This window comes from Anguilla rostrata, chromosome 1 (assembly GCF_018555375.3).
Source record: "Anguilla rostrata isolate EN2019 chromosome 1, ASM1855537v3, whole genome shotgun sequence".
Taxonomy (NCBI): Eukaryota; Metazoa; Chordata; class Actinopteri; order Anguilliformes; family Anguillidae; genus Anguilla; species Anguilla rostrata.
The window spans coordinates 77,327,955-77,400,043 of record NC_057933.1 but is presented as its reverse complement, the minus strand read 5'-3'; the positions used below and the strand labels follow the sequence as shown (position 1 = coordinate 77,400,043).

The 72,089-nt window shown below is 47.7% G+C and overlaps 1 protein-coding gene across 1 annotated transcript; it reads left to right on the top strand.

The window, feature by feature from the left end:
* Positions 1-14,642: 14,642 nt before the first annotated feature.
* fndc5a (fibronectin type III domain containing 5a) lies at positions 14,643-63,547 on the top strand. Its single transcript, XM_064302458.1, has 6 exons — positions 14,643-16,072; positions 45,927-46,042; positions 48,045-48,243; positions 57,645-57,734; positions 60,598-60,731; positions 62,866-63,547. The coding sequence occupies exons 1-6, from the start codon at positions 16,000-16,002 to the stop codon at positions 62,911-62,913; spliced, it is 660 nt and encodes a 219-aa protein (XP_064158528.1). The 5' UTR covers positions 14,643-15,999; the 3' UTR covers positions 62,914-63,547.
* The last annotated feature ends 8,542 nt before the right edge of the window (positions 63,548-72,089 follow it).

Below are 72,089 nucleotides of genomic sequence, written 5' to 3'. Positions count from 1 at the left end.
TCCCCATTGTGGGTGACAAAGGAGACCGTTGGGAATGGGATTTTTCCTCAATTTTGGACAATAGAAATCATTGGCTAATTTGTTAATAAGTGAGCCAGTCGGTGAAATCGATCAGTCACACTTTAACAGCTTCGCTAGTTTCTCTGCTGACAGACCCGAAAGGAGGCAATCCTTGATCAGTCAATAAGCCCCGCCCACCAACCATGTCGATAGGCCATTTTATCCGTCCGAAAGGAGAATCCATCTTTCTTCACTGCAAACAAATCAGCAATGGAGAGTTCGGTAACAGCAAAGATCCAGGAACACACTTCACCAGTAATATCCGTCAATAAATCAATAATGAGATTTTGCACAGTGCATTTTGTCTTGTGTTTACTCCCCTGTACATACCCCCCCCGTCCCCCCCAAACGGCCCCCGCCCCCGCCCCCAGCCTGCCTTCATTCCCAGAACATTAATATTTTAAGCTATGGCTGCATCTTTATCAATCTTTCAGACGGCCTGCAATATACAGTTTATCTACAGAGCAAACCCTGTGACAAACCGGCCTATGGTGTCTCTCTCTCTCTCTCTCTCCCTCGCTCGCTCACTCTCACACTCGTGGTCTCTTTCTTTTCTCTCTCTCTCTCTCCCTCAAACTCAGTCTCTCTCTCTTTTCTCTCTCTCTCTTCTCTCTTTCTCTTGCTCCCTCAAACTCAGTCTCTCTCTCTCTTTCTCTCTCTCTCTTCTCTCTCTCTTGCTCCCTCAAACTCAGTCTCTCTCTCTCTCTCTCTCTCTCATTCTCATACTTGCATCCAACCTTCCCAGCATAACGACGAATGCGCTCCCACACCGTGTCCCCTGACCTGCCCCGCCCCCTTCAACCCAGCTCATTTGCATTGCCGCATCGGGATTGGCTGCCCCAGGCAGATTGGCAGACGGGCAGGGGTGCCTTGCAGAGGTCTTGCTGGGTTGCATCAGGTGCGCCAGGTACAGTACAGCATTTCCTCGGGGTAAAATTTCCCAAAATTAAACCAGCTTCTCTTGATTTCATTTATTTATTTATTTATTTATTTTGGTGCTGAATGCGCTTATGGATGTTTACCACACTGCGTTTTTATTGCTCATCGTAAGAAAAAATACTCACGTGTAAGATGTTCAGCAAATGAAGGACAGACGGACACAGCTTGGGGACCCGAAACACAGCAGGCGTTGGAAATACAGAAATAGAGTCAGGATATCCCAAAGAGGAACCTTCACACAGGCAAAAAGACCTCAGGTGACATGAGGACAGCCGCAGGTACATGCAAATAAGCATCCACCCCCCTCCCCCCCCCCCAAAACCCCTTAATGATAATTAGCCTTGATTAACCACACGCCCCCACGCGAGCCCCACTGTTCATGAATACTGATGGGCGGGCCATCGACCCTTTTCCGTGTCGCGGAAAATAACGCCGATCGATCCTCGCACCCGCGATGAGACCTCACCACGCTGTTCACCGCCAGACGGAGTGAGCGGCCGCCGCCCCCGCACAATGCTCACGTGCCCCCCCCCCCCCAACCCCCCCGCAATTCCCGCGTCGGCTCCCTCCAGTGGAAACAGAGATAGGGGCTGGCGTGGTGTTTATTTTTTCCCCCCATTTATTGCCACACGCCATTATTGCAGAGATCGTTAGCCCGAGCGCTAGCGGGTGGCGGTGCAGGCAGGGAGGCAGATGGAGGATGCTGGGTAATAAAGGAGACGAAACGCCGTTAGGCCAGGGGAGAGGAGAGAGAGTTCCATCGGACCGACAAGCAGGCAGACTCGACAAGCCGAGCGCAGATCAGAACAGCGAGGAGATGATGCTGGAATTGAGCAACATGCAGGCAGACCGAACAAGCCGAGTGCCGATTAGAAGTGCAAGTGTGTGTGTTTGCTTGCATACGCGTGTTTGCGTGTGTTAGTAAATGCATGCGCTATACTGTAAATGTTTTTCAGAAGAGCTCAGAACTCATCTGGGATCAGCTGGGCGATCACAGTGACTCACATCTGACAGTGAGGTCACTCTTCTGAAACCTCATTTGTCCATTCAGACCCCAGTCCACCCCACAAAATAACGAGAGAGAGAGAGAGGGAGGCATGACATGCACTACCACACTCCTCCAGAAGGAGGAGCCATCACGCAGAAAGGTGAGATACATAAACCCTGTGGTTTCTGAAATTAAAACCTTCAACAGCAATAATAACCCAAAAGGTAAGAATAAACACAACAGCCATTGAGTGTAAGGCCTCAGTGAACAGCAAAGGCTTTGGAAACACCCCGATCGTTGGTTGTTTGTTTCGGTTTCTGTCCCCTTGGAGGACAGCATTGGTTCACCAACACTCAAAATCGGTCGACTTACACCCGTGAGACTCAAGCCTCACCCGCCCCAGCTTTACAGAGTGCTTGGGTCACCTCTGCAGGGACCAGCTGGAAGAGAAGGAAACAATGAAAGCAGAAACGTGTGAATGTGTAGTGCTTCTTTTTTCCATTCCCTCCCATGTGTATAAAACCCACCACTTTCTTTCACTTGGCTGACCATCTTCCCTTCGCGCAAGCCAAGCGCTGCTAACCACCCTCTTGCGCTACACCCACACTCACTTATAGGGGCGTTGCGTAACCGCCGCCATCTTGGCTCAGATCGGTCACAGTTTCATCCGTGCTCGCCTGCTGAGTCAAGAGCGGAATGTATCTGCTCATCGACGCCATCGCGGTTCAGCTGCCGCCAGTTTCCCCCAATCTCGTGTTCCAGACTTTACAGACACATCGAAGTCAGCTCATTTGAATTCAGGCTTCAGTCAACCTGGGAGCCGGTGGAGCCAAAATGGCGGCGTGCACATCCACAGCCCCCCATTTCGGCTCAACTGGCTCCCCTGTTAACTTCAGAGTGAATTCAGATGTGCTGACTTCCACGAGTTAGCACAAACTAGGGGAAGTGAATGAATAAATCTCGACACGAGCAGCCAAGCGCGCCATTTTCTTACGAGCTGCATTCACCCACGGTAGTTGTTTTATGACCCAGTGAAAGAGTTTTAATAGCCTTTTGGGAAAATGCTATTTATGCATCGATCTGGGGATGGTTTAATTTACGGTGCCGTCACTTTAAATCCACGGGTGCATAAACAAAAGAGACTGCTGAGTGTGTTTCGGCTCGCGTTTCTGCTTCCGCTTCTGCTTCAGAAGGAAACCCTAAATCGCGGCAATAATGGTGTCGGTGTGCATACTCCACTGGAGCATGGTCATGAAATATCATTATCCCCGTACCCCTTAATTACCGTTAAGGAAACTTGAATTTTTTTTCAGGCTGCATGCAATGTGTTCCTGTCAGTGTTCTGCCATCTGTGTTGTTCAGTGACAACTGTCTGCGGCACAAAGGAATAATTAAACTAAACTCAGCTAAATCAATATGAGGCTTATAATTGGTTTTTGTGAAGTTTACTAGCAAAATAAGAACAAAAACAGAAAGAAAAAACAAGGACATACTTCGGGGAGGGGGGGGGGGGGGATACACGATACACAATACTCAATACAGGGCTGTTCATTTCAAGCTCATAAATAATTTGTCAACACATTTCTCACAGATTCAATCACGTGCGACCGTCCAGAGATTGTTTAAAACTTGCTGAGCACCACGCAGTTTGACAGCGGATCTTTCTCATGGTAAAAACTGCCTGTAGGTGTGAGAACCACATTGCTGCCCGGGGCAGAGCTGGTCGGAACCTCTGTTCCAGCATCGTTTTTATTTTTCACAGCAAGAAGTGATGCCAGTAAAATAAAAATTGGTTTGAAGAGTTTTTGGGGACGGGGGGGGCGACCGGTGGATCATTCCGTTAGGTCATCGTCCTCCAGACCGCGCCGGCACCGACTGTGGCCCTGCAGCCCCGCAGGGTGACATCCACAGCTGGCTCTAGCACAGGGCTGGGCAGTCCCAGTGCTGGAGGGCCACTGTGGTGGAGGGCAGCTGTAATGGAGGGTAATTTCACTGGAGGGCAACTATACTGGAGGGTAACTTCACTGGAGGGCAACAGTACTGGAGGGTAACTTCACTGGAGGGCCACTGTACTGGAGGGTAACTTCACTGGAGGGCCACTGTACTGGAGGGAAACTGCACTGGAGGGTAACTTCACTGAAGGGCCACTGTACTGGAGGGTAACTTCACTGGAGGGCCACTGTACTGGAGGGTAACTTCACTGGAGGGCCAATGTACTGGATGGTAACTTCACTGGGTGTTTCCACCAGTTATCCTGGCTGTATCTGGCTGCACACACCAGCACTGGTTTACTGGCAGGTTAGGTCACAGGAAACCCTTTCATACAGCAACACAAGAACAGTCTTTGCCTGTGATTCATTCACATATCAAGAAATGTAGCTAAAATGTCAGACGGCATTAAATTTAGTCTTTGGCTAAATGAGCTAATTGGCTGTATACACCAACGCTGGTTCACTCGTAGATTATGTCGCAGTAAAAACGTTTCACATTGGGACACAAGAACAAGTTTTTGGCTGTCATTTGAGCACTTATCAAGTAATGTAACTAAATTAAGTAATTAGCTAATTAAGTAATAAAGGCCAGAAGTTGGAATTTAAAGATATGGCCCTTGTTGGCCAGCTCTGCTCCAGCCGGGACACCAGCCTCTAATCGTTCACCAGCGACCCCTGCTGGTTGATCTGCACACAAAGTGTTTTCCTCCAACCCATACCTGATCCTGTCTGGGGTCATTCTTATGTTCCCAGGGTCCTGTGTTCCCCAGCTCTTCAAAATCAAATAAAATGATAACCATTGGTTTTGTTGTGTTTATATAGCTGTTTTGAAGCCTTCTTCCAATAAAAAACACTGGATAATATTTATGAAATATTTTAACTTGAAACGGGTCAAATTTGACCTGAACACAATAGGAGGGTTAATGTGTGTTAACAGAATATTGAACTGGGGAGCATAGGACCCTGTGAATATAGGACCCTGGGAACATAGGACCCTGGAAACATAGATATGCTCCCTCTTGTCTCTGCTCAATTTTTATCTCACTGCCAATTAGACGCTTTTCCAATCGGTAATCCCCTTTTACCTCTCCTCCAATCAGCACCCGCTCCCCTATGGCCTCTCTTCCAATCAACGCTCCCTTTTACATCTCCTCCAAACAACAGTCCCTTTTCACCTCTCTTCCAATCAGCAGTTCCTTTTACCTCGCTTTCAATCAACACTCACTTTTACATCTCCCCAATCAATAATCCCTTTTTACCTGTTCCAATCAGCACCAGCTACCCTATCGCCTTTCTTCCAATCAACACTCCCTTTTTACCTCTCCTCCAATCAGCACTGCCATTTTACCTTCCCTCCAATCAACACTGCCCTTTTACCTCTCCTTCAATCATCAGTCCACTTCTGTACCCTCGTTTGACACGGCACTGCATTACTAGCCCAGAGTGATGTGCAACACGTGTCTTTATAGCTTTACAGATATTAATGCACAGACTACAGTACCCTACAGTAGGATTAAAGTGCCCCCCCCCCCTCATCCCCTTCTTGGCCTGTTACTGCTGAAGCCAGAGGTGGGTCAGGCTCTTAAATTTTGGAGCCTAAGTCTACATTTCTAGTTCCAAATTCAGGCTTAATGCTTCTTCCAAAATGAATATTTTTTCTTCGCCCCCCCCCCCCACCCCCACATTCCAACACACCAGCTGAACATCATATCACGCAGCGTTTCCTGACCAAGGCTCCTCAGGCTCCACTGCAGAACCATGCTCACGTTTCATGTTCTCTCAGGAGAAAATTGGGTGCTGGAACACCGAGGACCCCCATTCACAGGGAGGGGGGTGGGGGTCGGGGGTGGAGGGGGGGTGGGTCACTGAAAATACAGGATTTAAATTGTAGGCACTTTCTGGAACCAGGGTGTCTCTGTAGCTGTTACACGAGAGGACAAAAAAATCCCCACAGCAAGAGAAAGAGAGAGAGAGGGAGAGAGAGAAAGTGTGTGTGTGTGAGAGAGAGAAAGAGAGAGGGAGGGGGAGAGAGACAGAGAGAGGTAGAGACAGAGAGTTTGCGTGTGTGAGAGATGGAAAGAGAACAAAAAGGGAGACACAGTGAGAGAGAGAGACTGAAAACTTTTAAACCTGAATAATGAGAAAAATATAAGCAAAAGTTAAAGCAACAAAAAGAGAAACACGAAGAGAAGAAAAAATGGCGGAGAGGTTAGGGTTAGGGTGAGAGCAGGGAGAGGGGGAGAGGCAGAGAGAGAAGAAAGTAACAGGTGGAGCAATGATTTCGTGGCCGGGCGCTTATGTCAGTTGTTGAAAACTCCGGGGCAGAGGGCAATATTTTAAGGGGCGTGCGATTCGATAACCCCCCCTGGGGACAAATGACTCCTGTCCTATTCCTGACCAAGACCCCCTTCAGCTGTCAGAGAAAGATCTTCCTCTCATCCATGAAAGGTTATGGCAGCCTGCCACGCACTGCCAGAACCCCAGCGGAAGGTACCAAGATTACACCACGGAAGATACCAAGACTGCGCATTTCAGAGGGGGAGATGACTGAGAGCATCGACCCAGGAGAGCATCAATTCCTGTCAAAGTCAGCCACCAGCTATGCTTGGCCAACCGTGTACACAGTTGCCTTATGGTCCATTCTTAACACCGCTGTAAGAAACTGGAGCCTCAGCCATGGTAAATTAATCAACTTCAGATCATGTTTTATCTATTTTATGGGCTTTGAGTGCTTCATATTCTGAATGACAACAACAGAAACCAACAACAATAACAACAGTCTTAACTACTATTATTATTATTATTATTATTATTATTATTATTCATAATAATTCTTGTTATTGTTATTTTTATTAAGTAAAGATGCATTTGTACTTGTATGTGCACAGAACGCACATAACTATAAATCATCAGCTGTGTTTAACACAGGGGTAGGCTTTAATGGGCCACCCATGCCTGAGAAATATAAAGAGCCCTTTTTTAGAGATCGAATTTCTCCACTTCTGTCTCAAGGCTCAGGGAAATCACTGTGGAATCTATCCTGCTTCTCTACATGTTTATGAATAAACATGACTATGGGTATTAAAATAGTGGAACCCTTTGATGTGAGTACAGTCTGCTCCCAGACATATGCGCCAACGTTCGCAGAGCCACCCACCCACCCCCGCTCACTTGCCGCTTTTTAAAAAATTAATTTTTTTCAAAATCTTTGTTTTCCGAGAGACAAACAAAGTCTTATTGTGTGCCCGCTCTAGTGATTTCCTTTGTGTTTAACTAATGAGATTTTCCCTGTTTTAATTACAAATGATGCTTTCTTCTTTTTTCTTTTTTTTTTTTTCTTTTTTTTGGTTTAAATGAATGAGTATTAAATTTAAAGAGTATTCATTAAATTTGAGCGCCTGATTGAAGTGCAGTTTTATGTGTTCTTCAAAAGTACATTTGCGCAACTTTACATATTTCTATATTAAAAATTAAATATTTTATTTTTTAACATTGATTTTCTGTTTTACTTACATCAGAGGACACGGCAAAAGTAAACTTTTTATACAGACTCTAACAGCATGAGGGTTTTCACCACAGATGTAATTTTATGTAACTGTTAACAGCCACATGCAATATTAATTGGCTGATCCCACACTAAGATATATGGGTCAATGTGTGGATGCACCCTTCGGGGGGGTTGCGATGATTGCGATTACAGACTCGGGGGGGGGGCCCCGTTTGGACAGATGGGGGTCCAACAGATCAGTGGGGGCCTAGGTCATTGCCTATGTCACCTATGCTTGGAACTGGAGGACACTGCAGTGGGTAGACAGTTTGCACAAAACGTTACAAACAGGGAGAAAAACATTGATCAGAGTTTTAAAAAATGAAATACAATTTAAAAAAACACCAGGAGTGTAACAGAATGGTTAGGGAACTGGTCTCGTACCCTAAATGCTGCAGGTTCGATTTCCCAGACGGGCACGGCTGTTGTGTTTTTGAGTGAGGTACCTACCCTGAATAGCATCAGTATCAGTATACGCAGTAGAGGCAGAAACTCTGGGGATTTTCAAGACTAGACTTGATGCAGTGTTAGATACTATCTAGTCTGTAGGTAATCAGAGCAATAATTTAGCTAGGAAAATGGTGAGCATTGTTCGGCTGAACGGCCTGTTCTCGTCATTATGTTATGTTATGTTATGTCATGGTATGTTATGTTATGTTATGTTATGTTACGTTGTTATGTTATGTTATGTTATGTTATGTTATGTTATGTTATGTTACGTTGTTATGTTATGATATGTTATGATATGTTATGTTATGTTATGTTATGTTATGTTATGTCATGGTATGTTGTTATGTTATGTTATGTTATGTTATGTTATGTTATGTTATGTTATGTTATGTTATGTTATGTTATGTTATGTTATGTTATGTTATGTTATGTTATGTTATGTTATGTTATGTTATGTTATGTTATGTTAAAAGTATGTATCCAGCTGTACAAGTGGATTCTATGCAAAAGCTGTGTGTAAGTTGCTCTGGATAAGAGGGTCTGCTGAATGCCTGCAGTGCAATGCGGTGTAATGTAATGTAATCCAAGTGTCTTTGAGGAAAGTGAGAGCACATCATCAGAAGGACTGTGCAGAATCAATGCCAGAATTCCGCAAGTTGTGCATTTTCACACCAAAAGGGAAACGCTCAGAGAACGCCTTCACTTGAGAAAGATACATATCTCTCCCTCTCTCTCTCTCATTTGTGGATATATGAAATATCAGTTTTTGTAGCGCGCACATTCCGAAAATGCCTGACATTTACTTAATAGGTGCCTTTGATAGCGCTTCCGGTTTTATTCATTTTAAAAGGACACACAGATCTGATCGGGTTTGATAACCGAGCCTGATTTGTGCGGAAGATTACGGATGTTGCAGTGCTTTATGGGAAAATTCTACAGTCCCTTTTTTCTTCCTCTTTTTCTTGACATTCACAAATAATGCCAGAAATGGTTTCCTTGATATATTTATTATTTATGTATTTGTGTTTTATTTGCATCACGGGGTTGCTTAGGAAACGCAGATTGGTTCTTCTGCAATTGATTCTCTGGCTTTTCTGACGGAGGCGTGTGCTGGCATGAAAAAGGAAATTAATTTCAGATTTTGGAGCTTGTGGTAAGACTGGGGGTGTGTGTGTGGGGGGGGGGGGGGAGGGGGGGATTAGTTCTGCATACCTTTGTTTACTGATGTGAGAGGGGAAGATGTGTTGGTTAGTTCAGTGCCTTAAATTGGGCCATATTTGGTAAATTAAATTTAATTATGTGTAGCAGCGTGAGATGTACCTATTATATGTATATTATTCAGAAAGGGCCATGCGCTACCTGTGGAGACAGGGCCCTTTCCCTTAGAGCTGTGGCCCCTTAGAGCTGTGGCCCCTTACTTTGAGCTGTGGCCCTTTACTTAGAGCTGTGTCCCCTTAGAGCTGTGGCCCCTTACTTTGAGCTGTGGCCCTTTACTTTGAGCTGTGACCCCTTACTTTGAGCTGTGGCCCCTTACTTTGAGCTGTGGCCCTTTACTTAGAGCTGTGTCCCCTTAGAGCTGTGGCCCCTTACTTTGAGCTGTGGCCCTTTACTTAGAGCTGTGGCCCCTTACTTAGTGCGGTTACCCCTTTGAGCTGTGGCCCCTTACTTTGAGCTGTGGCCCCTTAATTAGAGCTGTGGCCCCTTACTTTGAGCTGTGGCCCCTTACTTTGAGCTGTGGCCCTTTACATAGAGCTATGGCCCCTTACTTTGAGCTGTGGCCCCTTACTTCGAGCTGTGGCCCCTTTCTTTGAGCCGTTGGCCTGTGGCCAATGCGTTCCTGTAGTCTGTTTGATTTACTGCCAGTAAACATTATAATTTGAAACGCAGTTCTACCTCTCTACTCCCTCCTTTGTTAAGGGCTTCATCTGTTCTTAACAAGCAGCACGTCTCGTTTCGCCACTTCATCGCACTTGCTGTGATTTTGCAGTCACGGGCAAGTTTTTGGTATCAGAAGAAAAAAAAACTGATTTTAGCTTGATCAGGGTGCTGAAAAGACTGGTGCTAATGAGCTCAGTCATTCGAAACTCACGCAGCGTACAACGTGTTAAACTATTTCGCTAAAATGAAGCGGGAGAATTAAACGTATTAATTTCAGGCACGATAATAGGGCCTTGCTTACATCTGGGAGTTCAAAAGGTGGCCCCCGTTTTTTTAATGCCAGTTTTTGGCTTTAGAGGAATCGCTCTCAGACTCGAATGCTTCCGATGGCGTTAATGATCGCTGGTTCTTAATGAGCCGTCCGCGATTTTCAAATTATTCGCCGAGCTGAGGCGTCTCCCTAGGCCATCGATCCCTTTTCGGTGTTAACATCAATTTTGTCTGCCGGTGTTACAAAGAACGGCGCCCCCCCCACCCCCAGGCAAGCAATATCGACGCTGTTTTGCCCCCCAACCCAGTAACACTGATTAAATCTCACGGTAGACTGCAAGTATGTAAGTCAATAAATGTGATGGAAATATAAGAGGTGAACCGTGGGCGGAAACTGCAGAGCTCAGCAAGATACATTTTTGTTAAAAAATGCATCGGAACAGACCTGGGACAGATTTGATTTGATGAAAGAAACAGAATGATAATAATAATAATAATAATAATAATAATAATAATAATAAATGAAATGTGTTTCTTCTGTATACCGCATATTACATCATTCGCCTTGGTGATATCAAACAAAACAAAAAAAAAAAAGTAACAGCAGGGAATATTTTTTAATACCCAACAGTCAAAAACAAATTCAAGTGAGCTCATAAATAGGACTGTGGCAATTTGTTTTAATCGTGTTTTTGCAACAGCCATTTAAAAAAAATGTTAAAAATTAAGGACGTATTGAGATGTATTGCTGATGTTCACCTGCTATGTGCTGCATAATAAGGATCCCTGCCCTACCCATCCTGTACCATTGGGCTTGCATAGTCTCAGATGTGCATTCATTAACCCTGATCTAAGCAGTTAGATTACAAACATGTGCCTGGAATGTTCTTAATCAAACATTCTAACGCTGATGTAACAATCGCCACTGGTAATTGAATGCAATGGAGTTCTAATTCTGAAAATAAAAAAAATATTCCAGAAACCCTACTCTTGAAATGGTTAATGAAAAGGCTGATGGCTGATATTAAGCATAAAAACAGGTTTTCTCACAATCAAAAAGCTGCAAAATGTGTTCTCTGAAACAAAACGCCAAAATCAAATGAGGAAATTGACAGTCATTTGTATAACTGTATGCCGTGCAAAGACTTCTGGGATACAGTGATGAACCATAATACACAAGCAGCAATGCTGTCGAAAGAGGCTAAAAGTAAGACCCGTCTTCCAGTCCTCACTGAAAGGTCTTGTTCACATTATCCAAATCACCCAGATCGAAATGACAGCTTTAGCACTGAGACTAAAAAACATGCGTGTCTTTAGATTGCATTCCTAAACTGCTTTGCTCCTTCTATGTGCCTTTACTTACATGCACATCTACTTTATGACAACAAGCACGTTCAGCAGGTGCTCGCAAGCTACGACCATGCTATGACTTTTTTTCCTAGTTGATCCTCACACACAAATTAAGATATAACGAAGCGCTCTTCAAGTTTGCAAACGGACTGTGTCACAAACTGTTGTGCGTAACTAGCTGTCGATGCCATTTAACTTCTCGTCCGGTGCCAACCACGGTCGCCAGTCAGGAGGGGTGTGTTTGATTACCCCTCAAGCACTCTGGGACGGGGACGCTGTCCCGGAACACATTTTTTTTTTCCAGTTTGCTGGCGTAACCCTGAGAAAAGTGCAGGGCCCAAACTGAGCCTGCTGTGCAAAAAAAATAAAATAAAATTGTTTTAATAAAAAAAGATCTAATACCCCTGGAAAAGCAATCTGATGATGCAAAGTCATGGTTGTTAGCCAGGTACGAGCAGCTGGTCACAGATTTTCATTCCGATTTTGAAAACGACAAAGAATTTTCGGCAGGGCAAGCATATTTTTTTACGGAACTCCGAGGGGAAACCACGGTTACCCAACTGGATGATTTATAAAACAGGGGTGTAGCTTTATAACTCAAGCTGTAACACCTGCCCCCAAACTGACCCTGTCTCTTACCCACAATCCACCATCACTGCCAGTGCAGTGCCCTTGAACAGAGTCAGAACCCTGAGCGGTTGTCTTGGAAACGGGCCTGCTTCTTCTCATCAGCACCATGGCAGGACGCCTGGCACATCTGTCGGGGGGGGGGGGGCAGTGACTTCACCCCCGTGCCTGCAAGGAAGGAAGGCTTTTTTTCTTTTTTTTTCTCTTAGTTGGTTTGTTTTCACCCATAACAGACCCATCAAACTTTGCTGAAATATGCGGTAAACTGCATACCGTGGAAAAAAAGGTTACGTTTCAAAAATGCGTCAGCGACAGGGGCACCGTTTCCAGAACCTTCCCTGAACGAACCGCGCGGAAAACTCATCATGCGGCTCAGCGTCATTAATCGCTCACCCTAAGTCTGCTCCTATTGGCCGTCCCTGAGGTGGGCTCCTGCTTCTAGGAATCTCTCCTGAGTGTCAGACCCTGTTTTAAACTTCCACACTGGGGAGGCTAGCACCATCAAGGCAACACCACCAAATTTTTTTAAAACTTTGATTTATTAGTGATGTTTCGCTTGATCTGCATTTAATGCGCAGGCCTCTAAGGCTTCAGTGAGCCATTTTCTAAAAGCGAATTACCTGCTCCATCTGATTCCTTTATGTGTTTGCAGAGCATTTCATTTAACACCCATTAATATTCTACTGGGCCAAGTCACCAAGCCTTGCCTGGTACCAAAACATTTTGGTAAGGAAACTACAGTAGGAAACTACTGTACTTCAGCATCCTGCCATTCGTAGCAAGCAAACTCTCCTGTTTTTACTTTACATGAATCTCTGTTCACATTTAATCCAATTTAAAAAATGAATAAAAAGTGGTTTTAAGTTCCAGATTTCCTAAAAAAAAAAAAAAAACTAAAAAAAACTCTGGTTATGTAATCATGGTCCAAGTTACATACTTGTGCTAAAATGACACAGAAGCACTCAATTGTTGTACATCACACGACAGACCTTTAACTGTTATGATGCTGCATGTTGTCTTACTGTTTAAAATGCTATAATTCATACATTAGTTTATATATAATGTACTTCTATGTCTGTGTGCGTCTGCATGTGTGTGTGTGTGTGTGCACAAGTGTGTGCATGAGCGTGTGTGTGTGTGTGTGCACATAAACATGTGTGCGTGTGTGTATATGGGCTTGTGCAAAGTGTGTGTCTGTGTGCGTGTGTGCATGCATGCGTGCACGTGCATGGGTGTGTGTGTGTGTACATGCATGTGTGTGTGTGTATGCCCATGTAAATTCATGAGTGCTTGTGTGTGTGTGTGCTCACGTGTGTGTGTGTGTGTGTGTAAATTATAGCCCAAAACGGCTATGATTCTATGAACCCACACCCATAGTCGGCCACAGGAGGACAGGCATCCCCACTGAGTGCTGCTCCTGCCAAGAATCCTTCCAGTACGCCCACCCAGGGAGTTTCCCTTGCCACTGTCACCCAAGGCTCGTGTTTAATGCCATTTTTAGGCTTTAAAGCATGTTGGTATAACTTTTCTGTGAAATGAAATGTATATAAATAAATTTGACTTTATACAATCTATGAATGCTTGTATGCATTAATTAGTACCGAGACATACCAGAAACCTGCCCAGGACTCGAACCTATGATCAACTGGTGCGTACAGTATGCCCGATATCCTGACCTCTAATCTACCCTGCTAGTCCATCGCTTTCATGCTCAGGTCAAATGGATTCAGCCTCACAATTAAAAAGGTGTATTTCCGCAGTCATGAAGTCCTTGATCCGGGAAAACGCTGAATCAGCAGCTACGCCAAGACACAGAGCATTAAACCGATTTGGGACGCCTCCGTTTAATTCTGCAAGTTCCCAAAAGCAGGACTTGGCGCGGGCTTTCAGGCTGTAGACGATGAGCGTGGAGCTGGGATACCAGATAATCACGTAACTGGGGAAACGGATAACAGGCCAGCTTTTGGAGAACATTCTCCTTTGGGACGTTGTGGCATTCGAGGTTCTCTGTTTTCTGTCCCGGACCCGTGCCTGACTTTGAAAGCTCCTTCTCCGCAAGGCTTGTGACGGGGCTGTTAAAAAAATAAAAAAATAAAAAAGTCAGGCGATCTTGGCCCAGGACTGAGACACACACAAGACACACAAAGAAACAAACATCAGAGAGGAGCTACTGCCCAGTGTAGGTAAGGAAAGAAAAACATCAAAACATTGTCGTTTTTTATGTCAGACACGTGTAATCAATTTCGGCTCTGTTGTAATGATTTTACATGTCAAACAAACGTTAAATATGTATGCAATAATATTAGTGCAATGCTTTGCTAATAATTGATTATGCCACTTGTGCAGCGCGGATATAAATACATGAGTCTTATTAGACGTTATTTTGCATTACGTAAATAATTACTGAAGAATCGGCAGAGGTCAGAGCTTCGGGAGAAACTGAAAGGTAAAAACCGTCGCCTCCCTCTGAGCGCGGGTGGAGTCCAGCTGGATACTTGACTCGAAATGCTCGCGCCGAAATGCTCGCGCAGTCACTCCCACTGACTCATTCGAACTGCTGCGCCGGGAAGACAAACTATTGATGCACATCTATTTATATAGATTCGGAGCAACAGAGTCGCGAGAGGGCGAGTTTACCAATTATAGAAAATGCATGCGGGCTGAGTGCTGGACACATTCACAGCTGGACAGTTAAAAAAAGGCTCGGAAACTGGCAGAGAGCCCTTTGCAAATACAAAAGAAGCGCTGACTGCATGTGTTCGCTTCACATAAATTGCGCGCGGACGGTAAATTTCGAAGGCAATACAACCTAAATCCATAACCACTTTCAGCACGAGAACTTTATTCCACGGACGATTGAAACCTATTCGTTGGAGGTGCACTGTAGAGAAATAAAGACCGCGCGGATCCTGTGTCCATCTGTCGTTCTAATACAGTATCTACAACATCATATTTTTTGGCTGTTTCTTGCGTAAATAGGCATGTTACTGTATGAAGATTTGCATAATTAAAGTATAATAGTTTTTAATAAAAAAACAAAACACTTTATACATACTTACATGCGTATACTAATACATGCATTCAAGACGGAATGCTAAAGCACAGAAAAATACTATCTTAAATCCAAAAAAAATATAACTATCCGAACGTAAAAAGGATAATGGGCTATATGTCCACGGGTCCTCCTAGATTAAACTGAATGTGATACGCAAAAATAGCCAGCAGACGTTTGGAAGTACCACGCTTTATTCGAGGACCACAGCTACTCAGCCGATTGGTCGATGTGAAAGCAATTTCTGCGGGCAGCGCTTAAATTGGCAGAGGCGAAAGTAGTACCGGGAAGACTGGAGGTCCGCAGCGAGGCGATGTGATGTGCCTGTGTGCGCTCTCCTCGTGCTTCTGACTAGGCGCGCGAGAGTGAATGTGCTGGCTGTCATCGCTAGCGCGTTCCGTCCTGCAGCAGTTGAGCTCGCTCGAGCGCTCCTAAATAGAGTTCGGCGGCACAGATGTGTTGGAGCAAGCTTTGGCGTATCCTCGTGTTCACCGCGACAGACACAAAAACAATAACATGGATTTCGTTTTGAGAGTTGTTTTTCGGTGAAACGATGGCTCCGTAGCCCTCGGTAATAGCGTGTAAAACAATGGGAGACGGGCTTTCGGCTAAACACACGGCCCCCCCGTTGGCTTGCTGTTGAATGCGGTTCTGGATGCGCTGTCCCAGGTACTGAATTGCCGAGCTTGTCGGGCGTCTGCGACGCGCGCTTCGAGCTGTGTCTGAACGTGGTTTTCACATGAGACAGGAGGTGGACTCGTGAATGCTAAATAATCGCACGCGGGTACCCGGTTAATACACCCTCCTGAAAGTAAATGGGATTTCACGTCCTCCGATTGTTTGAAGGATGGAGAGATTTTCCCTGCCTGCCGCGCTGGTGCTGGTTCTGACCTGTCTCGACTTGTCTTTGGTTTCAGCAGGTAAGTTTGGGTTCGCTTTGCGTTCGTACCCATGCATTTTTTAACGGACATTTATATTTACATTGAAGTGCTTTCTGTTTATTCTTCATTTTTAACCAAGTACGCCGAGAGCAAGCTAGTGAAACACGGCACTCTGTGCTTAATTGCACATGTTTTGCGAATACATTTTGTCATGGGTGTTTTAAAATACACATAACTAGTTTGTCTTTATATGCAACATTGCGTTCTGCTTGGTATACAAGTGCTAAAATATAAAAGAATACGCGTCGTAACAGAAGGTATGCAACAGATATTGGAGGTAGCTAAACTGAAATACTGCCGTAATGAATGGGAGGTAGGCTATTGTGCAATTTTTTTCGCGATTTCCTCGTAATTTTGAACATTTATTGTAGTTGTAATTTACAGGGAATACCGACCCTTTCGCAATGTAAACGTTAGAATATTTTCGAGTATTTCGTGTGAAATATGAGGAGGTACAAAGCCAGAAAAAGCAAAATTACTGTACTGTAGGCTACAGTGTGTGAACGGTGACTTGGGCGTACACAAACAGTGGCCTTCAACACAAGTTTATGAACAAACAGGCATAACTGATATCTCTCGCGCAGACGAGAGGAGTAGGCTAAGCTTGTCTCGAGAGGAGCGTGAGTGTTTTGTATTTCAAGCTGCGACTGACTTTCGGATTTTTAATTTTTTTAAATTTAAAAATCGACTAAAAGTGGCAAACCAATCAATGTTGTGTCTTTTTCAATTCTTTGAACAAAGCCCAAAAGTGTGCATGTCGCGTCAAGGTGGAAAAGTTATGTGACAAACGTTAATGGGGAAAAAACGACCAAAATAAATAAATAAATGAATGAACAAATAAATAAATAAATAAATAAATAAATAAATAAATAAATAAATAAATAAATAAATAAATGCCATCGCGCGCTGTCATTAAGTCCATACTACTACAGACTACGTGGACAGATACGTATGTTTTATTATGTCCCCTTTGTCTCTCCAATAAATAACTTGACATCTTCTTTACCTTTTAGTCTAATCAACCTGCTGTATTTAAGCGCAAATACGTAAATATCTACCCAATCATAAATGTACTAAACTTTCTTCTTCATCTTCATCTTTATCATCGTCATCATTCAGAGCCATCACATTAACATAAGTAACGTTAAACTTTTTTTTTCTCTCAGAATGTATCATTTACAGTAATGATAATACCAATCAATATATATATATGTATATATATATATATATATATCAGGGCCTTATGATTCAGTTTTTTCATGTTACTTGCAGTTTCCCCACTGAAGCCTACGGCAGTTTGTTATGGTCTAAAATGTTTGAGAGTAGCCCCGCTGACGAACTACAGAGTGGTGACAGTGATTGCTCTGAACACAACAAGCCCTTGCTCTTATATTTTTCTTTCATATTCGAGATCTGCAGTTTGTGATGTTTGCCATGCTAATATAATTCAAATTTACTGTGAGTTCTGCGATGCCCTTGAAGGTATGAGATCACAAATCTGTGATTGGATCGTTCTTAAATGAACATTCTAATGCTGATGTAACAATCACCACTGGTGACTGAAAACAATGTTATGACACTGACTTGGAATTTTGAAGAAATAAAAATTCCAAAAAAATCTACTCTTTAAAGGGTTAAAGTGGAATGAGACATCTGAAGTCTGAGTAAGTTACACCATGCTGTGCAGAGTTTGCACTATTAATAGCTAAAAAAAATAAAATAAAAAAAACACACACGCATATTGCGAATCTCTCAACAACTCTCATTTTCAGAGTGGCACATTTTATGTACTGGACTCACCTTGAACGTTATATAACATAACATAATGACGAGAACAGGCCATTCAGCCCAATAATGCTTGCCATTTTCCTGACTAAATGAATGCTCTGATTACTTATAGATAGAATCTAACACCGTATCAAGCTCAGCCTGTTTTTCTGGTGGCCGGTGCACAGCCTCACCGTTCTCCCACGGTAAATTTGACGGGAACACGCCCACCTGCTCCGGCTGAGCGTTGAACAGCTTGGCGTGTGTTTATGGCGTCGAGTCATCGAGCCGCTCTCAACTGCCTCTTCGATGTAGCGATATGAGCGTAAGGTACTGCACGGCAGCGTGGAGGCGGGGTTTGTGATCTGGGAACTTGGAGCTGGCAGTGTGGAGGCGGGGTTTGTGATCTGGGAACTTGGATCTGGCAGTGTGGAGGCGGGGTTTGTGATGTGAGGACTAGGTTTTGGCGGCAGTTTGGAGGCGGGGTTTGTGATCCAGGTTCTCGGTACTGGCAATGAGGGGGTGGGGCTAGTGATCCGTGGACTAGGTTTTGGCGGCAGTGTGGAGGCGGGGTTTGTGATGTGAGGACTAGGTTTTGGCAGCAGTGTGGAGGCGGGGTTTGTGATCGTGACTAGGTATGGCAGCATTGGAGCGGGGTTTGAGTAGGACTAGGTTTGGCAGCAGTTTGGAGGCGGGGTTTGGATCCGTGGACTAGGTATTGGCGCAGTGTGAGCGGTTTGTGTGGGACTAGGTTTTGGAGGCGGGGTTTGTGATGTGAGGACTAGTTTTTGGAGGCGGGGTTTGTGATGTGAGGACTAGGTATTGGCGGCAGTTTGGAGGCGGGGTTTGTGAGCTCAGCTGGCGGTGCAGTTCTGCACGGGGGCTCATTTAGTGGATGTAGACTCGTTTGCCTTGCCTTAATGCAGCACCCCGACACAACAGTCAAACTCATAATTTTATTTAAAATAGATCAGACAGTAAAATAATACCTCGGAATGTGGAATACTACTGGGTATACTTGTTAAGCGCACTGGACGAGGACAAGCGTTGTTAAGTAGGCAAAATGTCTCTAAATGTAGTGTGCTTAAAGTCCCATGGATAGTATGCTTATTTCTGGGGTTTTGCTGAGTATACTCAGGAGCATACTTTTTTCAGGAAGTGAACAACCATTTTGGTCCCATAGATATAATGAGCAGCTTTGCTTTAATAACCAGCTGCATCTTCGCTGACGTTTTCCTTCAACAACTACAACGACACGCAAGTGATGCATTGCAAAGGTGGAATGAATGTCTCAGAACGTATATTTTTCACATACTTCCCCACACCCACTAAACAGTATGCAGTATGCTTAGAAAAAAAGTACATACTTTGAGGACACAGTAGTTGGGAGGCTGACTCAGACATTTCATTTTATCTGACGTTTGAGATTGTGGCTGTAGCTGGGAAACACAGCAGTCAGCAGCAGTAATCACAAGCTACAGCTACAGGCTACGCACACACACACACACACACACACACAGACAGACACACACACACACACACATCCCCAGCGAAAGCCTTTTACCATGGTGCACTGTTGCAGTGAGCGACCTTTGCTTATAACATTAGGGCAAAATAACTGGTGGAAACCAAACCGGCGTGTAGACCAGCTGTCCTGCAAGTAAACAGCACAGCGCTGAAACAGAATGACCCCCCATAACACCCGACATTAACATGTGTATCGTATTCAGATTGTGTCTAGATAAGAATTAGCCAGATTAAATTTACACCAAACATTAATATGTGTATCGTGTCTAGATATGAATTAGCCAGATTACATTTACACCTGGAATTAATGTGTGTATCATATCCAGATTGTATCTAGATGTGTATTAGCCAGATTACATTTACACCTGGCATGAATTAGCCAGATTACATTTACACCTGGCATTAATGTGTGTAACGTACCCAGATTGTATCTAGATATGAATTAGCCAGATTACATTTACACCTGGCATTAATGTGTGTATCGTATCCATATTGTGTCTAGATATGTATTAGCCAGATTACATTACTGCATGATAGCCAGATACATTTACACCTGCAATGTGTTACTACCAGATTGTATCTAGATATGAATTAGCCAGATTACATTTACACCTGGCATTAATGTGTGTATCATATCCAGATTGTGTCTAGATGTGATACATTAATATGCGTATCATATCCAGATTGTATCTAAATATGAATTAGCTAGATTACATTTACACCTGGCATTAATGTGCGTCTCCATCGTCTGCGCTGAGATCCAGTCGTGATTAGATCTCGCTTTCCAGCTGAGACAGCGGCACGCGCGACATCTTCCTCTCCCGAGCGCGCGAGTCGCTGGGAAGATAACTGTAACTTCCTTGTTGCCGGCTGACGTTCCTGACTGCGTCGTTTTTTTTTTTGTTTTTTTTTTTTTGCAGTGAAAGAATGGTAACGGTGGACCGCCCGTGAAGTTACCCGAAACGCGCGCTTCAGAACGCTACGCCTACGTACAGGGGCGTTCGGGATTTCGCGACGACTCCTCTTACTTAATTATTCGATTAGCTCAATCACACCTTGGTCTGAAAATCGCACGGGCGCCAGCTACAGCTGCACGCCGCAAGCGTATCCTAAAGAGAGTGTACTGTGCTCAAGTCCAGGAGTGTAACCAGCCTAGTCTAATAGAGCTGTCAAAAAAACTAAAACTGAGGTAAATTGGTTGGAATAAAAAACCAGCATGCGCGCCGGCCCCCCCGGGACCGGAGTTGTGCACCCCTGGCCTACATACAGTAGCCTAGCTGGACTGAAAAGGGTTCACGGATTTACGCGGGCGTTCACAGGGAGGTCGCAGGGCGTCCCGCGGGGGGGTCTGGGGGGTCGGGGTGAGCGTCCCGCTGCTTGTGTGAGCTAAAAGGACCTGTTCCTGCCATAGTGCTGCGAGCTGTCGCAGAGCACAAGAGCATAGGACAGCGGCTATCAACCCCGTTCCTGGAGATCTACACGGTGTTCATATGTGAAAATCAACTCTTACAGAGTACATATGGGCCCAGTTGGACTCATAATTGCGTGCTCTGGTAGAGTTGAATTAACGCTCGACATTTTACCGTGTTACTGTCTTGTGGGTTTTCATTTCAACCCTAATTTGGCACACCTGATTCTTCGTTGTTGAGTGAGGTGTGCTTTGTTAGGGTTGGAGTGAAAACCTACAGGATGGTAGATCTCCAGGAACAGGGTTGGGCAGCCCTGCTCTAGCTGTTGACTGAGGTGAGCTTTGTTAGAATTGAAATGAAAACCTACAGGATGGTAGATCTCCTGGGACAGGGTTGGAAAATGCTGCTCTTGCTGTTGAATGAGGTGTGCTTCGTTAGGGCTGGACTGAAAACCTATAGGAAGGTAGATCTCCAGGAACAGGGTTGGGAAGCACTGCCATAAGAATATATAATGTCAACAACAGGCCCACTTCAGCTCACTCCATCCGTAGAGATCAGCACACATCCTGTTTCAGGACTGCACTGTTCACCTCCCCCCCGAGCGCTGGCCTATGAGCTGCTTTCGCTCTGTGAGAGCTTCTAGCACGATGCTCAGGGTAGGAAATGATGGAAAGATCAACAAAGGAGCCTGGACGGACGGCTGGCCGTATGGAGAGATAAAAGAACGGAGGGATGGATTGATTGGGGTTGAGCGTCTGGATAAATGTCTTTCCAAATCCAGTCCTGGGGCACCCAAGGTCAGATTCAGGTATTTGATGTGTTCCACCTCGATTACACCTGATACAACAAATAAAGCCCTTGATCAGGCGTGCTTGAGCTGGAACACATTAAATACCTGGGTCCAGCTGGGGGTCCCCTAGGAGAGGTTTGGGAACCACTGATATTGATGAACTGACATAATGAAGGATAGGCCCATATATTTTGGGAAATGGAAGGCGTTGAGAACCTCTCTGAATTGTCCACAGCGCAACCTGATCTTTCAGAACTGTGCTCGGACCGCTACAAGTACTGAGGATGATTATTTACAACGTGTCAGCTTGCAAAGAGTAATTTAAAATTGTAAGTACAGCACTAATGTTTTAAGAGGAAGGACACTTGCTCTCTTAAACAATAAATCACCTTTAATAATCCTTTTGAATTTGTACTCATAAACAGTACAACGGCAACGGCAATAGCAAGTGGAACAAGAAGAATAAAAAGAAGGGTAAAAAGCAGAAGAAGGGCCACAACAATGATATCTATTCTGAGACCTATTTCTATCCCTAGATGACTTCAAATCATAGGATTTTACTGAGTACTAAAAATCCTTTGAAGATGCGGCCCGGCCATTTGTGTTATAATGCAGACAAGTTACAGAGTTTTATGAAGTTTTAATGCTTCCCATTTCCTCGAGGTTTATCGCGCCTCGGTACAAGTATGGGCACACTCCGCGGAATTAAAGCTCTCCTCTGAACGGCCTTGGCACCGCCGACTCTCCCTGCCGCAAAGATCCAAAGTCGTTCTCCCGGCCGGGCCGTCCCAGAGCTGGGCGTGTCCCGGCAGCGCGGCGACCGGGTGAATTAGACAAGCGCTCTACCTGTGTGACCGAGGGTCACAGACTGCAAGGCTTCCTTTTATGAATGAATGAATGAGTGAATGAATGAATCACTGCATTTATATAGCACATTCATATTGCATGTATATTGTTAACAGACGCAGAGCATGCAGGTTAATTAACAGATGCAGAGCATGCAGGTTAACAGACGCAGAGCATGCGGGTTAACAGACGCAGGTCATGCAGGTTAACAGACGCAGAGCATGCAGGTTCAGAGACACAGAGCATGCAGGTTAATTAACAGACACAGAGCCCTGCAGGTTCACAGACACAGAGCATGCAGGTTAATTAACAGACGCAGAGCATGCAGGATAACAGATGCAGAGCATGGAGGTTAATTAACAGACGCAGAGCATGCAGGTTAACAGACACAGAGCATGCGGGTTAACAGACAGGCATGCGGTTAACAGACGCAGGTCATAGGAATAACAGGACCAGGCATGCAGGTATAAGAACAGAGCATGGTGTTAATTACACAGAGCCATGCAGGTTCACAGCCGGCGCAGGTACAGACAAGACAAGGAATAACTGATGCAGAGCATGCAGGAACGAGGGCATGGAGTTTAACAGCTAGAGCATGCGGTTACAGACGCAGCTCATGCACAGAGGTAAGGAGAAAAAGGCTAGTCCAGTAGCTCTAGAAGATTGTGTGTTAAGCCATGCTTCTGCGAGGAAAAAAACCCTTTGTTTGCCCTGCAGTGAGGCAGGTTATTTACATGTGTCTGCGCTCAGGCGCGCGTGTGTGTGTGTGTGTGTGTGTGCGTGTTTATGTTTGTATGTGTGTGCCTGTGTGTGACAAATTGCGTTTGCCTTTGCTTGTGAGAGCGGTCATTTGTATGTGCACTGATGTGTGTTGTGTGGGTGTGTCTGTGTCCCTGTGTGTGTATGTGTGTGACAAATTGCACTTGCCTTTGTGAGAGCGATCATTTGCATGTGTACCGGTGTGTGCGTGCGCGCGTGTACGCGTACGTGTGTGTGTGTGTGCATTTGTGCGTGCGTGTGAGCGAGCGTGCGAGCGTGCGTGTGTGCGTGCGTGCGTGCGCGTGCGTGTTCTGTATGTGCACAGTGTAAGCACACACAGGCAGGCACCGCTCCGCTGTGTATGCACACAGATGCGCTGGCAGCGTTGGAATGCGCGCGGGAATCTCATTTAAGGCGGTAATGGCTCACTGTGGCGTGCAGAGACGACCCACAATCCCCCTGGGCTTCCTGATGTGTGACTGTGTGCACAGGCAGCCCAGGAGAACCACACACAGCATTGCTCTAAATGAGAGCAGCAGGTCCTATTCTTCATAGCCAAGCTGTGTTACTGTATTATTTGTCAATGTACAGTATATTTGGTATTTACTACTTCTACTACTACTACTGCTACATTACTACTACTACTACTACTACTACTAATAATAATAATAATAATAATAATAATAATAATAATAATAATAATAATAATAATAATATTAAGAAGAATGATTTATATAGTTTTATTTAGGCAGGTGTATCATACAAATTCTCAGTTCTCCATTCGCAGTAATGACCTGGGATGTAAAACTGCGCAGCCAATGACCTAGGATTGTGCAGCCAATCAGAATTAGTCATCCAGTAACCGGATTCCGACCCCGAGCAGGAAGCAGAGAAACGGGCTCTTCGCGTCTCCCCTGGCCTGGCCGCGCGGGTCGAATACAGAGCCTGACCTTTACGGTGCCGGTGCCAGGGAAACAAGCCCCAGCCGCTGCCAAAAGAGCTGCCTTTCGTCTGTAAAGTGGCACTTACAACTGCTGCGTTAGCCTTTCCCGCGCCGCGTAAATCCTTCCGTCGGTTCACGGCCAAAATTTAGAACAAATTTAGAAAGAATTAAAATCATGAGATCCAAATAATTAAAAAACAGAATTAAAGCCCCTGAAAGAGAGAAACACACACACACACACACACATGGTCACACACAGACACACACACACACACACACACACTCATACACACACAGACACACACACTCATATACACACAGACACACACACACACACACACATGGTCACACACACATGGTCACACACAGACACACACACTCAGACACACACACGCACACACACACACAGCTCTTATAAAGAGGCAGCTGTCAGCCAGAGCAGTAGCTCAGACACAAGCCATTTTTACCCCTTTAATCCAATCAAAGAGCCTTCGCCTGTTCAGCCTGCAGCCATGGCAGGAGGTTTGAACAATGGAGTGATGTGTGTGTGTGTGTGTGTGTGTGTGTGACCGTGTGTGTGTGTGTGTGTGTGTGTGTGTGTGTGTGTGTGTGTGTGAGTGTGTGTGAGTGTGTGACCGTGTGTGTGTGTGTGAGTGTGTGTGTGTGTGTGTGTGTGTGTGTGTGTGTGTGAGTGTGTGTGAGTGTATGAGTGTGTGTGTGTGTGTGTGTGTGTGTGTGGCGGGGGGGGATTGTGCCCTGACAGTGATTGACAGCGTGGCACTCTCCTCACAAACTGCCGACTGCAAGGAGGAGAGAAGCACTCTGTGGGAGCTAAAAGCACTCTGTGGGAGTTAAAAGCACTCTGTGGGAGTTAAAAGCACTCTGTGGGAGTCGATTTAACACCAAACGCTTCGCTGTGTGCACCTACCCATGAAACCCATGAGGCTGTCACCGGAGAGTGATATGCATCCTGAGAGGTGAAATAGAGAGAGCCAGAGCCCTGTGGTCCACAGCACCCGCATCACTGAGGAAGAGGAGCAGACCGGGTGTCGTCACTTCCACGGACATTTTCGCGAAGCATTAAAACGATACCCTTCCAGCTGGCTTTCCACTGAAAGGCATTAGAGAGTTATTTAGCAGAGAGAGAAACGAGGAGGGGGTTGGGTGAAGACAGATGAAGAGGAGGAGGAAAGGACAAGAAAAGTGAGAGTGGGCTTTCTTGAGTCATGACAGTCTGTGTCCAAGCTGATAAGTCAGCCTCAGAAAAAGCCTGGATCTGGTCATGTGACCGGGGTCATCTGTGACATTACACTCCAGCACCAAAGACTCTCTATTGCCCCCTACGGGCCGTTTGAAACAAATGCGTCCTACAGTGCATCCTGCTTGTGTTTAAGTGTTGAAAAATGGAGCAGCGCACAAATGACAGTCCAGTAAGCTGTTAAGGGATCGAGGGAGTTCAGGGCTGCCAGATTGGACCACTGAGGGACTTCTTCTGCGAGCCTGAACTAGAGAAACAGGGAATAACTCTACAGGGCCCCAGAAAATCTCTCACTGCCATACAGCCCAACAGGGCTGCAGTGTGGCATAATGCTAATGGGACTGGTTTGTAAGGTGCTTGTAATTCAGGTTCTTATCCCTAATCGCTTCATTTAAATATCCAGCTGTGTGACCGGAGTGCTTTCTGAGAGGGTGTAAGCCGGCGGAAGTCGCTACGAATGAGAGCGTCTGTTAAATACCGCCCGAAGGGTGCTCAAAGAGCGTCACAGCGGGGCAGGACGAGTCACAGCCGTTTAAACTCAGCAGAGCGAGCGCACCGCTGCCCCCTGCCTGCACGGTGGTGTCACAGGTGACGTCACAGCTGTATCGCAGGGTTGCCAGATTTAGGGCTAGTCAGAACCAGACACCATGCACGTGCACATGTCGGAACCGATCCCACGCCAGGGGCAGGGCGGGGGTGAGGAGGGAAAAATGAAATGTGACGGTAGAGACGGAAATTAATTACAAACGAGCGATCGGATTACAATCGGTTATCCAGATGGGACGTTTATATTGTCCGACGTGGGAACGCGGACCAGTCCAGTACAAATAAATTTAGAACCTTGGCATTCTGGTCCGAAACAGGCGCATCTGGCAACCCTAGCTGTCCGTCTGCCAGTGCCGCCGTAAATCAGTGCTGCTGTGGCCTGTTCTGCAAACACTGAAAGCAAAGCGGCGGCCGCGTTTTGGGTCAGCGGTTCAGAACGACGGGCGGAGCGGTCTTTGTGAACGTTCACGGTGTGAAAAGCGGAGCAAGGCAGCTTCGGTTCGGACCAGCCGGACGGAACTCTCTGCTAACGTGAGTGTAATGAGTCGCAATGTCCGGATAAATACATTTTATTTCAAAAGTATTGATTTTATTTTATTTTTTTCAGTTTCTGTGGGTATTTTTTTCCACGCTTAGCCGGACCGCCGCGTCCGTCAGGACAGAAACGCTGAGAGCCGCGAGCCGATTGGCCACCGTAAAAAGCTTAGCGGTCTGTCCATCCCGCCAGCGCTGGCATTTGGGCGGAATTAAAATGGCCGAAATTACGAGAGCTGTCAATCACGGTTGCCGTGGAGTTTAACCGCAGGCCTGGAGAGAGGTGATCCGGCCGTGGAGACCGCCCCCCCCCACCCCCCCCCCCAGGTCACACCGCAGTTCTCTCGCACAAATATCATTCGTTTCTTTAAAACCGCGTGGTTTTTAAGTAGATATTTTGCAGGCGGCCGGAGTCCAGGTAAAGCGGTTGAGAAAGAGAGAGATGGAGAGAGTGAGAGAGAGAGAGAGAGAGAGAGATGAGGAGGAGAAGGTGAACTCCTTTTATCCTCATATATATAACACCAGAAATCTATTTTTGAAATGTAACTTCACTGCATGTCCATGTTAGGTCAGCGCACCAAAGTCGTGACCCAGCTTAACTGAGCACAGCGCCTAAAAATCTTACCCCTCAGCATTTATCACACTGGGCAGTGACAACAATCTCAAAACTACGTTTTTAAGTCAAGTACATCCTCAAGTGCATTTTAACTGTAAGGACACTGATGGAAAAAATTAGACTCAGGACTGAAAAAGGGAACCCAGATAGTAAGCAACTCCGGGCCGGATCTGGGGCAGATGTGGGGCAGATCTGGGGCAGATACGGGGCAGATCTGGGGCAGAATCAGAGCAGATCTGGCCCGGAGTAGTTTGCCATCTGGGAAGTGTTACTTTATTTATCTCTACAAACAAAGCAACTTAATTTTGATCCCTGAACGGGCCAAATCGCATTGGCAGAGAAACCAAAACTCGTAATTAAATCACGTGTTGACAAAGATGACTGAATCCAGACTGAAGTGAACAGGGTCTTAAAAGGCTGGAGCTGGATTAAGGGCAGACAGCGGCCACACAGGAAGGAGTCTGCTCACACAGCCGTGCAGCGATTCCCAAACTTCCCAAGCCCATAAACACATTTCTTGCTACCCCACCGCTTATGAAAGGCATGAAGGCATGTGTGTGTGAGTGTGTGTGTTTGTGTCCATATGTATGCATATGTGTGTGTGTATGTGTGTGCGTGCTTGGGTGCATACGTGTGTGTGTTTGTGTTTGTGCATGTGTATGCATTTGTGTGTGTGGGTATGTGTGTGTATTTGTGCGTGTGTGTGTGTGAGAGAGAGAGAGAGAGAGAGAGGGCATGAAAGAGTGAGAGAGAGATTGGTCAGGGGACGGAGCGAGAGAGAGAGGGCGTGAAAGAGTGAGAGAGAGAGAGAGATTGGTCAGGGGAAGGAGCGAGATGCCACAGCACTGCATCAGAAGAAGAGCAGACCTCCGGAGCCCAGAGGCACGTGGCGGTGTGATGCTCTATCGATTTTATCATCACGCCTTCTGATATTTCATTAGAGAGAGGGAGGGACAGAGGGAGAGAGGGGGAGAGAGAGAGAGGGAGGGAGAGAGAAAGAGAGCGAGATAGACAGTAAGAGATAAAGAGAGAGACAGACAGAGTGAGGGAGAGACCCTATTCTCCACCTTTAGTTCTGCAGGCTGGAGGTAAGGTGGAGAAGGGGGGGGGGGTGGTGGGGTGGATTAATTCCTGAGCACACATAACTTATTCAGGCGGGTAAGGTACCACATGGAGGAGAAGAGTGCTTCGAACCTTGGGCAGGAGGTCAGCAGTGTGGAATAGGGGTGAGCGTAGAGAGAGAGGGCGTTGCCCAGATCTTGGAGAGCCACAGGATCTGCAAACAATTAACCCTTTTAAGACCAGGCTTTCTGGAATGCTTTTTCTTCTTTTTTTTTCTAAATTACACCTCAGTGTTCTAGAACTCCACTGCTTTCCATGACCAGTAGTGACTGTTACATCAGCATTAGATTGTACCGAGACGAACAGTTTAATTACATAATCGTGATCCCACACCATAAAGGGTTAAGATCCAAGAAAAACCAGGTGAGGCGAGTTAACTGCAGTCATATCACTGCTTTTCACTGTAAAGTGCTTTGGGTGTGAGCAAAGCACCATGTAACTACGCAAATGAAAGCCATTACTATTGCATTATTGGCCAATGAAGTGCTGACTATGCAGGAACAGCAGCAGACTGGAATTACATCTTGTTACTGGCATTTAGCAGACACTCTTAATGAGAGCGACTTACATGGTGCTTTGCTCACAGGGCTTGCAACCTGAAGGTTGCAGGTTCGATTCCCAGGTTTACCCCCAAGCAAGGTACTTAACTTGAATTGATTCAGCATATATCCAGCTGTGTGCTGAATCAATTCAAGCTAAGTACCAACCAACCTTGCTTGGGGGTAAATCTGGGAATCGAACCTGTGACCTTCAGGTTGCAAGCCCTGTTCCTGACCCGTTGTAGTACTGGGTTTAGGGTTTAGGTTTCCCTGGCGGGTTCACACGGCGGGCACACGACGGAGACCCGCGTGACTGTGACAGCGAGCTCTTAGCCCCTCCCACTTTCCCACGAGTGCGTCTCTATCAGTGAGAAGGCAAGGAGTTTTCTCTCACGTTGTGCTCTCCTTTCATATGAGTGAAGCTGTCTGCGGTGCGCTAAGCTAGCCTACCGCCAATAACCACCGAGTCAAAGGGGATTGGATGAGAGGGGGAGAGGGGTGTGGGGGATTAAGCCTGATGCCACTGTAATGGCCAAGAGCTCTGTGTTACGCTTCAGAGAGCTTGCTCCTTGACAACCCTCAGAGTCTGAGGACTAGGCCCACAACGACACACTGACTGGGCTCTGACGACACAACCAGAACAACACTGGAACTCTCTGTCAACCAATCAGGCTCCAGCAGAACGTTAGAATGCCCCCACAACCAATCGCACACCGAACAGAACACCAGAACTCTTTGTCAACCAATCAGGCTCCAACAGAACGTTAGAATGCCCCTGCAACCAATCGCACACCGAACAGAACACCAGAACTCTCTGTCAACCCGTCACACACACCAACGGAACACCGAAACACTCCGTAATCCAATTCATTGCACTCCAGCGGAACAAAGGTGTACGGTGAAAAGTTGATGGTGGAGGAGGGAGGTGAACCAGAGTGTGGAAGACGTTGCCGCTAGCAAGAATTAAAAAAAAAAAAACATCTTTAAAAAGTTAAGCATGTGAACACACGAAAAAAAAAGGGTCTACAGCGGGTTTAGGATACTCGCATGCATACCCCGCTCACCTCCGCTCACACGGAGGAGGACACCTTACCCGCTGAGAGTGCTTACGATGACGCAGTTTGGCACACCAGTAATATCCAGTTTCACAAAGCAAGGTTATTGAGTTAGCCAGCATGCTAACTTTTCCAAATGTTTTGAAGTACATTGAGCCTTTCATCCAATCAGGTTCAATCGAGTCTGAAAGATAGCGGATTAAATTCCAGTTACCTCGTTTGCTTTACGTGATATTTCCTAAGCCTCTTTTACATAATGAGAAAGCGTGATTCCTATTTCTTTATCTCCCTCGCTTTTAAAACGAAGATATCTCTTCTTAAAAATTATGTCTTGGGGAGAAATCCGATTTTAAGATAAGTAATTTTTATTCCGTGTGAGATGCTTTCTTTTTCCTCAGTTATCATCCTGCTCTGGCTGCAGAGCTGCATGCAAAGTCTAATTTCTCCTTTTCCCATTTCTGGAGGATTAAAATAAAGTAAAAATATAAATAAATAAATTGGAATTGAATCCAAAGGAAAATCGTCATGACTTTGTACAGGACTGCTGAACTTCTTAGAATGAGACGTGACAGACAGAAGCTTCAAAGAGCGACTAATCCTCATGTTTCTTTATCAGTTCTGGGAGTGTGTGTGGGGGGGGGGGGGGGGGAGCCGAATGACCTCTGTGACCTTGAGAGGCTCTGCCTCTCTCCTTAGAAGATTCCGCCCGGCACCTCATTCGCAAGGACGCGGTTTAGCGATTATTTGGCAGAAGCGATAAATGCTTCTCCGCACGTTGGTGGCAGACGAAGACGCGTTAATGAACACATGCCAGTTAATTATTTAATTCGTTAATTAGCCCCTTTTCCTGTCGCCCCGAGGGCCCCCAGACTCGGCCAAGAAAGAGAGGAGTTTCATCCGTCTTTCCATTTTTTTACTCCCTCGCTACCTCCAGAAAGAACTCGCCCTCTGAATGTCATGCTCGCATACACACACACGGACGCTCACACACACACACACACACACGTACACATGCACACATGCACGCACGCACATGCCAGCACACGCGCAAACACATACTCGCATACACACACACACACACACACACACACACACACACACAAACCACACACTCCAACACACACACACACACCACACACACACACACACACACACACATACACACAACACACACACACACACACACACATACACACATACACACACACACACACACACACACACACACACACACACACACACGCACAGACACTCACACACACACACACACACACACGTACCCATGCACACATGCACGCACACACATGCCAGCACACGCGCAAACACATACTCGCATACACACACACACACACACACACACACACACACACACACACACACACCGCACACACACACACACACACACACACACACACACACACACATACACACACACACACACACACATACACACACACACACTCACACATACACACATACACACACACACACACACACACACACACACACACGCACAGACACTCACACACACACACACGCAAGCACACACTATAGACACACACACACACACACACGCGATTTCAGCAGCTCGTTCGGGCATGTACGTGTGTGTCTCTCCACCTCCTTTCACCGTTTCCCACCACACTAAAGGTTACTGGCCGCTCTCTCGGAATGACAAACGTTATTACGCCATAAAACCGAGGAGGACTTCAGCGACCGCGATGGCTCTGCTCCTTGAGGATGTTAAACCCACGAAGCCACAAAGATGTAACCCGACCAGCGGAAACTAGAGGGCACACAGGGATGGGGCGGGGGGTCTGTGTGTGGAAGAGTGACCTTTGACCTTTGAAGCAAGAGGGGTTATGAGCGATTTTAAAAGCCATTATGAGACCCCTGAGTATCCCGCCACTCAAAAACACACTCCCGAGGGCGTTCGAGCACGCTCCAGCATTCCTTCTCTCGTTCTTTTCACGCGGTGCCGCATAACTATAGACTTTCTTTTTTTCTTCTTTTCACCCGATACCAGAAGTTGCTCGCCTCATTTTTATAATAGAATTAAAGCAGAAGAGGCTATTAGTCAATGACCTTTCACTGGCAATTACTGTAATGTTTATACGTCATCATTTAACATCGGTTTCTGACAATAGAGATTACGGAGATTGATACTGAGGTTTGCGATCGCAGACTGGGTGGGGGGTTCTGACTGCAGTCGAGGTGGGTGGGGGTGTGGGATTGCGATCACGGACTGGGGTGGAGGTGGGGGGGGGGCACTTTAGGACTGACAGGGCAAAGGGGCAGGGGCTGAAGCCACACTTGGGCCCGACCTATGCACAGAGTAATATCTCCTTGTGTTTCAGAGAACAGTGAACTGCATGCAGCATGCTAAAAATCTGTGACTCAAACTACTCTATGTGCAGAAATGTAGGCCCATTCACGCTACCTGACCAACCAGAATTAGTTAATAGTGTCAATGGCTCTGTGAAAACAATTTTTCATTGAACTTACTTCCCAGTCACTGTATTGACTCTGAGAAAAGTAGACCCTCCAGAGGGGCGTGGCTTCTGTGATGTGGTACATCTTCCCCCTTTATGACATCACAGTTGCATAAAGCACTGTGCAAATGTTCCAATGCCAAAAATCTCTTCATTTTTTAATTCATTTAGTCAGTGTTTACTCAAAGCCTGAAATGTGTGTAGCCTCGGTTTTTCCTGTTTGAGCTTTATCTTAGTTAATACTGTTTCAGAACAAGCACTTCTAATCTAACATGCTGTGAAGGTTTAGAAAATCAAAGATAAATTCCACACAAAGGTGTTCCCTATGCCCTCAGCCCCGTAGAGATATTCATTCTGAAGTAGTTGCAGAAGTGTTTGTCATATCGTTGTACACACACACACACACACACACACACAAGTGCGCATTCTCTCACGAGCTCTGGAACATCTGCTTGCCTTTGAGAATCGGTGAAGGAAAGTGGGTGCTACAAATGCAAATTTGAATACAAAACTTTATCATCCAGACAGTGGAGATTTTCCTTCGTGTTTGTAGTAAGCCAGGGAGGCAGGGTGGTATAACGGTTAATGAAACAGAGTTTGTAGCCTGAAGGTTGCTGGTTCCATTCCCAGCTAGGACACTGCCATTGTGCCCTTGAGCAAAGTACATAAAACTGAATTGCTGTTGTATTTATCCAGCTGTATAAAAGGATACGATGTAAAAATGCAAAAAGTTGCGTCAGTTGCTTGAGGCAAGAGCATCTGCTAAAATGGCGGTAATGTGATGTGTTAATGAGTGGCAGCCGTAGCTTGAGCTGAGCAGGAGGACACACACACACACACACACACATGCACGCACAAACACACACACGCCTTCTGAAGAGATTCTGCTGAAATGCACAACAACAGCTAGTAGAGGTCAGCTTTTTCTTTGTTCTTTGTTGCTATGGTGATCAGGCAAAAAAAAAAAAAAAAAAAAAATGTGGTTAGAAAATTACCGAAAGGTGTTTTAAGTGTCTTTCTGCAACTGTCCTCGAACCAAAAAAAAAAAAGGACCAAAGAAACTACCTGGCCCGTTTCTCAACTGTTGAGAGGAGGCGTACTGCCGGGAAGCCTAACGGTCGTAACGGAGAGGGCTTTCATAATTCAGGATCTCGGCAGCGGCGGCGGCGGCGGCGGCAGCTAGATAGCGAGCGAGTGAGTTTCAGAGCGCGCTGGGAGCAGAAAATGGAGGAGTTATCAGAGGGATGATCGGGTCCGTGCCGCGGCGGCGGCGGCGGTTCTGCGCGCGGTGGGACCGCCGGCCTCTGACAGCCCTTTATCAGCGCGTCCGGCAGAGTCATCAGAAGCACAGCGTACCCTCCGCCTGACCTCCCAGCATGCACCTGTGCACAGAACTACAGTACAGAGACCGGCTTGCACCTGTGTATAACTACTGCACAGACACACACACACACACACACACACGCACTCGCAAACACTCACACTGGCACACACACACACACACATACACACACACTGCAAACACTCACACTGGCACACACACACACACACACACACTCACTCACACACACACACACACACACTCGCAACCTCACACTACACACACACACACACACTATGCACCACACACACACACACACACACTTCACACACACACACCACACACACTGCACTCACACACACACACACACACACACACACTGGCAAAACACACACACACCACACACTTCACTCACACACACACACACACACACACCACACTGGCCACACACACACACACACTTGCACTCACACACACACACACACACTCACACTGGACACACACACACACACACACACACACACACACACACACACACACACACAAGGTGGACTCAGCGCGCTCTTAATTAGGTAAGGTATTTTCGCAGTGTCACCTGCCTGTCGAAGACCCTTCCAGTGACTGGCTGGCAGGCTTGGTGACAGCACTAATAAAGCAGAGAGACAGGGTGCCCTGTTGCATGCTGGGTAGGAGAGGACGGAGGACACTGCAGTTAACCACCCCCGCCCCCACCCCCTCCAAAAGTCACCCTCTCCTCTCACCATCTGCAGCGCTGAGAGACCGAAAGGTGCGGCAGTGACACCCCCCCCCATCCCCCCCCAAAGGACAGGACATTCCAGCACACTTTAACGCATTTAAGACATCATCACTCGCCAAACATCGCTGACGCCGCGTAGCAAAATCCAATTTTCGCACTGAGCCGTAAAAAAAATCGAAGATAACGCACTTACACGCGCCTCATAGTGCCTTTGTAGGGAAAGGTCGCCTGTCCTGGAAGCGTCGCGTCTCCTAAACTATGACATGCGCGTACGGAAGGCACAGAGCGCGTGCAGTGAATGCGCAGGTGACGGGCCATGCATCGGTGACGCGTGGAAAATGCGTCAGCAGTGTGTAGATGCTCTTATTCAGAGCGACTTACACAGCTGTTTAAGTGGCATTTACAGCCATTTACACAGCTGGGTATACATTGAAGCAATGCGGGTTAAGTACTTTGCTCAAGGGTACAACGCACACTACCTGAGAATCGAACCTGCAACCTTTAGGTTACAAGACCTTACCCATTATACTACACTGCCGCCTAGTCCATCCTGTATACACCTGGTAGATGGTGCATAGAAAGTGTATGCACCATCCTTGTTCCTTGAGATCTATCATCCTGCATGTTTTCACTCCAACCCTGACAAAGCACACCGCATTCAACAGCCAGAGATCTCTTTGAGCTGCTAATTAGTAGAATCAGGTGCGCCAAATTAGAGTTGAAATGAAAACCTGCAGGATGAAAGATCTCCAGGAACAGGGCTGGGCAGCCCTGCTGTAGACTAATAAATGTGCAATTGCAATACGCTTGCATGCTTGGAAATTAATTTGCTTTAGACCCATCAATTGTTTTAGTAACCTCCAAGTACTGTTTGGAACAGGTTAGGCAACCTGTGTAGATGTTCATGGGAGCATAGAAGGTAGATGATTCAAGGATGCATAGAGATGAGCAGTGATAGATGATTCATAAGGGGATGCATAGACAGTGCGTAGATGATTCATAGAGGATGCATAGAGAGAGCGTAGATGATTCATAGAGGATGCATAGAGAGTGCGTAGATGATTCATAGAGGATGCATAGAGAGAGCGTAGATGATTCATAGAGGATGCATAGAGAGAGCGTAGATGATTCATAGAGGATGCATAGAGAGAGCGTAGATGATTCATAGAGGATGCATAGAGAGTGCGTAGATGATTCATAGAGGATGCATAGAGAGTGCGTAGATGATTCATAGAGGATGCATAGAGAGAGCGTAGATGATTCATAGAGGATGCATAGAGAGAGCGTAGATGATTCATAGAGGATGCATAGAGAGTGCATAGATGATTCATAGAGGATGCATAGAGAGTGCGTAGATGATTCACAGAGGATGCATAGAGAGTGCGTAGATGATTCATAGAGGATGCATAGAGAGTGCGTAGATGATTCACAGAGGACGCATAGAGAGGCATGATGATTCAAGAGGATGCATAGAGAGTGTGTAGATGATTCATAGAGGATGCATAGAGAGTGCGTAGATGATTCACAGAGGACACATAGAGAGTGCATAGATGATTCATAGACGATGCATAGAGAGAGCGTAGATGATTCACCGAGGATGCATAGAGAGAGCGTAGATGATTCATAAAAGATGCATAGACAGTGCATAGATGATTCATAGAGGATGCATAGAGAGAGCGTAGATGATTCATAGAGGATGCATAGAGAGTGCGTAGATGATTCATAGAGGATGCATAGAGAGAGCGTAGATGATTCATAGAGGATGCATAGAGAGAGCATAGATGATTCACAGAGGATCCATAGAGAGAGCGTAGATGATTCATAGAGGATGCATAGAGAGTGCATAGATGATTCATAGATGATAGCATGCTGTGCAGAAGACGCACAGTCACTAACTCTCCCTGCACTGCGGGCCCCGCTGGTGCAGTCTCGGCCTCGCCCGATTGGACGGCGCTCCGGACCGATGTGCCGGGTAGGGAGAGGATATTGCCAGCGGGGCGTAATCTATGGGGCCTGTCAAACCAGGAAGTGCGTCATTTAATCTTTTAACGGGCGGAGGGGCCGGGGAGCAGATTACAGCTCGGGCCTTTATCACTCTGCTTTCTCCAGAGAGGAAGGAGCCGGTAGTCCAGCACAGCTCACAGGCTCAGAGCTACAGGAAGGGCCTGGTACAGGGAACACTGCCCAGCTGCCTGGGCCACAACACATGAACAGACAAACCGGCAGACAGACAGGTAGACAGATAGATAGATAGATAGATAGACAGACCAACAGACAGACCTTCAGACAGACAGACAGACAGGTAGACAGATAGATAGATAGATAGATAGACAGACCAACAGACAGACCTTCAGACAGACAGACAGACAGGTAGACAGATAGATAGATAGATAGATAGACAGACCAACAGACAGACCTTCAGACAGACAGACAGACAGGTAGACAGATAGATAGATAGATAGATAGATAGACAGACCAACAGACAGACCTTCAGACAGACAGACAGACAGGTAGACAGATAGATAGATAGATAGATAGACAGACCAACAGACAGACCTTCAGACAGACAGACAGACAGGTAGACAGATAGATAGATAGATAGATAGACAGACCAACAGACAGACCTTCAGACAGACAGACAGACAGGTAGACAGGTAGATAGATAGATAGATAGACAGACCAACAGACAGACCTTCAGACAGACAGACAGACAGGTAGACAGATAGATAGATAGATAGATAGACAGACCAACAGACAGACCTTCAGACAGACAGACAGACAGGTAGACAGATAGATAGATAGATAGATAGACAGACCAACAGACAGACCTTCAGACAGACAGACAGACAGGTAGACAGATAGATAGATAGATAGATAGATAGACAGACCAACAGACAGACCTTCAGACAGACAGACAGACAGGTAGACAGGTAGATAGATAGATAGATAGACAGACCAACAGACAGACCTTCAGACAGACAGACAGACCTTCATACAGACAGACAGACAGACAGACAGGTAGACAGATAGATAGATAGATAGACAGACAGACCGACAGACCGACAGACAGACCTTCAGACAGACCGACCGACAGACAGACCTTCATACAGACAGACAGATAGATGGATAGATAAATAGATAGATAGATAGACAGAAAGATAGACAGACCAACAGACAGACAGACAGACAGACAGATAGATGGATAGATAAATAGATAGATAGATAGACAGACCAACAGACAGACCAACAGACAGACAGACAGACAGACAGACAGATAGACAGACAGGCAGACAGACAGGTAGACAGATAGATAGATAGATAGATAGATAGATAGATAGATAGACAGACAGACAGACAGATATACAAATATTAAGAGACATTAAGACTGGCAGACAGGTGGGCAAGTAGACGCCTCTACATCAGGAGTGTCCAGCGACGGCTGATTCATTTCAGGGCTCCATCCCAACTTCTGCTCCTAATTATCTGAGTTTGCCAGTGATTTATGTGATCTGGCATCCTTCATAAAGCCCTGAGCTCCAGCTGCAGATTCCCCGCGCGTGTGTGTATCCTCGAAAAAAAAACATTTTGCTGCGGTGCGCTGAACCTGGATCGAAGCGTACACCTGTTCACCAAAACGAAGCCAGGACATAATTGGTTTGAACAAACAAAAAAAAAAAAACCAACAGATACCTCCCAGCTGTCCCAAGACAGGAGCGGTGCGCCGTGTAATTTAGCCAATCGATGAGAAAGTGATGAAACGCGTGGAAAACCGGGGGCTTTATTCAATTGGCCGAGCGGTCCGGCCGCCTTACGGGAAGAGAAATAAATATGATACTACAACTTTATTACTCCCTCATGGGGTGAATAAAAAGGGCGGCATTTGCTGCGTGTACAAACATGCGTCCTCCACACTGGGCAAGTGCAAAAAAAAAAAAGGAAAAAAAGGCAGGACAGGACATTGGGATAAACAGAATTTATATCACAAGACTTTAATCTCAAGGCGGTGAGGTATTGACACACGGACTTACACACGTTTAAAGGCTAGCCGCAGTGTGGGGGAGGGGGGTAATCACTCTGAACAGTAGATTTCTGCTGGGTTTTAGGCGATGCACCTCAGGAGGATTGTGTGTGTGCGTGTGTGTGTGTGTGTGTGTGTACATGCATGTGTGTGTGTGTGTGTGTGTACATGCGTGTGTGTGTGTGTGTGTACATGCGTGTGTGTGTGTGTGTGTAAATGCGTGTGTGTGTGTGTGTGTGTACATGCGTGTGTGTGTGTGTGTGTGTACATGCATGTGTGTGTGTGTGTGTGTGCATGTGTAAGGAAGGTTCTGTGGAAGTGTCACAGTGGAGCCGAACTCCTCCAGGCTGCCGCTGCCATATTCTAACAAGCTGAGGTTCCCAACCGGCCGCAGCAAAATGGCCGCCGTTCACTTCATTCTATGTTCACTTCAGTCGCGTTTCAGTTTGAAAAACGTTCATGTGACACTTCTGTGCTCTTGATTGCTTCTCAGTGTAGCCCCCCCGCAGAATCTCCTGGCACCCATCTTTAAGAGGAAACAATTTTACATAACCCTCGAAGGCTGCTGACGTGCTGACGGATTCATGTGAAGGCAACGAGGTGTTTTTCATTTTCATGAAAAACAAGTTCTGTCCAAGAGAAATGTGCCCAAGACCTCAAGCCAGGTGAAAATCATTCCTAGCTGGTCAAAGCCGGTCTCTAGCTGGACAAAGCTGCTCGAAGCTGGTAGAGTAAGCTGGTGGTGGACATCTGGTGGACTAGCTGACTATATAGCCTGGTCAGCTGGTGAACAGCTTGTTGACCAGTTAAAAGTGTCAAAAACACAACAGTCTCTGCTGAAAATTCCAGCTTAAACCAGTTTGACCAGCTTAGGCTGGTTTAAGATGGACATTTTCAGCAGAGGCTGATTTAAACAGAGCCTACTGTACTTTATATAACTTGGGAGTTTTAAAATGATTTCAGGCAGCTGTAAATAATTGGAAACGAACCACCAAGGAGAGAACGCTTATTTGGCCGATCCCAAGCACAGGTCAAGCAAACTGTGTGCACAAGCCCGTTTAAATACATTAATGATCAGGCCAACCAAGCATTTTTCCGTGAAATTTACATGCTGAGAAACGATCCCCTGGGACCTTTCTAAAGTTGCAGGTGTTGTGTACTTGAGCTTTCTCAAAGAGCCAAAAGTGGCCGTTGAAGAGCCTTTGTTCATGATAGGGATCTTCACAGGGTGTCTGATTGGTTAATAAGCTGAAAATACTCCACACAGTACAACCTGATTTCCATCAACACTTCCTCTCAACTTTGACTCGCAATTAATTGCGAGCGTCTCTTTGTTTCTTCAAAAAAAATTCAATTTGCACCAGAGAAAAATAATTTAGCTGAAAGCTAAAGGTCAGGGCGAATGTTGATTGAATTCAGGTCTCTTTTTTTTTTTCATTCTTCGTTTGTCGATGATTGGATTAAATGGCAAATAAAGTAGGAAGTGATGAGATTTACAGAAGATGTTCTTGTCTTTCACAACTGGCACTGGGCAGACCAGCGAAGTACTTCTCCTCCTGACATCCGATTCTACCCGGCCCTTTCTTCTTGTCACTGGGTGTTCTGTTTTTTTTGGGGTTTGTTTTACCGTACCTGATTTTTCATTGGTTCAGGGTCAGTCTTTTCCCAACTTTCCCGCCTCCCGTAGTCTTAGCGACATCACCTCTGCAAAAAGCACTACACAAATAAAAAAGAAAATTGAAAGTCCAACTAAAAGTCAACCAAAAACTCTACTGAATGTCGCCCTCAGAAAAAAATAAAAAAACACCAGTTCACCACAGGTCAGTACCTAACAGGGGAGGAAGCTTTAGTTTATCTCAGGATACAGCGCTCTGTTCATACGGTTTTCTGGAGAAGCAGGGCACAAAAGCAGGCCTCTCCTAAATCAGATCGCCGTGGGAAGGAGCTGTCGATAAGGGGGGGAGGAGGGGGGGGGTAAATTACAGCGGTTGGGGTTATTAAAGCAGGACGGATCACTGACTGAGGTTTTTGCCCGACGGCGCGGCTGGCCCCTGCCCCGTTTCCCGGGAAACGCCCCCGCACACGCGCAGCGGTCCGACAGCGCGTTAGGCATTCCGCACGCGTGCGCGACGCAGCCGAATAAACGGCCCTCTGATAGGACGGTGTGTCAGCGGCTCCTGCGGCGTTTTCGGGAAGCGGGGGCATGCGTGGCCTAGGGGGGGGGGGGGGGGGGGGCATGGGTTGGTGGATTTGGCAAACGTCCAGGAGCACGCTGTTTGTCCAGGCCGCAGCCCGGCTCGAATCCCCCCGGACGACGCTAGCGAAAGCGTTTAGCGGTCGCGGCGCGCTCGCCTCCCCTCCGGAGCGGAACGTCGCGCTCCCGAAACCGCGCGGAGATTCCGTGCGTCCCTGCGCCGTCTCTTCAGTTTCCCCCCCACCCCGGGGGGCGCTAATTAAACCGTTAATAAATAAATAAAAGAGTCTGATTCTCTGAGAGTCTCACGCTCAGCCCCGCGGCCCCCGCTCTGCTCTGAGAAGAAGAAAAACGGAAAAAAATTTAAATAAAAAATGAAAGAATTAAACGCATCAGTGCAGGAATAAGCACTCCGCCGCGTCCGATTTCTCTGCAGAAATTCATCACGTTTAGAGTCGTGACACGTTCAGCCTTCCCGCTGCTGTACGTCGATGAGTCTCGGCACTGTGATTCAGCATTCCCAATGCTGTGAGCCAACATTCCCAGCACTGCCACTCAGCATTCCCTAAACTTCCGGGGCTCAAAATTCCCGAAACGGCACCTGCATTCCCAGCACTGTGATTCAGCATTCCCAATGCTGTGAGCCAACGTTCCCAGCACTGCGACTCAGCATTCCCAAAACTTCCGGGGCTCAAAATTCCCAAAACGGCATCTGCATTCCCAGCACTGTGACTCTGCCCGCGCTGTGAGCCGGCTTGTCCGCGCGCGAGAGCCGGGCGATACTTACCGCGTCGTCCCGGGCGCGCGCGGTCAGCGGGCTTTGCGATTGGTTGACGGCCGCGTAGCAGCCCACAGCCGCATTAATGATTCATGTCAAACAGGCTGTTAGCGCCGGCCGGGCCTGCTGCACTCTTTAACACGGTTTCTGTGTGCGCGCGCGCTACGCTACGCTACGCTCCACACGGTCAGACACACGGGCAGCCGCAGGGAATCACACTCTGCCGCGCCGAGACCGGAGCCCGCAGAACAAGCCCCGCCCCCTCTGGCTGGCCCCTCCCTCCCATCTGTTAAGCCCCTCCCCTCGGTCAGACCACATGTGTTACGGTTGCTCTCAAGCCCCCGCAAACATAACGAAGCCAAAACCAAGGCTTCCCAAAATAACCAATAACTTTATTTAACTACACCTAAGAGATACAAAAATAGCTGCAAAAAAATCAAGACCCGGCCGTGGTCGAGAGGTGAGGAGAAAAAGCCCCCATCTCCTGAGAACCCGACTCCAGGCTTCTTAAAAGGGCACCGCCACAGGTGCTCTCAATTAACTGTAACAAGACACACGCATGTGTCCAAACGGCCAGCGCCCCCACCTGAGGCGGAGGGACGTAACAACATGATAATGATAATAACACTAATGACATTACCTTACCTCACATAAATATGAAAACCAATTTCATAAGAACGTTATGAAATTGTAATAAATATTACAGTTATCGTATTGTAATATTCGTGCGGATGGAATTCAGATCTGGAAAATGCACACGCTACATTGGGACTGAGCTGCATCACTGAGAAGGGAACTTTAATGAGATCGACACACAGACTTTGAGACAGACTACAGCCCTTGAACTGTAAATTCAAACCACAGACAGGAATATTTATTGCTGCGTATAACTTGCTTTGCCACCAATTTGGGGCTTTTTATCCCTTTTTCTCAAGCGGCTGACAGCCAGTCAGGGAGACGAAACATCCTGTCATTTTTTCACTCAAAATCTCAAGGATGAATTTTTTGAAAAAGTTACGCCGCAAAAAAAGTGCTTGCGGGCGCAGAACATCACTTTCAGACAAATCCTCTCGACGTCAGGAGAAAACTACTTGCTGACTTTTCAGGGGAAAAAAAACGAAACCATAACCACCGGTATGAGGGATTCATTAAACCGCGCTCTCTCACCATGGGCCATTAACAAACTGTCTGTAGCCTGGAAAGAAGTTTTACCCGGTCTACAGGGTCCTTTAAGCCCTCCAGTTTCTGTTGTGCGCTGCGATTCACTTCTCCCCTGAAATGCGTTGTACTTGACAGTCTTCTATATAACGTATTGGAAACCTTTACCGCATGGTCTCTGGTTGGAGCTTCTTGCATTTTCCACAGTTTTCCTTCGGAATTACATTACATTACATTACAGGCATTTAGCAGATGCTCTTATCCAGAGTGACTTACACAACTTTTTACACTGCATTAACACCGCATCCATTTATACTGCTGGATATATACTGAAGCAATTTCGGTTAAGTACCTTGCTCAAGGGTACAACGGCAGTGTCCTACCCGGGAATCGAACCTGCGACCTTTCGGTTACAAGTGTAGTTCCTTACCCACTGTGCTACACTCCGTCCAGGAGTGTTCCTCCGCCATCTTTTCCTGGGGTGAGAACAGAAATGATGACTCACTCTCACAGTGCGCCCTGAATTGCTTCCCGCCTGGAGAATAGTGCCATGCCGGGGTGGGGTGGGGGGGAGGGGGGATTTTTTTATGAATTTCTGCATGGAAACCACTTTTTTTCAGGATAAATAAATGAGGGAGAAGAAGCAAAAAGCCCGTTCTCAGCACAGCGGGAATTAGCCGAATGCGGGTTGTAGCTGTACGCTTTCCCCCTCCACGCTGCCCACTTCATAAAGCAACCCGGCACCACTCACCAGAGAGGCTGTTCTCCATCTACACCTCCTTTTCTTATTCCCCCCATCCGTCCTCAGGGCCTCGTCTGTTCCTCCGGCTGTGTCCATCAGTCCCATCATGCACCAAGAGCCTCGCGTGAAATTCCATCTCTAGGAGGCTCTGACAGTGATTGAGGGGCCGAGCTTAACACGCACACAAACTCACACACACACACACACACACAACTCACACCACACCACATGCACTACACACACACACACACACACACACACACACACACACACACACCACACACACACACACATCCACACACACCACACACACACACTCACACAACACACAACACACACCACACACACACACCCACACAACACACTCACACACACACAACTCACACACACACACACACACTCACACACACACACACAACACACACTCACACACACACACTCACACACACACAAACTCACACACAACACACACACACTCACACACACACACACACACTCACACACCCGTGCGCAGTCACACACACACACACACACACTCACACACCCGTGTGCAGTCACACACACACACCCGTGCACACACACACGCACACAAACTCACACACACACACACACACACACTCACACGCACACAAACTCACACCCGTGCACGCACTACACATACACACACACTCACACACCCGTGCGCAGTCACACACACACACACACACTCACACACACACACACACACACACACACATACACAAACACACACCCGTGCGCAGTCACACACACACACCCGTGCACACACACACATGCCCATGTGTGCACATGCACACACAAACACACACAAATACATACACACACACACACAGACTTCAGTCTGCTCTGTCTGTATAGGATCTGCCATTATTCCATCCCTTATGCAGACTTCAGAAAGAGTGACAACTTCATTTTGGGACTTGTTTTTACCTCTGAGGAAATTGATAACTTCATCTCTATTCTCTCATCCCTCATCCCTCTCTCTCTCACACACACACAAACACACACACACATACAGACACACACACAGACATACATACACGCACACACACACAACCACACCTACACACACATACACACAAACAAATACACGCAGACACACGCACACACACACACACTAACACATAAACACACAAACAAATGCACACACACACACACACAGTATATCTCCAGATATATGGAATTTATCTCCACACATCACTTGTCCAGCCCAGTCAGCTCTGGGGTTCTCATCCATAATACATCACAGATTTATGAACACGTCTGCCGTCTGGATCTCACAAGACAGGTCTGACTGCAACAGAGCGGTGGGACTTCCCTCTCTCTCTCTCTCTCTCACTCTATGTCTCTCTCCCCCTCACTCTCTCTCTATGTCTCTCCCCCCTCTCTCTCTCTATGTCTCTCTCTCCCCCCCTCTCTCTATCTTCTTTAATCTGATGGGAGCTGTGAATGTGAGCTTGGTGTGGTGCACTCATAGAGCAGCGGTTAGAGCAGCAGTGTGGAGCAGTGGTTAGAGCAGCAGTGTGGAGCAGTGGTTAGAGCAGCAGTGTGGAGAAGTGGTTAGAGCAGCAGTGTGGAGTAGCAGTTAGACCAGCAGTGTGGAGCAGAAGAGAGCAGCAGTGTGGAGTAGCGTTCAGAGCAGCGGTTAGAGCAGCAGTGTGGAACAGCGGTTAGACCGGCAGTGTGGAGCAGCGGTTAGACCAGCAGTGTGGAGCAGAAGAGAGCAGCAGTGTGGAGCAGAAGAGAGCAGCAGTGTGGAGCAGCAGTTAGACCAGCAGTGTGGAGCAGAAGAGAGCAGCAGTGTGGAGCAGATCAGAGCGCGTTAGAGCAGCAGTTAGACCAGCAGTGTGGAGCAGAAGAGAGCAGCAGTGTGGAGCAGCGTTCAGAGCAGCGGTTAGAGCAGCAGTGTGGAGCAGCGGTTAGACCAGCAGTGTGGAGCAGAAGAGAGCAGCAGTGTGGAGCAGCGGTCAGAGCAGCAGTGTAGAGCAGCGTTCAGAGCAGCAGTGTGGAGCAGCGGTTAGAGCAGCAGTGTGCAGCAGAAGAGAGCAGCAGTGTGGAGCAGAAGAGAGCAGCAGTGTGCAGCAGAAGAGAGCATACTGAGAGTTGTTTTGCCTGTGAGAGAGGAGTGCAGCAGTAAATGAAAGTGCAGAAGTAATAGGGCTATCGATCCCCGGTCCTCTGGGAGAGATACTGGAGCAGAAACACATTGTCACACACACACATAAACACACACACACACACACACACACATAAACACACACACACACACACACACACAAAACAGACACACACACACACAAACACACACACACACACACATAAACACACACACACACACACACACATAAACACACAGACACACACACACACAAACACACACACATACATATACACACACACAGACACACACACAGACACACAGTTCCAGTCTTGTTTAATACATTTTTAAAATCGTAGTTTAGAAAACGTTCCGAGTTTGATCGTTCTCCTCCTGGTGAGCTATGAGCTGAAAACTGGAGGGGGGGGGGGGGAGGGTGGTAAGAATTTTAACAGTTCATTGATTTCATCTCTCCATTCCTCTCTCTCCTTCCTCCTCTCTCCCTCTCGCTCTCCCTCTCTTTCTGAATTCTTTGTGGGGACGCAGACAGCTTGACGGCGCCGGTCAACGTCACCATCAAGGCTCTGAAGGCCAACTCCGCCGTGGTGACCTGGGACATCCCCGAGGGGGATCCCGTCATCGGCTTCGCCATCACCCAGCAGGTAAGGAAATATCGCCGTGGCAACCGCCCCACCACCCCCCCCCCCGCCCGCATCCTCAGCTTCCCACTCACACGCTCACACACTCACACTCACATACTCACACAGTCACAACCTCACACACTCACACAGCTCCCTACTCACACACTTAAACACTCACACACTCACATACTTACACACTCATACACTCACACGCTCACACAGTCACAAGCTCACACACTCACACACTCACACTCACATACTCACACAATCACAACCTCACACGCTCACACAGCTCCCTACTCACACACTTACACACTCACATGCTCACACACTTACACACTCACACAGTCACATACTCACATACTTAGACACTCATACACTCACACTGAATGTTACTTGCAGGGACCAACACACGCCTGGTACTTTGGAAGAGAGTGTATCGTACCATCCTGTTTGGTAGTTCCTCCCGTAAGGAGTTCTGTTTCGAGGACATGGGGGGAAGGGGGTACGGGGGGGTGGGGGTACCAGGTGTTGAGGGAATCTACCAAAGGTGGGCTGTACACGTTTGAAACAGACAGCGCTGTTTAAAAAGCAAACACAGGACATCCCTGTCCTCAGGGATCTGTGCAACTGTCACTCTGCTCTCTGAATATTTAATATTTCTCTTCTGATGTTTTCATAACGTAAGAGCGCCATATTTTCTCTCCGCCACCCCCCCCCCCCCCCCAGGGGGACTGAACATGTCAGCAGTAAAGTCACACAGAGATCGATCTCTCATTAGCTCAGCTGGTCTGGAGCAATGGGTAGTGCCTCTTATCCATCTGTGTGTGTATGTGTGTGTGTGTGCGCGTGCGTGTCTGAGTGTGTCTGAGTGTGTGTGTGTACGTTTGTGTGTGTGCATGTATGTATATGTGTGTGTGTGTGTGTGTGTGTTGGAATGTGTGTGTATGTGCATGCACGCTTGTGTGTGTGTCTGAGTGTGTGTGTGTGTGTGTGTGTGAGTGTACGTGTGTGTGCGTGTGTGTGTGTGTGAGTGTACATGGGTGTGCGTGTCTGTGTGTGTGTGTGTGTGTGTGTGTGTACGTGTGTGTGCGTGTTTGTGTGTGTGTGTGTGTGTGTGTACGTGTGTGTGCGTGTCTGTGTGTGTGTGTAGATTTACAGGCAAAGCCCTCAGAAGACAGTGTTACAGTCTAAAGGCAGGACCAGCTAAAGAAAAAACATCCCTGGCTTTGGAGACTGTGCATAATTACCACTGGAGTGCAGAGGAGAGTTTCAAATATTAACTCAAGAACTTTTCCCCTATGCATAACTTTGGAATTCAGGAAAGAGCTGCATTAATTGCTGCTGCTGGGTTTTTCATATTAGTTAAGGCTCTGTTCCAGTCTGTGGATGAGCCCCACAGTCTGGTATCTATTAAGGGTCTGTTCCAGTCTGTGGATTGGCCCCATGGTCTGGTATCTGTTAAGGCTCTGTTCCAGTGTGTGGATGGGCCCCATGGTCTGGTATCTGTTAAGGCTCTGTTCCAGTGTGTGGATGGGCCCCATGGTCTGGTATCTGTTAAGGCTCTGTTCCAGTGTGCGGATGGGCCCCATGGTCTGGTATCTGTTAAGGCACTGTTCCAGTGTGTGGATGGACTCCATGGTCTGGTATCTGTTAAGGCTCTGTTCCAGTGTGTGGATTGGCCCCATGGTCTGGTATCTGTTAAGGCTCTGTTACAGTGTGTGGATGGGCCCATGGTCTGGTATCTGTTAAGGCTCTGTTCCAGTGTGTGGATGGGCCCCATGGTCTGGTATCTGTTAAGGCTCTGTTCCAGTGTGTGGATGGGCCCCATGGTCTGGTATCTGTTAAGGCTCTGTTCCAGTGTGTGGATGGGCCCCATGGTCTGGTATCTGTTAAGGCTCTGTTCCAGTGTGTGGATGGGCCCCATGGTTTGGTATCTGTTAAGGCTCTGTTCCAGTGTGTGGATGGGCCAGTGTTTCTGTGCGTCTATAAGGTGTGTGCGTACACATTTTATTCCTAACAGAAGAAGGATGTGCGTATGCTGCGGTTCATCCAGGAAGTGAACACCACCACACGCTCCTGTGCATTATGGGACTTGGAGGAAGAGACGGACTACATCGTGCACGTTCAGTACCTCAGCATGAGTGGGCCCAGCCCGCCAAGCGAAGCCCTGCACTTCCGCACCCCAAAGGAGGCTGAGCAGCTGGCCTCCAAGAGCAAAGGTGAGCCCCAAAAACTTGCACGGTCAGAGACTGCGCCCCAAAACCACACAGTCACAGACTGCACCCCAAAACCGCACAGTCACAGACTGCACCCAAAACTGTACAGTCACAGACTGCACCCAAAACTGCACAGTCACAGACTGCACCCAAAACTGCACAGTCACAGAGTGAGCCCCAAAACCGCACAGTCACAGACTGCGCCCCAAAACCACACAGTCACAGACTGAACGCCAAAACTGCACAGTCACAGAGTGAGCCCCAAAACTGCACAGTCACAGAGTGAACCCCAAAACTGCACAGTCACAGAGTGAGCCCCAAAACCGCACAGTCACAGACTGAGCCCCAAAACCACACAGTCACAGACTGAGCCCCGAAACCACACAGTCACAGAGTGAGCCCCAAAACTGCAGTCGCAGAGTGAGCCCCAAAACCGCACAGTCACAGACTGCGCCCCAAAACTGCACAGTCACAGACTGAGCCCCAAAACCGCACAGTCACAGAGTGAGCCCCAAAACCACACAGTCACAGACTGCACCCCAAAACCACACGGTCACAGACAGAGCCCCAATACCACAAGATCACCGCCGAGCCCAATGTAGAAGAAGAGCATTTCTTATACATGCAGAGGGCGCCCCAAAATCCCTGTCACAGAATGGTACCCCTGTACACATATTGAGCCCCAAAAAATGTACTATAATACATTAGAGAATATATTTGGATGGCGAGGGCATGCATATTTTCCTCTGTGTGGACCAAGCCCTGAAACCCCACTTTCACAGAAGAGTTCTATTCCATACGGACGGGACCCCTTCTTCATAGAATGGTTTTGCCTCCATACACACTGAGCCCCCCCCCAGTGAGGTTTGGGGGGTACAGGGTGCATCCCAGCACCTCACTCCTCAACCTCCCTATGACTATAGGGCCTTCAAGTGCAATCAAAGTCTGAATTTTTAAAAAAGCATGCAGTGTTTCAGTCTCACAGAGTAGCAGTGCTTTATGTTGCTCTGATGAGGACAATACATGCAATTACAGGAATGGATGAATGGACTGTAAAGCGTTAACATTGTGCTCAGGAGAACACCATGAATGTTTCATGAAGCCCGTATGAAAGTATTGGAAAGGGTGACTCAGACGTGCCCCAGCTCGGTCACTTCTCCCGTTTGTTTTGATTAAAGTGGTTACAGAAAGAAGTGCAAACAGTTTGAGGGCATTCATACATAAGTAAAAAGGCAGGCGGAGCACGCTCAACTTCTTGCGTCTTTTTTATTTTTTTTAAACAATGTGCAGTGTATTATCTGTGTGTGCGTGTGTGTGTGCATGTGTGCAGGTGTGGTTGTGTGAGTGTGTGTGTGTGTGTGTGTGTGTGTGCACGCATGTGTGTGTAGCCTGTGTGTGTGTGTGTGCAGGTGTGTGTGTGTGTGTGTGTTTGTGAGTGTCTGTGTGAGTACACACGTGCGTGTGTGTGTGTAAGCAAATTAAATTTCCCTCAAAACCCTAGATTGAGAGTAATTGAAAAAACAACACCTTCACAATGCCGTGGGATGCAGTGAGTCAGTGGAACTCGGAACAAAGAAAGCGTGTGTTGGGTGTCGGTACTTAACACCCCAGCTTGTCCGCACTTGAGCCTGAAAACATCCCGAAAAAACATCAGCGGCTCAATACACCCGTCATCTTTCCCAGCCCGCGGGGAGAGAACACATCCAGCGCCCAGCACTCTGTCCGAATATTACACCTCCCACCTGTCCACAGCCCTCTCAGTACTCAGAATTATCTCTGTGATGAGACCTCTGGCAATAAAAGCACACCTCTACCAGGGTTTTTTTTTTCATTTTTAATCCCTTTTAGTGAGGTCACAAATATGTGACTAGAATGCTCTCAACAACTGATCATTCATTCTACTGGCGACTGAAAGCAATGGAGTTCTAGAACACTGAACTGAACATTCCAAAGAACCTACTCTTCAAAGGGTTAAAAAAAATGCCATCTCATTTTACGGTATTTCTCCCATGCAACATCCTCACAGTCAGAACAGCAAAAGGATACCAAAAGTGGGTTAAAACACACAAAAGTAACACAAAAAGGAAGGGGGGTGATCTGAAATTTAAAAAAAATGTCTGACTAAATATCGGCAATAAGATAAATGACTTGTAAAGGACAATTTGCACAGATTCTTCCAGTATTTATGTCCTGGGTGTGAGCTCAGAGAATCAATAGGAAACTGTACAATTCTACAATATGAGAGAAAGACAGTTTCGCTTAGATTATTTGGATAACATCTGATTGTCGAGTAAGAAGAAAAAAAACCAGTTTGAGACCAATGACGTCAGCACTGGTCCAAACGTTCTCCAAAATGTGCCCCACGCCACTGTGCGTACACCAGACCCCAGCGTCGCGCCTGACCGATGTTTGAGAAACAGCGACTTCGCACTCAGCTGTCACCGAGAAGAAGCCTTCATCTCCATGGTGACCAGGTGCGCTGGCGCTCGGGGTGGCAGCTGGTCGGAATCGATGAGCTTTGGGGCTCCCACCCGCACTGGCTCTGTCTGCCCCCCAGGGGGAAACATAGAGGAGCGGAGAGCTGCAGTACAAACTCAGAGAGGCTGAGTTACTGGAAGACTCTGAAAAAATGACGAATTTACTTAAAAACACGGAGTTATCAAGTACAAACTAAGAAATGCTGTGTCATTTAGAAAAGGCCCTGTACACACACACACACACACACACACAGAAACATGCACACACCCACAAACACGCACAAATACACACACACATACACACACACAAAGACACACACACACGCACAAACACGCACACACCCACACACACACACAGACCAATATGAATGTCTGAGATGTGAAAGCACCCCCACATTAGCAATAACTGCAACAAATGATAACTGCTTGCATCAACAATAGCCAACAAGCAAGCCAGCAAGAATAAATAAATACAAAATAAATAAATATAGAAATAGGAGTAAAGCTAGCCCTGATTTATTCCTAAAGCTAGCCCTGATTTATTTAGGGCCACGAAGTTCATTTTGGCTCTTTCCTCTCGTGTCAGCCTGATAAATGTCTGTTGTGGTGTGGAGTGACTGCCTGCTTCAGATAATGACATTCCCTCCATCCGTAGACCGAGGGAGGGGGGGGAGAGAGAGGGAGGAGAGAGAGACAGAGAGAGAGCAGGGGGAAAAGAGAACGAGACAGAGAGAGTGAGTGAGGGCGAAAGAGAGAGAGGGAGAGAGAGGGAGGAGAGAGAGACAGAGAGAGAAAGACGGGAAAAGAGAGCGAGACAGAGAGTGAGTGAGGGCGAAAGAGAGGGAGAAGAGAGAGGGAGAGAGAGACAGAGAGAGAGAGTGAGGGGGAAAGAGACAAGGGAGGAGAGAGAGGGAGAGAGAGAGAGAGGGAGATAATTTTTTTTTTAATTTTCAAAACCTCTTTATTTGCTCAAAACAGAGTTTTCTGAATACAATGACGCTATGTTCTCAAAAAGCAGAAAAAAAAATGTAAACAAATAAATAAATGAATACAAAAACATAATTTAGCTCAAAATGAGTCCAAAAATCAGGTCAGAGAGAGAGGGAGAGAGGGACAGAGAGTGAGAGATAGAGTGAGAGAGAGAAAGAGGAAGGGGGAGAGAGGGAGGGAAAGGGAAGAGGGAGGGGGGGGGGGGGAGAGAGCTTTTTGGCCAGCAGTGGTTTGGCAAAGCTTATGCTTTAAAGGATGTAGGACATGGGTGTACAGCAAGGGCTGATCCATTTCAGGATTTTGTGCCAACTTCTGCTCTTAAGTATTCAATTAGCTCCATCATATCTTCATCTGAAATTTATGAGTACCAGCCGCAGCCACAGACAACAAATGTGTCTTAAAGACTTCACTGTGCTCAAGTACAGCAGTGAACCTGCATAGTATACAGAGTTATGAGGTTGTTTAAGGTAAATTATATCAATAGACATTTGGCCAATAATCTTCTATCCCCTCCCGAGCATGCTGAGGCTTGGTCAGAAATTGATGTTTCAGCAAGACAGTGGTCCCTGAGCTTAACCTGAAAAATCAACCAAGAAATGGCTGAACTCATCGCAAAATTAATGTTTTTTTCAATGGCCTCCTCAGTCTACAGACCTTCCAGGTTGATAAATTGTGTTTTGAACTGAAGAAGACAGTCTGAAGGACCTTGAATTCGATTCTGTAAGGAATCATCTTGGTCAAAAAGATGACCAGTCTCATAAAAGACAACGATATGGTGCATTACAGCAGTACTTGGTAAGGAACTCTTCAAAAAGGGAAGTCGCAGGTTCAAATCCCAGGCAGGACACTATCATTGTACCCATGAGTATACATCCAGCTGTGTGAATGGATGCTATATAGAAAATAAATGTTCTGTTGAAAATTGTGTAACGTGTAAAGTCGCTCTGAATAAGAGCATCAGATCCAATGCCTGTAATGCAATGAAAGCATGTTTGACAGACAACTTTACGACTGTGGCGAGGACCTTGAAGTTGAAGAGGTGTTTGTAGGTCAAATAGTTATTCAAAATAGTTCAACCCCTTATAGTCCAAGAGAAGTCCAGCATGTGACCGACAGTTCACAGGGTTCATCTGTTTTCGTCAATACTCAGAAAAACATGATTTCACGTGCACGCAAGCACGCTGGATAAGAGCATCTGCCACAATGCCTCTAATGAAAAGCACACTTGACAGATATGCCCCAGCGCAAGAGGAGATATTAGAGAGCCTGGCGTTGTGAGGATGACTCTACCAGGGAGAAAAACACACACACACACACACACACACACACAATTCAAAAAGCTCTCCAGTTTCCCGACCTTTGAGCTCACACGAATGAAATGGCGCTCTTCGTGTGGCGCGCAGGAGGCGTTTCCTGGACGACGGGGGGCGGACGGGGGTTGGGGGGGGGGGGTAACGGATCGCTGGGTAACGGTCCAGCGAATCGGATCGGCCGGCATCCCCGCACTCGCTCCCGAAAAAAAGGTCGCCCTCTGATCCAGATCCAATCTCCGAAAAAGGCCGGAGGGGTTCGTTTCTCTCCCCGGCGACTCCCACGATGCACTTGGGGTCTTCCCGTTAATCCTCGGCTGCGTTTGAAAATGTCGCGCGTCTGGCCCCGCCCGGGATTGTTTTTCCAACTCCGACGCGCTCCTGTCTGACCCTCCCTAATCACGCGTGGTCCGTAGGGGGTCCCGTGCGTTCAGACGCTCCGCCCCCCAAAAGGCCACGCGTGTAATAAGCAGGGGGAGGGTGATGTATGATGCACACTAAAGAGAGCACTTCAACACGTCCACACACAGGCATTTAGCTCTCATCCAGAGTGCCTCACACAACTTTTTAAACTGCATTTACACTGCATCCGTTTATACAGCTGGATATACACTGAAGCAATGCAGGTTAAGAACCTTGCCCAAGGGTACAACGGCAGTGTCCTGCTCAGGGAATCGGAGGGGGGTTCGGGGGTGAAAGACCCCGTCTCCACCAAAATTCCAGTCAAGGTAAATTTAAGTCGACCAATGAAATTTGGTTGATGTTTGGAAAATGAGGTTAACGGCAAAGAGCGGGAAAATGAAATGGAGAAGGAAACCCGTCCGGCACCTGCGGCCGACAGTTTGTCAGCAAAACCCCGCCCCCACCCCCGCGCCCCCACCTCCACCTCACGTCGCCCCGGCGACGGCTCATGGCGAACGGCACAGTGACGAGCACAGCTATTTCACCAAACAGTAGTCAGCGCTCACAAAACGGCTGGCGGGGGGGATGTCTGGTCTGCGGGAGAATTCTCCACACTGCCGGCTCACCTGTAAGTTGCCGTGGTGACTGCAGCGGCGGCTAACCGGCTAACATTCTGAACCTCTGATGGTGTTTCATTTCTGACAGCGCGTAATTATCTGTCTCTCTCTGTCTCTCTCTCTCTCTGTCTCTCTCACCACACAACACTGAGCCATGAAACCCAGGGGGACCGATTTAAAAACATAAAAAATTCACACGCACACACACATCCTCACACAACACACGCACACACACATCCTCACACAACACACACACACACACATCCTCACACAACACACACACACACACATCCTCACACAACACACGCACACACACATCCTCACACAACACACACACACACACATCCTCACACAACACACACACACACACATCCTCACACACACAAACACACACACACATACACACACACACACACACACACACACACACACACACACACACACACACACACACACACCACACATCTCACACACACACACACACACACATCCTCACACAACACACACACACACACATCCTCACACACACAAACACGCACACACACACACACACATCCTCACACACACAAACACGCACACACAAACACACACGCATACGCACAAACACACACGCACATGCACACATATACGCACACACAAACACATGCACATGCATACACACACACACACCCCCCTCACTGCTGGATACACACACATACACGCACACACACACACACACCCTACGCACAACACACACCACATGCACACAATACACACCACACACACACACACACGCAACGCACAACACACACCACTCACATTGACGCACACACACACACACAACACACACCGATACGCACACAACACACGACCACACACACCACACCCACTGCATCGACCACACAACACATCACATGCATACACACACACACACACCCCCCTCACTGCTGATACACACCACATACACGCACACACACACACACACCCCTCACTGCTGGATACACACACAACACACGTACACACACACACTACACACGCACACACACACACCCTCACTGCTGGATACAGACACACATACACACACACACACCCCCCTCACTGCTGGATACACACACATACACACACACACACACACCCCTCACTGCTGGATAACACACACACACACACACACACACGCACACACACACACCCCTCACTGCTGGATACACATCTATACAGACAGACTCCTTTATCTGGCAGGCGCGACTGAGTGGCTGTGGAACATGAGATTGATCCGAGCTCTAAAAGCGTCCGCTCGAGCGAACGCTCAGAGCCACAGCATGGCCTGAGTCCCAAAAGTGTCCGAGCGCCAGCACCTTTTGTACCGCAGCACCGTTCAGCTCCTAAAAATGTCCGGCTACTGAACCTAATTCCTAAATTTTGAAAATGCCCAACCTAACTCGAAGAGGGTACATACTGTAGGGGTCAAATGTACATCTGCTGCGTTGCGGATATCGATCGGAGTGACAAAGTCGTAAAAAGCGCCCACCGCGGGCCCTCGATATTTACCGGAAAGTTGTAAAAGCGCCGCAGCGTGTGCTTGAAGTCCCGCGCGGTCTGAGGCCCCAGCACATCCACATCCACACGGGAGTGGCTGTCGAGCCCAAGAGCTCTCAAATCCTAAAAAAAAAAAAAAAATGTCCACATTAGAGTTCCCTTTTGAGGCACAGTGGGCATGATCAAAGTCCTTAAAGCGTACCAGAGCGGGTGATGTGTATGGGGGGGGGGGGGGGGGGGCATGGCGGATTCCCATCCCCCCCCCCCCTTGTTCAAAGAACTCATTACAGCATGATCACATACTCTGTAACCCCCTGCTCCCCCCTCCTTCCCCCCACATCCACACAACAGACCCCGAGGACATCATCAGTGTTCTCTCAAACCGCCACTGCCCCTCCCGCCCCCCCCCCCCCCCCCCCCCCCCCCAAGCCCAGATCAATTCCTCTCCTCGCTGTGATTAATCTCTGCTCAACGCTTCTCCTCAAACACACATCCTGCCAGCGACACCGCTGCTTCAGCGTGTGTGTGTGTGTGTGTGTGGGTGGGTGAGTGTGTGTGTGTGTGTGTGTGTGTGTGTGTGTGTGTGTGTGTGGTGGTGGGGTGTGTGTGTGTGTGAGGTGTGTGTGTGTGTGGGTGTGTGTGTGTGTGTGAGTGTGTGTGTGTGTTGAGTGTGTGTGTGTGTGTGTGTGTGTGTGTGTGTGAGTGTGTGTGTGTGGTGTGTGTGTGTGTGTGTGAGTGTGTGTGTGTGTGAGGTGTGTGTGTGTGGTTGTGTGGGTGTGTGAGTGTGTGTGTGTGTGTGTGATGTGTGTGTGTGTTGTGAGATGTGAGTTGTGTGTGTGTGTGTGTGGTGTGTGATGTGGTGTGTGTGTGAGTGTGTGTGTGTGTGTGTGAGTATGTGAGTGTGTGTGTGTGTGTATGTGAGTGTGTGTGTGTTGTGTGTTGTGTGTGTGAGTGTGTGAGTGTGTGTGTGTGGTGTGTGTGTGTGTGTGTGTGTGTGTGTGTGTGTGTGTGTGTGTGTGTGTTGTGTGTGGTGTGTGTGTGTGTGTGTGTGAGTGTGGTGTGTGTGTGTGGTGTGTGGGGTGTGTTGGTGTGTGTGTGTGTGTATGTGTGTGTGAGGTGTGTGGTGTGTGTGTGAGTGTGTGTGTGTGTGTGTGTGTGTGTGTGGTGTTGTAGTGTGGTGTGTGTGTGTGTGTGTGTGGTGTGTGTGTGTGTGTGTGGTGTGTGTGTGTGTGAGTGTAGTGTGTGTCGTGGTGTGTGTGTGTGTGTGTGTGTGTTGTGTTGTGTGTGTGTGGTGTGTGTGTGTGTGTGTGTGAGTGTAGTGAGTGTGGTGTGTGTGTGTGGTGAGTGGTTGAGTGTGTGGTGTGTGTGTGTGTGTGTGCACTCTTCACAAGCCCCCGGTTGCCTTTGAAGCTCCTGACACAGGTTAAACGGTGGGCTAATCGAGGGCTGTCAGCTGTCAAGCCGCCCGCTCCCACATGAGGTGTTAGTTATGGAAGCCGTGCGTACGCTGAGAGACTGAACCAGTGTCTCGTCGGGTGGGGGGCAGACTTTAAACGCACTTTGACGTGAGGGAGTCTCTGGAAGGTAAAAACGAGAGTGGAATTCAGAAAGCTTTCCCCACAGAAGCCCAAACTAGTCAACTGCAGAACACATTTATTAGTCTACAGCAAGGCTGCCAAACCCTTGTTCCTGGAGATCTAACGTTCTGTAGGTTTTCAGTTCAATCCTAATTTGGCATGCCTGATTCTACTAATTAGCAGCTCAGTTAGCTCTCTAGCTGTTGAATGAGGTGTGCTTTGTTAGGGTAGAAGTGAAAACCTTCAGGACAGTAGATCTCCAGGAGCAGGGTTGGGCAGCCCTGCTCTAGCTGTTGAATGAGGTGTGCTTTGTTAGGATTGGACTGAAAACCTACAGGACAGTTGAGACCCAGGAACAGGGTTGGGCAGCTCTGGTCCACAGGTAAGCTGCTGAAGGTGTGAGGTTCGAGGGCGCATTCCTGGACAGGCAAGGAGCTGAGGTGTGCAGGTAAATGATGTCATACAGGTGGAGCTCACGGCTCTGCTTCTCTCTCTCTCTCTCTCTCTCTCCTTCAGACGAGGTGAAGATGGAGGGAGTGGGGCAGACCACTCAGCTGAGGGCGGGGGAGCTGATCATCATCGTGGTGGTGCTGATCATGTGGGCAGGTGAGAGACGGACCGTACCAACGCCTGGACCCCCCCCAACCCCCGAACTAAAGAGGCTGTATGAAATGCTTCTGGAAAAGAAAAAAAAAACTCAACCAGTGTTATGTATTGGATGTTGATAAGACAGCCAATCAGCACCAAGGTTGTACAGCCTGTCAATCACATGGAGCTGAGGCCTTGCTGCTGACTGGCTGTTTTATGGTCAGCCAATAGATAGCAGTGGTAATGTTATTCCCTGAAGCACTTCACATGGCCTCTGAAGTGCGGTTGTTTACGACTGCATCAGGTATGAGTCAAGAGAAGAAGACAAAAGGAAAGGCAATACACCACACGGTGGCCACGGCCGTTATTGCATTCGATAATTATCGTAGTGATATATCACCCATCCCTAGTCTGGGGTAGAGTTGTTACCCATGGGAAGAGAGTGTGGGGTAATTGAGTTATTACCCCATGGGAAGATAGTCTGGGGAATAGTTATTACCCAATATGAAGAGAGTCTGGGGGATAGTTATTACCCAATATGAAGAGAGTCTGGGGGAATAGTTATTACCCCATATGATGAGAGTCTGGGGGTACTAGAGTTATTACCCCATGGGAAGAGAGTCTGGGGTAATAGAGGTATTACCCCACATGAAGAGAGTCTGGGGTAACAGAGTTATTACCCCATGATAGAGAGTCCGGGGGAATAGTTATTACCCCATATGAAGAGAGCATGGGGTAATAGAGTTATTAATCCATGGGAAGAGAGTCTGGGGGTAATAGATTTATTACCCCACAATAACATAGTCTGGGGGTAATATAGTTGTCATGTCATAGGAAGAGAGTCTGGGGGTAATAGAGTTATTACCCCATGTGAAGAGAGTCTGGGGGTAATAGAGTTATCATGTCATAGGAAGAGTGTCTGGGGGTAATAGAGTTATTACCCCATGTGAAGAGAGTCTGGGGGTAATAGAGTTATTACCCCATGTGAAGAGAGTCTGGGGGTAATAGAGTTATTACCCCATGTGAAGAGAGTCTGGGGGTAATAGAGTTATTAGACCACAGAAGCTTTCTGCTCTCTTGACAGATTGACTTCACAATTTCACCTCAAGGGCCAAGACAATAAATCACCCACAGACTTTAGGTATTTAATCAATTTTACTGAGTGAGCGAATAAGTGAACCATGGTGTGTGTGTGTGTGTGTTTGTGTGTTTGGGTGTTTGGGTGCGTGTGCGTGTGTGTGTGTGTGAGTGTTCGGCCTCTGATTAAGTCGGTTTTAATCGCAGTGATTAAACAGCTGTTAAAATCGAGGCCACAGCCATTACACGCCCAGATGAATTCCTTCACCAATGTATGCGATTCCATTCGGCCGCAAGTTGTCAAGACAACGCAGCTTTTTGTTCAAATCGACAGGCAGAAAACCTGAACTCCACGTAATGTAAATTATCACCGATAAAAACTTTCATTTTCATTCATAAAAGTTTATAATTTTATTTTATTATAAATAGTTTTACTGGATGGAACGTTATATGAGTTGCAGCCTCCCGATTGTTTGTTTTTTTCTGATCGGGACCAAATCGTAAAAATAAAAAACAACGTGTGAGATACCATTTCGAACCGATCTGACTGGGTTACGGGCTCTCGATTGTTTTTTTGACGTGTCCAAAAAAGTCCGGCCACAATCGGCTCGAATTCGTCGGGTGTGAGAGGTCCCGCCAGCCAGATTCTGTGTTTCGGTTCCCGTCGACCAATCAGGAGGTGGCTCCGCGTACGACGTTTCGCCAGCTGTGCTTTTTGCCGACTGTAACGACCGTCCGACCCCGGCTGGGAGCTCGCGTGGTCTACGCTATCGTCCGACCGGTTGTCACGATCCGAACCTCGTTAAAAGTGTGAGAGGGCATCCGATCTCCCAGCATCCTTAACCCGTGAGGAAATCGTGTAATGTAGGCCCACCCTGAGTTGCACTGGCTACTGTGGTCTCAGGACTGACGTCATGGTGATATTTTGCGCATGTACTTCTCTGCTATGAAAGCTGGTAAAAATGCACACGGGATAGCTTTGCGTTGTCACACGTAAAAGTGGGGGCCTTACGGAGTGGAGAACGCTGGTGTGACACAGGTCAGGTTAACACACTCGCCACTCACCTTTCCCTCTCATGCTAATATTTTCCATTTGTGTTTCCGTAGATACAAGCAGACTATTCTACACTATTTGCACACGACTTGGATGTGCTCACCGTGCGCTTGCTTATTAAAAGATGAGAATGATTTTATTTATTTAATTTTTTTACTGTGTGAATATATACCAGTGGGGAGATATGGAAGCCAGATGAATTTTCTGTATATAATTAATGCCTCTCAGTACTTTAGTCCCAGTGAACCTCTGGTTTAATTTTTACTGCAATTTATGTCATTCGGGTTTTTATCCTCTCTAACTCGGAATCACCCATCGCTCGAGGCTCTGCAGGTTTTACTGTTCTCTCTCTCTCTCTCTCTCTCTCTCTCTCCCTCTCTCTCTCTCTCCCCCTCTCTCTCTCTCTCACTCACTGTCAGCCGCTGTCTCTCTCCCCCTCTCTCTCTCTTTCCTGCTCTCTCTCTCTCCCCCCCCCCTCTCTCTCTCTCTCTCTCTTATCTCTCTCTCTCCTCTTCTCTCTCTCTCTCCCTCGCTCCCTCTCTTCTCTCTCTCTCTCTCTCTCTCCCTCTCTCTCTCTCTCTCCCTCTCTCTCCCTCTCTCTCCTCTCTCTCCCTCCTCTCTCTCTCTCTCTCTCTCTCTCTCTCTCTCTCTCTCTCTCTCTCTTTCTCTCTCTCTCTCTCCCTCTCTCTCCCTCTCTCTCTCTCTCTTTCTCCCTCTCGCTCCCTCTCTCTCTCTCTCTCCCTGGTTCAGGCGTGATCGCCCTCTTCTGTCGCCAGTATGACATCATCAAAGACAACGAGCCCAACAACAACAAGGACAAAGCCAAGAACTCGTCAGAGTGCAGTACCCCCGAGCACCCGACGGGGGGGCTGCTGCGCAGTAAGGTATAATCCCCCACCACCCCCCAACCCCCCCCTCTCCACCACGGCCGCCTCCAGCCCCCCGGGCAGGTGAATCGCCCCGGCGACCAACACTTCCGCACCTCCAACACCCAAACTGCCGCCTGCATACCTCCATCCCTGCAGCAAATTCACCTGCACCCCCCCCTCCTACCCCACCCCACCCACCCCACCCATGCCCCTCACCACCCCCACAGGTGGCAGAATCCAGTCCAGCCCGGTGGTGGTCGCGGTGTCTGCAGATTTTTGGTGCATTTCAGCACTGTCGATTCTTCTGGACCAGTGGTGCTCAATATTATCCAAGAATATTATGCAAGCTTTTTGTTTCATCCGAGCGGCAACACACCTGATTCTGCTAATAAAGGTTGTTAGCAGAGACCCTTGTGGTTGATTAGTGGAATCAGGTGTGTTACTGCTGGGCTGGAACAAAAAGCCTGCATCCACAAGAGCCGAGGACCTGAATTGTAAGCATCTGATTGGCTAAATCAAGTCCACACACTTTATTCTGAAGGCTTTCACTAGCTGCTGATTGAAAGGGAGTCTCAAAAAGCAGCAGACACTGCGCCCCACTAGGCTGGAGTTTGACACCCCTGCCCTGACCCTTCCTCCATGCTAAATCCACCCCAAATGTACAGCAGAACCCCCGCCCGTTCTAAAATTAGCACCAGTACGCCTCCACAGGGTTCCCACTCATTTTAGGAAATCATTCTCCAGGACTTTTCAAGGGCATGACTTAGACTTACAGACATGAAACATGGGCAATGGTAGCCCAAAGCCAGTGGTGGACCGGGCAGGGGGGGGTGGGCAATGTGCAAGTACCATAACCATTCAAAACTTTGTGCTGCCGTGTAATCTCAGTAAGGTTTTCCAGGACGAGTGGGAACCCTGCTCGACTTCCTCAACTGCCTCCCCCCCACCCCCACCACACACCCGTAGTGCCTAACTGAAGCAGATAGCTGTTAAGTTTAACACTCATAGTCTCGACTTAGAAAGCCAGCAGCACCAGCAACTCAAAAGTGCTTTGGACCCATAGCCTACTACTGGCAGCCAGCCCAGTGCAATTACACTGAAATGTAAATATAACACAACTTTGTGTCTGCAAGCACAAGAACACTCACACCTGGACCTAGCCTCCTTTCACTGCAAATTCACGCACCGGCAGCTTTACCTGAAGCCCTGCCCTTCTTACTTCCTGCTTCCTGCCAGGGACGTTAAAACTGGGAGGAAACAGTTGTTATGTCACCTTACTGGCAGAACGTCGAGGTGCTCCACCCAGGGCTGTCTGGCGATATTATCAGGCCCGGGACAAAATTATATTATTATATTAATCCTGGACCTGGGACGGTTATATTTAACAGAAGTTCACAGAGCAGTACCCTTCCCCCCTCCCCTTCCAGGGCCTCGGACCACATACCCAGTTGTCCCCCCCCCCCCCGACAGCCACCCTGGCTCCACCAATCACGTAGTACGTTCAAACCCAGTTGAACAACGCCAAAGGAGATTGGTGGATGATGCTTCCCGATAGTGCCCACAGGGTACAGGTCAGGAAGGAGAGTCAGAACGTATCCACCAATCAGTGTCAGCGTTGTTCCACTGGCGGTTGTGTTCCACTGGAGGTTCCTCTCAGGTTTAGAGCTGTAATGCGACGGCACAGCTGTCCAGACCGTTTTATCGTCCCTGCTTTGGGCCTCTGAGTGAGTTTCTGAAGGACAAGATTCGGAACTCAAGAGGCTTTCCATTCTGTGCCAGAACAGCTGAGCCTTCTGGCAGTGAATAAAAACACACACACAGACACAACATGTACACACACACGCACACACACACACACGTATACACAGGCTCATGTTCACACTCATGCTCACTCACACACAAACACACACACACTCGCACACACACAAATACAGACACACACTCATGCTCACACACACACACACACACACAGTACACAAACGTTCATGCTCACGCTCACACGCACACACAGACACACACACACAGGATGCTCTGCTTTTGCCTGGCTGGCACCATGTCCATCGCAGAAAGACAGTCAGTCCGCCTGAGATTTGGCCACAGTCCGTCCTGCTTACAGCCTCTTGTTTGTTTGTTTTCTGGCTCTTTCCAGTTCCCCAAGAACAACCGGAAGCCGTCTGTGAACATCATTGAGGTGTGACTGCTCATTCTTCCGCGCGGCGAGACTTGACTCGGTCCAGATCTTGCGTCGGAAAAACGACGATGAGACAAAAACAAAAAGTAACGAAGAAACTTGCTTGAATAAACCGGGCCCCCTTCTGCTGCTGCTGCTGTTGCTCGGCATGCTGGGAAAAAGCCGGGAATTCTGGGAATGTCCTCCCTGCCCGGCGGGAAGAACGTGAAGATTCCCTGGGTTAAAGGGAACCTCCGGGCCAGGTTGGAGCGTTAGGCTTGAAGGGGGGGGGGCCTCTCGGCGAAGAGACAATGGGTGGATTTTGTGGTTCCACTCCTCTGTGGAGCTTTGGGGGAGACCAGGACAAAGCCATTGACTATGGGAAGTTGGAGGGGGGGCAAGAAATGAGGCATAAGGAAGGGGGTTACAGATAATGGGTAGAAGGACCCTTTTCCTCACCCTTGCACGCTGTTACCGCTAAACTCGCAAATCCCCCCCCCCCCCGCCCTTGCCCTGGGCCTGAGAGCGTGATGGCGGTACACCACAGGCCACGCATCAGACTTGATTTCTCTCTCGCTCCTAGTAACAAACTGTCCCTCTGTATCGCTCGCTCACACGCACGCTTTAACACCTGCCACCCCCCCAATCCCACCGCACCCCACACCCCCCTCCTCCCTCGCCTCTCAATGTCCCCTTTCTTAAAAATGATCATTAATCACCTCTTCGCTTCGCTGGATCGAAAGACGGCGTCGGAGGGGCTCTGCGGTTTTTTGATCGGACTCGATTCGGCGAAAAAAGACGTCGCCTTTGAAGGCTTGCCCTCTTTTTTTTTGGAGAATCCGGGACCCGTCCGGAGGGCTACGCGGGGCTGAATTTTGGGCGGACGACTCCGGCACGCCTGTACGGGGACCGCGTGCGTCCGCGCGCGACTCAGCCAACGCTTTTTGGACGTCTCGCCGCTCGTTTCCACGGCGACGCCTGATTAAGCACATGACCGGAAACTAAGGACGACGCACATCGGACGCGAATATTATCATTCCTACTATGATTCTGATTCTCATTATTATTATTGCTATTATTATTATTATTATTGCTATTATTATTATTATTATTATTATTAACTGTCGTTAGCATTAGCATTAGCATTAGCGCTGTTAATTGTCGTTTTACCGGCGGCCGCTAGCTTTCAGATGGCTAGCCGCTAATTTCTAGGGGTGCATTTAAGAACAAATCTGCCGAAAGGTGCCTCTTTTTCTCCTGGTACCGTTTTTAAAATCGCCATCCGTCCATCCGTCTCCTCCGACACCTGACCCCGCCTCCTGCCGGCGAGGTTCTGCGATTGGACGCCCAGTTTACCGAGCGGAAAAAGGCGGGACCTGTGGAACGGAGGAGGGTGGGGGACTGGTTTCGTTTCTGGGGGGGGGAGGGGGGGGGGGCAGTGTGCATATGACCAGAGTGGAGAGCCGGTGACATCATCAAGCGCTAGCAATAAGTCCCCCCACGGAAGCTTCCGGAAGCACGTGGGCACGCCCGCTCAGGCCGAACCTTTCACCTGCACCGCGCGCCTGGAGGCGGCCGTCCGAACCGAATCGCCCGTCCCGCCTCCCAGCGTCCACCAAAACGAACTCCCGCATGGGGGGGGGGGCCTGACTGGGGTCGAGGGACCGCGAGCGCGTCGAACCCCCGCTTTGTAGAACATTCTGACGCGGCCTTCGCTCTCATCCTAACATCGTCTCTGATCAACTTACTCCGCCTTTGCTTGTTTTAAATGAAAGGTGCATTTGTAATTGATTGATTGATTGGTTGATTGATTGATTGAAGCAGTAGGGTCAGGTCTCAGTGTTAATGGTTAATAACCCTTTGCTAATGAGCTTATTAACGTGCAACCTCCTTTCTTTCTTTCTTTCTGTCTTTCTTTCTGTTGGTATCACATATGTGATAGTGGCAAGGGCTTCTGTACAGTAATTTATCAAGAGAAGTACACACGCACACACGCACACACACCCACACACACATCCAGAGACATTGTAACACCTGTGACAGGTGAGGTTTGAGGTGAGGTGGGGCTCGAGTGGGCGCGTCACCACCGTGGACACGCCTCTCATCCTCCGTGAGTGACAGACGGTCACAGGCCAAGAACACGAGGTTCTGGAAGTATCTTGTAAAATTGCCTTAACGTGTTGATTTGTCAAACCCGTGCGCTGGCGTGAAATGACTCGGCTCTGTCTGTTCCGCCGTTCTTTACTCGTACGACCCTGAGGATATCTTTCCTTTATCTGTTAGCTGTGCTAGAAGGGCGCTATTATAAAAGCTGTTCTGCTTTGTCTTAAGATTTTTGTGTGTGTAAAAAACAAAGAAATGTGTTATTTTGGGTTGTGCTACAGGGGTGACACACGGGTCTGGGACATTAAGCCAAAAAGAGGCGTGATATTGATTAGAATTTTTTTTTTTTTTGTGTGAGCCTCACAGTTGATCTCGAAGCTGTTTATCGATTCCAGACTCTTTTCTGAAACTGCAATTGGGGTTTCTATGAAAAACTGTTTTCTCTTCTTTTATGTTGTATATATTTATCATTTACAGAGTTTGTTAAGTCGTGAGAATGCAGGAGCTTATTTGCTAGTCTGAGTCATCACCTGACAGATCGCCTTGGGCATAGCGTTTCTTTCTGGTCCGGAACACTGAGCGGTGTGGCTCCGCCCCCCTGCAGTTCTGATTGGTGAAGCACAGCCAAAAAAAAGAATTCACAGCCATAAATGAGCTTAACGCAGGGATTTTTTGTAAGCCAGTGGAGGCAAAAAAAAACAAAAAAACATGGCGCTTCATTTTCACAGTTGATACAGTGTTTTTTTGTTTTGTTTGTTTATTTGGTATCTTCAAAGATCCAGCTTTTTTATTTTCTCATTCAGGTCAGACACTGTTCCGTTTTACCTCCTCACCTCCGGAGGGCGCTGTCTCCTGCAATTTTTTTTTTTGGAGGGGGGTGGGGGTGGGGGGCGGGCTGTAGTTCACATTGAGTGCGTCCCTCCAAGGGTGGGGGGGAGCGGGAGGGAACTCATTCTCCACCACCACCACTTACCTACACCCCCTCCACCCTCACCTGGGAGAAGTCAGTGGTCTCACAGAGACTGAGTCGGTGCATTTTCTATGGGGCTCACGCATTAACGTCATGCAACGGCGAGCATCAACGGGAGTTAAAAATGTGACTCATTGAAACCCTCAAACAGAAACCGCTGTAAAGCTAATTACCCCTTAATGGTGGAGTAAGTGGCCAATCACAATCCATGTTTGCTGCCTTTCAGATCACTCCCTCGTCCCAATATCAAATATGAAAACGCCACATTTTGGTTCCCCCAAAAAGCGGACATGAAATGGACGGTGAGGGGAGTGGGTGTGATTTTCATCCTCCTCCGCGTGGTCACGCCCCAATCTCCCCCAATCTCCCCCTCCTCCCCCAGGTGCAGCTCTCGCCTTTCACAGCTAACCCCCCCCCCCCAGCTTTAGGGAAGCGGTGGATTTAAAAAGGACCACATGGTGACTGCCTCTCTCCACAGCCAGTACAGTCAGAAGAACCAGGAGAGGTTAAGAAAGGGATTGAGGGGAGGGGGGGGGTACTGCCAAAGCCATGATTACTATTAATATGACCCCCCCCCACCCAACCACTCCAAAATCAAAATAGGGAGAGAGAGAGAGAGAGAGATAAAGAGAGAGAGAGAAAGGGTAGGAGAGAGAGAGAGTGAGAGAGAGAGAGAGAGAGGGTAGGAGAGAGAGAGTGAGAGAGAGAGAAAGGGTAGGAGAGAGGGAGAGTGAGAGAGAGAGAAAGGGTAGGAGAGAGGGTGAGAGAGAGAGAGAGAAATGGTACGAGAGAGGGAGAGAGAGAGAGAGAAATGGTACGAGAGGGAGGGAGAGAGAGAGAGAGAGAGAGAGAAAGGGTAGGAGAGAGGGAGAGTGAGAGAGAGAGAAAGGGTAGGAGAGAGGGAGAGAGACTACTTTGATTGATGTGGAGTTTGCAAACAGATCAGTGTTCTTGGCCTGCGGTTTGGCTCCCTCTCCCAAAAAGAACATTAGCAGCCAAACCCAGCACCCCACCCCCACCCCCCCCCACCCCGATCGATGCCAGCCTGTGGATAAATGAGGGAAAATCACCACCAATCACGTCAGGCCTTTTCCTTTGAACCCCGGCCATGTTTCCGGCTGCCCGAGCGTAAATCCGTCAGGAAGGGGGGGCGTCCCGCGCGCGGTCTCATTTTACTTACCGCCGTCCGCCCCCAGCAGCCCCCCCACCCCCCTCCCCCCCCGCCGTCCAGCCCCACCCCCTGGGAGACCGTGAACAGCGCAGACTTCAACACCAGTGAATTAACTTCCTGTCACAAGCGGTGCGAGACCCAGGCACACCGAGCTACTACAGCACAACGCAATAACAATCAGTGCTTTATTTTATTATTATTTATTTTTAAATAAATAAGACGTGCAGCTGACATCGACGGTCAGTCTCCTCACAGGCCTTGATAGGGGTTGCCAGGTTCCCAGATCTTGACCGGAATCTTCAATTTTCAAATTATTTGCACAGGTCCGATTTGTGGTCCCGATTTGTGTGTAATTGTAAAGAATGCACGTGTCAATCACCTGTTGAATCAATCGGTTTTGCCCCACCTGGTCCAAAAAATTTTCAGACAGCTCCCCCACCTCATTGCGATGAAGCTTCCAGCTGTGCATGTTGTCCGATTTTGAATAAAAGCGAAATCTGGCAACCTTTGTCCTCTACCGACCCCATTCAGCCACGGACACTAAAAGCCACTAAGAAACATGTTTAAAAATGCATGAACAGAATGGAAGAGGAAGAGTTTTTTTCTTTTTTTTTTTTTACTGACATATTTTAACAATCCAAAAAATTATGTATTTGTACATTAGTGAAGACCCCCCCCCTTTGAGACCAGGGGTGTTAAACTGCAGTCCTTGGGGGGGGGGTCACAGTGTTAGTAGTTTTCCTGGTTTCCCATTATCCAGCAGCCAGCTTCAGCCTTAGTAGTAGTGCTATACAGTGAAATCAGTCGGAAAGTTGTGTTGTGTTTTTTATTTATTTTATTTTTAAAATGTCTTTACCTAAAAGCTGAGTAGCTGAGTAAATACCCGGTGTTCAGGACCCAGGATTTTACCACAGATTTGGGCCATTGTGGGCCATACCCACAGATTTGGGTCATATCCACAGATTTGGGCCATTGTGGGCCATATCCACAGATTTGGGCCATTGTGGGCCATACCCACAGATTTGGGTCATATCCACAGATTTGGGCCATTGTGGGCCATATCCACAGATTTGGGCCATTGTGGGCCATACCCACAGATTTGGGTCATATCCACAGATTTGGGCCATTGTGGGCCATACCCACAGATTTGGGTCATATCCACAGATTTGGGCCATTTTGGGCCATACCCACAGATTTGGGCCATTTTGGGCCATATCCACAGATTTGGGCCATTTTGGGCCATATCCATAGATTTGGACCATGTCCTCTCTGACAGCTCACCCGACTGCCTTCCTGGCACTCAAAGGTTACCGGTTTAACTACACAGAGAGAGAGAGATGAAACTCTGGACCGTGATAATCGCAAGTCTAAGACGAATGAAAAGCATTAAGATTATTATTTACATAACCGTACCAACAGCTAAAGTTTCATCATGGAGCATGAATAAGAAATAAGGGAATGCTTTACATGCACCATTCATATTTAAAGTATGAGACGTACAATACTGATGGTAAGAGGGCTAGCATGGTACTAATATTATGCACAAACAAGGTTAAACCATTTATATTAAGGACTGTACAGCATACACGTCTCCTTGTGTATTAAATGTAAATTGAATTAAAAAATCTAATATTTTCAAAACAATGCTTATCTTTCTTTCCTGTGTAATTTCTACCAGATCCCCCTACGCTCTTTCCATCTTTTGAAGAAGGTTGCCAGTTTTGTTTTTTGTTTTTTTTTTGTGTGGAAATGGGGGAATTATTTATCAAGCAAACTGCCATTCTGGCATATTAGACTGTTGAATATTAGGCATATCCTCTCTCTACTTCTCTGAGGCAGAGAGGCAGTGAGAGGCAGAATTAAGTTTGTTTTTAATTTGTTACTATAAAACCTTGGAAAGGATCACCGTGGCTGGATCAGTGTCGCTTCATAAATAAACGACACACCGGGGAGCAGCCGCACCTGTTTCATGCGAGAGTAATTTGCACATTTACTCGCAACCCGCCCCCCCACCCCCCCCCCCCCAGCTCCTGGCTCCCGTCGCACGCGCTGCTGAAGTTTTGGAGACGGCTGTCTGGCCATCATTAACAGCTCATCGCCCCCTTGTGAGGAAGCTTCCGGAAAGACACAGCTGAGGAAATCCGCAGGGCCCCGCAGCCGAGCTTCCGCCGGCGGCACGCAGATCTTCAGGACGATGTCGTCCCCAACAAAATACCAGAAGTGTGGGCGAGCATTCTTTGTGCCGACACCCAAAGTATGGAACACTCCCATCAGATTACTGGGGGCTCGCTGACAGCCTCAACGTTCAAATGCCTTATTTAAAAACTCACCTTGAAGAGACTTGCTTTCGACTACAAATCCCAGAATGCTCTACACCCACCATCAGTGCCCTACAACTGCTATATGAATGCCCTACACCCGCAATCAAAATGCCCTACACCCGGCATTCTGTCAGGTCATCAGTACATTTAATATATCCTGCATTGCACGCAAAAAGCATGACAGATTTTTTTTAAACCCCAGACAGTGACACTATCCCTTTAACAGGATGAGCCACCCAGCAGCCCAACACACACGCTTTTATTATCACCATTTCAACAGTCAGGAAAGCATCTGGAACACCTGCATTAAACGCAATGTATGTTTAATTTAGCATTTAGCATTTACATTACATTTAGGAATCAATACATGTACGCATGCATAGTGACTTACATCGCTAACATTTTATAATTTTATAAAACATAGATACCGTTTATGTTTGTTACTCATTTTACTGAGGTAATTTAGTTTAGGGAGCTTCATTTAGCATACGTCAGTAATGCCCCCACGTGATTCGAAACGGCAACCACCAGGGTTCCAGCGACGACCGATATTTGACAGCACCGATTTGACGACCGAAGATTATTAATAGCTGCACTCTCTGGCCTTTAAATCTCTGTGCACGCACGGGCCAAAGAGGCACGAAGCGGAGTTTACCAAAAAAAAAAAAATCCCACGATCCACTTCACCGCTGCATTATCGCCATGGAAACGGAATAACTCCAGCGGGTTCAGCTCGTTAAGGGAGGCGGATCGTGTGTGTTCCAGGGGCCCGGAGGTGACACGCTAGAAAGGATTCTGTCTAAATCCCCGTTCTCTCTGAATCTCCAGGAGGAATCGCATTACCCACACACGTGTGACATAGAATACTCAGGCTAATTTCACAAACTCTAAACCGTATTTATGAATTTAAATTCATGATGCCCCACAGTTGTTTTGTTTTTGTTTTTTTTTTGTTCCCATTAAGATTTTTGTTGTTTTTTCTTAATCCAAATCCAATAATTAAATCTGAAGACTAACCACCAAGTGGTAATGACAAGAGGTTTAATTGGCCATTACAGCTTCTGTTCATAAATCAATTCTGTTCATAAATCAATTCAGTGATTTTTTAGGACAGTCCAATGAAGAGCTCAGCAGGAAAATCGAGCCACCGAATCACGGCAGTGAGTGATGTCCACCCTATGAGTGGGCTTTTGGGTTTTTTTCCGATGCGACAATTAACAACGTCAAACCAACCTCAAGTATTGGTTTAAAAAATGATGGAATTCATAAACCGAGGGGTGGCAGAATGAGCAAAATATACAGAACAGCCCTTTTCAAAGTCAGTGTTTCAAACAGCACAGTGACCAGTCGGTTGGGGGGGTGGGGGTAGGTGGGGGGGGTGCAGCGGTGGCCCTCCAGGACCAAGGGCCTGATGGGACTCCTCGCTTACACCAGGATCTTGTATTGATCCCGAAATAGCGGCAGGGAGGCAGGCCCCCCCCCCCCGGTCACATGGCCCCGGGCACTCACACCACAGCTCCGCGTCGCGCCACCTGACTGACTCGCGGTGCACAGGTTCCCGCTGATCAGGACAGACAGGCCTGCTTTAGCAGCCTGCATTATTTAGAGACCAAGGACCTGCTGCGGTACTCACACACACACACACACCAGCAGCACCCTCAGCCCCTAACACTCACACACACACACACACACACACACCAGCAGCCTCAGCCCCTAACACCACACACACACACCAGCAGCCTCAGCCCCTCACACACACACACACACACACCAGCAGCCTCAGCCCCTAACACTCACACACACACACACACCAGCAGCCTCAGCCCCTAACACTCACTCACACACACACTCACACACACACACACTCACACACACACACACTCACACACACACACACACCAGCAGCCTCAGCCCCTAACACTCACACACACACTCACACACACACACACACACTCACACACACACACCAGCACCCTCAGCCCCTAACACTCACACACACACACACTCACACACACACCAGCACCCTCAGCCCCTAACACTCACACACACACACACTCACACACACACCAGCAGCCTCAGCCCCTAACACTCACACACACACACACTCACACACACACACACTCACACACACACACCAGCACCCTCAGCCCCTAACACTCACACACACACACACTCACACACACACCAGCACCCTCAGCCCCTAACACTCACACACACACACACACACACACACACCAGCAGCCTCAGCCCCTCACACACACACACACACACACCAGCAGCCTCAGCCCCTAACACTCACACACACACACCAGCACCCTCAGCCCCTAACACTCACACACACACACACTCACACACACACACACTCACACACACACCAGCACCCTCAACCCCTAACACTCACACACACACACACACACACACACCAGCACCCTCAGCCCCTAACACTCACACACACACACACACTCACACACACACACCAGCACCCTCAGCCCCTAACACTCACACACACACACACACACACACACCAGCACCCTCAGCCCCTAACACTCACACACACTCACACACACACACACACCAGCACCCTCAGCCCCTAACACTCACACACACACACCAGCACCCTCAGCCCCTCACACACACA

Excerpts from the sequence above, each read along its gene's own strand:
- fndc5a (XM_064302458.1), top strand. The coding sequence starts at position 16,000 with ATGGAGAGATTTTCCCTGCCTGCCGCGCTGGTGCTGGTTCTGACCTGT. Across the intron at positions 16,073-45,926 it reads CTTGTCTTTGGTTTCAGCAG|ACAGCTTGACGGCGCCGGTC; the intron begins GTAAGTTTGGGT and ends GTGGGGACGCAG. Across the intron at positions 46,043-48,044 it reads GCTTCGCCATCACCCAGCAG|AAGAAGGATGTGCGTATGCT; the intron begins GTAAGGAAATAT and ends TATTCCTAACAG.